The following is a 62,900-nucleotide window of genomic DNA, read 5'->3' on the forward strand; positions in this document are numbered from 1 at the left end:
GTCAGGAGGGATGGGGGCATCTTTGCTAGACGCGTCGGGATATAATTCTCGAGGACGACCCCGTTTTCGCCAAAACTCCTCCCAAAATATTTCTTACATCTAACAAAACGGATGTAATTTAACAAATATAAATTAAAACATCACAAATAAATATCAATGAGAACCATAACTATAATACAACTAATTTCGTTCTAAGAACCAAAAGCAGTTAACATTAAATCCTAAACCTAGGGTTTCTCATTTGATCCACAACAATGAACCCATAACATAACTACATGCGCCTAGATTTGCTAGCTTTTTTCACGCCTTGAAATCAACCTACGGTTGTATAATACATATATTGAGGGATACAATGAAACCCTAAGTGATGACGATTCTTAGGTTCAAAAATCCGATTAATATATACCGAATCGATGTGATAAAAACAAGGAGGAGAGCGAGGATACCTTGCTCTCGAAGATCTACGGATCAAATCAAGGTTTTCAAGGTCCAATATGACGATTCGTGAGGTAGGGTGAAGTGGGGAGAGAAAAACCCGAGAGGGAGGAGAAAGAAGAGGAAGAACGCTCGGGTAAGAAGGTTGGGCCGGGGTTAAATGCAGAGAGCTCGGCGCCAGTCACTACGACGTCGAGCCCCCTGACAGGTCATCGTCCGTGCCCAGGAGCTCGGCGCCAAAGACGCTGATGTCTAGCTCAGCGCCAGCATCAATGTCACCGAGTTAAGGGTTTATTTCCTGGATTCTTTCTGTCAGATGTCTATTCGTGAGAAACTTAAAAAAAAGCCAAATTAAAAAAAAATCGGCCTGACGGGCGGCGTTTGCTGCACTCGGACCAGCGCGCGGAGCACCAGGGATCCGGCGCGCCGCGCACAATAGTAGGTAGCACCTGCGCCCTGCGTCGCGCGACACGTGAGACTAGCTCCAGGAGTAAGGGTGCGTTTAGATCCAAAAATTTTTGGATTTTGGCTCAATGTAGCATTTCGTTTGTATTTGGTAATTAGTGTCTAATTATGGACTAATTAGGTTCAAAAGTTTCGTCTCGCGATTTCTCGACCAACTGTGTAATTAATTTTTTTTTTCGTCTACATTTAGTACTCCATGCATGTGCCGCAAGATTCGATGTGACAGTTACTATGCAAAATTTTTTGTCAACTAAACGGAGCCTAAGCCAAAACGTCAAGCTACAAGCCTACCGACTCACGGGTCACATGGGGCATGTAGCAGTCGGCAACCACCCATCGCAGCGTCGGTTGATGACAGACCACTGCTAGTACTGGCCGTCGGTCCCAGACTCCGATGAGGTGCTCAATTGCAGTACCATCACCGCCAAGTGCTTAAGCCTCCTCCGGCGATAGCGATGAGTCGATCACGCACCACACACACCTCCGGCTGCACGGTAGGTTCAGCGGCGCACCGGCGCCGGCAACGCGGCAAGGCTCCATCATGGGCCTGGGAAATGGACAATGCCGAAAAGAAGCCGGACAGGAGAGAGCATTGTCGATATGGGCCAGAGAGAGAACACGGTGACGTGAAGCCAGGACCAAACATATCTGACCCAACGGGAAGGTCTGGGCCTACTGGGCTGGATAATCTGCCCAGTAGCCCGTCCAACACGGCGGCGCGTGCGTACGCTATTGGCCCACAGAAACGCTCACGCCCCCAACGTTTTTTCCAGCGAAGCTTCGGCGGCAGCCGCGGTGGCCAGTTGGCCACTGGCCAGCCTTCGCATGTGCGACTGTGCCGAGAGAGGAATCGGGGAAGGGTTTGCCGTTTTGGCAGTGTGCGATGCAGGCATGATCGTGCTGTGCACCACCTCAAAAGGCCGGAAGGATCCACAGATTTCCTACACAGCCAGGTCATTAGGAATCATCACAATAACGAAACAACGCTGGCCTGTTATCCGCATTGACTTTATTCCGTCCAACATGGAAAGGTTATGCTCAGCAGAGTTTAACATGGTGTCCAGTAAAAAATGTCATATTCAAGTTCAAATCATTAAAATTGTTCTCCTTGGATCAAGAAAATAAGCTTATTCGTTTTCAGATCTTCTAAAATATATCCATTTCTCAAAATGGTGTAGGAAACAAAATCAGTTGAAATTTGGAAAATATCCATCTTTTAGTTTGGAACTACGTTTACATACATGTGTAAAAGTTGTAACGTCTTGGATGGATAAAGGGAGGGCATCGTGGTCATCTCGCCACCCACGTTGCGCCGCGCCCCGGTTCGTTAATACCACCAGTCCACACCACCACTGCGTGTGCCTGGCCCTGGAGGAGTCCTGGGCGGCTCGACCTGACCAAAACCCCGCCCGCCGGCCTGCCCTTGCCTTGTGCAGTTGTGCTCTAGTCCTCCCGCGACCGTTCCAAATTCCTCCTCGCGTTCGTATTCCACGCGGCGACGTCGCCATCGCGGCCGCCGCTCCGCTCCCCTCCTTCCTTCGCCTATACGTAGGTAGCCGCTGCGGCCGCCTCCCCAAACCCTAAGCCTTTCCCTCCCACACGCGCGGCTCTCTCTCTCTGCTGCGCCGAGGCTCGCTTGAGCCCCCGCAGATCGCCGGCGATGGGATCCAAGGACCAGGGCGGAGGGGCCGCCTCCTCGGGCGGCGGCTTCTTCTCGTCGTTCGCCGCCGGCATGCGCAGCTGGGGCACCGCCGTCCACAAATCCGTCAACGGGTGAGTCTTCCGCCCTCCTGCTTCCTCTCCTCCCCTCAGATCCGCATCGAGCTACCCGTTAGAGCTCTGCCCGAGCTGATCGGCGGTGATCGTGGCCTCCACACCCCGTGATCTGATGCTCCTGCGTCGGATCCCAGCTGCTGCTGCTGATTCCACCGGGTGATCCTGGTGAACTGCGAGTCCAGTGTTTCCGCTTAAGTTCCAAAGCTTCGGTATTTAGTAACTGTATATGCTATGATTCCACCAGTAGCTTTCGAATTATGATACAGTGATATATGTGCTACTTATGTGATGCCATATATTCTCACTTAGAGTGATAATGAAGTGGATGATTGGTTGAATGATAATTCCTTATAATGTATCTAGTATCTAACATGTGGTGCTTTCAAGTGTACAATGTATGTGCGCAATATGGAGTTTCTATGATGTGATCTGTACTGAATTCGATGCCAACAGTTCTCAGTTCGTCCTAGATTTTAGTTCGGCCTGCATCAATATGGTCCTCCTTTGATATGCACAACATCTGTTGCCTCTTCACTTTTCGCTAAGTTTAGCCTTTTACTCCACTTTGTTCTTAGGCTTTACGCCTTTGCCTTTGTAGACTTGAATTTTCGAAATGCATGTGGTCAATGGGCTGTCACTGGCCTCCTACAACAACAACAACAACAACAACAACAACATAGCCTTTCAGTCCCAAGCAAGTTTGGCCTCCTATGTAAAGATATTGTCCTGTAGTAATTAAGAGGGTCTCCGGTACTTGCCATTTTGTAACAGCTGTTATGCAATGTCTGTAGGCTGCTTGGTTATGAAGGCCTTGAAGTTATTAACCCCGATGGAGGCACAGATGATGCTGAAGAAGAAGCTTTGAAGGGACGATGGAAGCAGGAGGTAAGGAAATGTGAATCATCATCGAATAGTGTGTTGCTAGAAAGTCAAGAATAGATTTTATTTTAACAATACTGCAAATTGGGAGGGTATTCTGCATGGATATCCAGTCTTCATGGAAAATTGATTGGTTTTGTGTGTTCTTTTTTCAATCTGGTGGAGCAAAGTTGGGCAGCATCAACAAATGTAAATTTCATGTAAACTTTTGTGTTCAAATCAGCTTACTGAACTAAAAAGATACCTCAAAGTCAGTTGCAGAAAATGCACTTTTTTTCCTGCCAAAGTAGTTCCTTAAGTTTCACTTCCTTTGTTTTTCTGGTTTCAAAAAGTTTACAGCTATATTCTACTTGGATGTCACAAAACTCTTAAATATGCCACATGGTTGGCCACTGTGTGGCGTTTCAATTGGCTAAACAGCAGTTTCTAGACAAAAAGTGCCCACATCCCACAACCACATGTTTATAGTAGTCCTGTTACGTTTGCAGGCTTGCTTGTAGAGTCGTAGGTCATGAAGTAGAGAGTAACTTGGTTTAAATACTGTACCTTTTGACAAATATAATTTGGCATGAACATTGATATTGAAGGTTATACTCTAAAATGCAGTCTCACTACATTATTGACTCATGAAAAATCTGTTTTCTCAATATATGATTATGTTTAGTAGAATATTTGATTTTACGATCCTATACATGGAGTTCCGATCCGATTCAGGATCACGATTTTAACAAGCATGTGCGGTTAATTTGCAGGATCGTGATAGCTATTGGAAGATGATGCACAAGTACATCGGATCAGATGTTACATCACTTGTGACACTTCCAGTCATAATTTTTGAGCCAATGACAATGCTTCAGAAAATGGCCGAGGTTTGTACTATGTTCTGAATTAGACTTCTTGAGATTTACACTGCCCATCTACAACTGAAGGATGTGTCTGCAATTGTTTGGTCCTTGTCGCCTTTTTTAAAATATTTTATGAATATAAACTGTATTAAATGTTGTAGCAATTTTCTCCTTCACCAAATATTTACTTATGTATAAGGTTAGAAGACCTTACAAGCTACCTTATGGTTGTTTGGTAGCAATTATTTGTATGGCAAACTCTTGATGTTGTGTTTCTGTGATCTCGATGCGTGTTTGATGGGATCTTGCCTAGTTTGAATGGAGTTTTCTCATCTCCTCACCCTTGGGTCCACCATTAGTTAGTTTGTTGGTCGAAGCTGTTTGGTGTTTGTAGTCTTTGGCAAGTTTCTTTTTCTTTTTCTTTTTCCGTTTCTTTTTGTTTGTGTGATCTTGCTGTGTGGTGAGTTTGGGTCTTGTGGTTTGGGTTCTATACCCTTTTCTTCTTAATATATTGATACGCAGATATCCTACGCATTCGAGAAAAAAAATAATGAAAAAAACATGGAGCTAAATAATCTAATTCGACCCTGTTAGAAGTTTTGATTTAGTCACCCAGTATGTGATACAAGTATCTTCCTATTCTTTACTGAGCCCCATACAGAAAATAGCCTCTCTTTATCTTTCATGTGATGATTCCTTCTAGGGACAATTGTTCCTACTGAATGCAGTTGATGGAATACTGTGAATTGTTAGACAAAGCAGATGAATGTGAGGATCCATACATGCGTATGGTTTATGCTTGTGAGTTTTCTCCTTCCCTTACCTTGCGCTCCATTCTATGCCATATCATGGTTGACTGAGCTCTTAATCAATTTTTTTTTCAGCTACATGGGCTGTTTCGGTGTACTTTGCATATCAACGCCCATGGAAGCCTTTTAATCCTATCCTTGGAGAGACTTACGAGATGGTTAACCACCAGGGCATTACATTTCTTGCTGAGCAGGTCGGTGATACAAATGTCATTGCAGATATCTTGAATGGAGACAACTTTGTCAACAAATTTTGCTAACTATGCATTTTTCTACCCTTATTTTTTCAGGTAATCCATCATCCCCCAATGGGTGTTGCTCACTGCGAGAATGAACATTTTACTTATGATATCACGTCTAAGTTGAAGACGAAGTTCTTGGGAAATTCAGTGGAAATTTACCCAGTTGGAAGGTGAATTGTTAGAATTGTATTTATTTGTTGGAGATCCATATGCCTTAAAAATCTTTTGAGCTATCTGAGCTAATGGAATAAATTGCAAACCTTTTTGAAGGCTGAATTGGGACCAGTTATGTAATTCAGTAAATCTAACCCCTGCAATATAATTTCCATGTCACAGGACTAGAGTGACACTTAAAAAATCTGGTGTCGTGTTGGATTTGGTGCCACCGCTAACAAAGGTTAACAACCTGATATTTGGGCGCACTTGGATTGATTCTCCTGGAGAGATGGTCATGACAAACCTGACAACTGGAGACAAAGTTGTGCTATATTTCCAGCCATGCGGCTGGTTTGGGTATGATATTGACAATCAATTTATTCTTGCATTTGTGGTTTGTTGATAATTTCTATTACCAAATTATTTAGTTTCAGTACTAACTCGCTTTATGCATTTATTACTGTTTGCTGGAAGGGTCGTGCAGTTAATTCAGTTCTTTTTATTATTTTCTTAGAGTTCTCTCAATCCAGTTTGTATTGCTTTGTCAAGGCTTGTCTAAATTTACCCTAATACTTCAGGGCTGGCCGTTACGAGGTGGATGGGTACGTGTACAGTGCAGCAGAAGAACCCAAAATAATTATTACAGGGAAATGGAATAAGTCTCTGAGTTGCCAACCATGTGACCAAGAAGGCGATCCTCTTCCAGGCACGGAGCTGAAGGAGGTCGTACTTTATTTCACTTTCTGTTACTATAGATAACTTCTGTTATATATCCAGCAGATGCGATGCCGGTCATATTTGTGGATAACTGATGTACTGAACTGCTCATACTTAACTTACTGCAGATCTGGAGAGTTGCTCCTACCCCACAGGGCGACAAGTATCAGTACACACACTTTGCACACAAAATAAACAGCTTCGACACAGCACCTAAGAAGCTGTTGGCATCTGATTCGCGGTTGAGACCTGATAGATATGCCCTCGAGAAGGGCGACATGTCTAAGTCTGGCGCAGAGAAGAGCAGGTATTTTCCCCTTTTCTCTTCTCTGCTTTATGTATGTATAGGAATTTTGAACGGCCTCTTTGCCTGCCTTCCAGTTTTGACATCACCCCCGAGTTTCTGCAAACTTTCAGGCTTGAGGAACAACAGAGAGCTGAGAAAAGAACTCGAGAGGCCAAGGGCGAGCAATTTACTCCAAGATGGTTCAACATGACAGATGTGGTTGCTCCTACACCGTGGGGTGACCTGGAAATTTATGAATACAACGGCAAATACACAGAGCACCGGGCTGCCATAGACAGCTCCAATGTCACCGACGAGACAGATGTCACTTCAATCGAGTTCAACCCATGGCAATACGGTAGCTCATCTTCTTAACGATTCTCCGTCCCAGAAGCTGCCATGCCTATGCTTATTGTGTAAAATGCTTCCAGGCCTGGCCTTGCTGGTTTGTTGTGCCATCAGCGGTTTTCGTGCCCCTTGTAGTATTAATGACCTTCCCCTTTCCCTTCAATGCTACAATTATTCAGGAAGTGGTGTATTTTATGTAGTCCGTGTACTGTCGTAAATCTAGCAGAAATTGCAGAGTTTCCTTGAGCCGTTGGGTGGTTGTATTTATGCGTGATGATAACTGATAAGTGAAGGTAACGACGCAGATACGGATGGAGCAGAGCTTATGTGTTGTGTCAGTTGTGCTTGATCTGCGACTAGCCCGCTGCCTCTGTTTACTGCAGTGGAGTAGGCTCTGGTCTGCCCTCCGTGCAACAGCAGAGATCGCAGGGTTTTCCGAGTTGTAGGGTGGTTGTATTTATGCTTGATAAGCAGAGTTAACGACACTGTTACGGATGTAGCGCGCTACGTTTGATATGGGACTAGCCTTTTTTTGCTTCCTTTTACTACATTGTGGAGTCAGGTGGTCTGTCATCTGTGGCTCTGTGCAAAAGGTGAAACCGTAGGCCCGGTGCAGCGTTTGAACTGTGTACTTGATCTGATCGGAGAGGCCGGCAAGATTGGGTGATTAGATCGTGAATGACAAGCGGTTTGTGGGTCACTGTGTTCGATGGGCGGCACTAATTGCACTGTTTGGTGATGAATGAGGCAGTGGACCTGTGTGCGCGCCTGCCCTTGGCGTCTTGCATAGCTGCGTCCGGTACAGGCCCCCACACGGTCCAGTTTCACCAAATGCCAAGCACAAGCAGTGCCTTGGGTCTATACTATTATGCTTAGGTAACTATGCTCAACAGATCACTTTGCTGTCTTCAGAGTTCAAGAATACAGAAAAAAAATAATACAAGAAGCTATCTGTTCCTTGCAGGAGCTCAGAGAAATTCTCACGTTCCAGACTGAGCCGCGACTCTGTAGAAACCTGGAAAAAGTGTGAATAGTGAATCTTTGTAAATCTGGAAACTAACTAGGCGTTCTCAGTTCACTTGAACCTTCATTCAGACCCACTTTATAGACGCATCTGAGGCCAACTCCTCAATCGGCCTAGTTGTGAATTCTCTGTGTGTTTTTTTCATAGATTGGAGGTTAACAGCTCCTTTGCCTAGCTGAAACTAGAATTCCACGAAAATACGTGAAAGGGAAAACGGACGAGACGATAACGGTCACGTGCAGTGCGTCGCGAACGAAGGAACGGATGGAAGGAAGGCTCGAGGAACGGTGTCCACTAGTCCCTCATGAAGATGTGATGATTGGATCAAGCATGAAAGGAGGGGGCGTCCCTCGGTGGTCCTCCCTCCTCCCTCCTCCCTCCACTCCAATTCAGATCACTTGTTGCCAAATGCCAATCCTGACGCGCGCGCGGGCTCGCCACGAGAAGCTGCAGCTACGAGCTACCGGAGAGCTCCGGACCGGCGAACGATGCCGCGGCTTTTGCAGTTTTGCTACCAACGCAACACATCATACGTCGTCCGTCGTTGTCACGACGATCGGGACTCGAGAGCCGGTTCCGAGCGCACGAAATTCGCGGCGGTTTTGCGAGGAAGGAACAACAAGCTCAGCTTCTTCCTTCCTTGCGTGGAGTGGCCGCTGTCCACAGTCCACTTGTGCTGTGGCCTAAATTGAGGTTTTACCTGAAGAAGGCGTGGTTCTGTGGTTGGATCCAACATGCACGGAGATGGAGGAGCTTGGTGCCTAACCTAACCTAACCCAAGTACCCAACCCAACGCAACGCAACGCAACGTAAACTGTCGCTCTCCCGCTCTAGCTGGACGGCCACCATCTCCATCCGTCCCCAACCCAGCCGGAACCACTTGGAAACCGTCAGCTAGAGAGACGATGGACCACTCGCCGGCCCCCCCTTCCCTACCTTGGACAGCATCTTTCGGCTACGTGACGCTCCACTCTTTCCCCTCAGGCTCAGACTGAGACGCCGACTCGGCACATTTCATTTCCTCTGTTCCGCGGTAAAACCATCGCCGTCATCAAAGCGAAGAAACAAAAGACGACGGCGAGATTTAACAAATTTGGCAGTTGATCGAGGCGCCTGAAGTTTAACAAATTCCAGGTGACAGGTTGCAACATCGCCTGAAACAATCGAAGCAGAAGGTCTGAGCAAATTTAGCTTAATCAACAGCCGTGGCCTAGCGCTAGTACATGGCAAGGACCGCGTCGAGCACGTTGGGGGGTACACCCTGTGCAGTTTGGCCCATGCCGGGCGGCCGGCCGGGCTGGGGCTGCCCCGCCCGCCCCCCGCGCCCTGAAGTGAACTGGAAGCGCACACGGGACAGCGCGGCGCACGAGTGGACGCGGCCGGCAACGATGCATGAGTCCATGACATGACTCCCATGACACGAAGGGCACTTGGTGCTCGGTCTGCAGCTGGCACTGGCATTGCCGCTGGCATGGCACCAGACCACCACCGATTGGCCCCCGCCCCGCCGCCCGTCTCGTTCCTCCTAACCTACCTGGGGAATGCCAGCCATCCCCCCCTTTTTTTTCACTGGATTGCGTTGGGTTGGCACGGCAAAGCGTCCTCCTCCTCCGTCGGCACGTGTGCCGCGCTGGCCCGGCACCAGTCCACCTCGCTCTTCCCGTTTGGGTTCATCGGCTTTAGTGGCTTGGCTATTTAGGCGCGAAGATGCATCAGGGATAGAGCCATGGGAGGGAGCTCAGGCCTCAGGGAGGGGACCAGCTTCGCCGGAGCTTAGTTTTTTTGGAAGAAAAAGGGAGATAAATGTTTTGAATGCCACATGCGTCCATGTGTACTTGGAGGCGACGAATTATTGGCTCCAACTTGGATGCATGGATCATGGATGGATCAGACATATGGATGAGAATCAGGCGAGGCTCTGTCCGTATCCATCCACTCCGGAAGTGGGACGCAGAATTCTCAAACTTTTAGGGATCAGAACTGCTGGCCTTCAATAGATCCAGGCTCAACGCCTTATCTACTAATAAAAACCAGTGATTCTGTTTGGAACGCAGGAAATTTATAGGATTGCATGCAAGCAAGCTCTTCGTCAGAATAACCATCTCAATGATTTTGATCCAACATGACCTGATCATCAGCCTTTTGCAAATTGAGAACTCACCATGCAGATGTCTCTCGCCTGCCCCTCGGTGTCCAGGGCTGTATAAATAGAAACAATTCGCGCATCAACAAGAATTCGAAGCACAGTTGTTTCTTTATCGGATCTGTCGGCTTCGGCTCTCATTGTGTGCCGTTAGATGTGGGGCCTCTGCGGGACTGCATTGCATGATGGAATCTCTGCATGGACACATCAGCCATCAGACAGCCTTGCTACTAATCTAATCTCACACCTTAGTAGCAGCTTAATCCAGATGCAACAGCAGCCACTTAAACTAGCATTTTGCAGCTGGTTCCTGGAACCAACCCCCACTTGCACTCACTAAGCTAGTCACAACTGTACTCCATCCACGCCAGGTAGTCAGTAATCACTACAAGTCAATTTAGCTGTAAATTCGTCCTCATCACCCTTTAATTTTCCCCTACGAAACAGATGGGTTGGATGTGACCCAAGAAAAGGATTACAGGATACACCCTTCCTGAATCCTTGTAAGGTCCGTCTGAACTAAGGAAAAGAGGGAGCACACAAAGTAGAATAAGTGCCTGCGAAGTCAGCACGCTACTCCTAAACTCTAGTACTCCTGCAAATTTATATGGATTTATTACCTTTTTGTTCTTTTAATTGCAATTATGTTCCTCAATTATTGCCATTCTGATTTTGTATGTTTGCTTTTCGAGTTCAAGAAGAGATCTAGTCTAGAGACAATATTAGATCTGGATCGACCGCCGTTTAAAATACACATCCAATCATATTGTTTAGCAAAATATGCCTTTTCAGCCGAATACATTAACCATGAACTTTTTCTGAGAGGAAAACAACGGCAACCATGAACATTAAGCGTCCAGACAATAAACACCCAGCAGCGTCCAGTCCAGAGAATACATTTTCCATCGTTTCTAAAGAAGGAATAATTCCTCTTTGTTACCTTGCATGTGATCTGATTACAGCTCTGTGTACATTAAGCGCATCGGTCCATGTGATTTCCCAACCTGGCTACATTTGCTCAACAAAAAAAGGAGAGTTAAAAAGGCCAATGGAGATGAAAGACCATGTATCCATATTAATTGTTTGATACCTTGATCTCATGGGCTAGCTAGGGGTGGGGGTGACTTATCATAAGCGTGACCTGTTCCTCCGGCAAGCAACAACCTGTTCTTGTAGAGTAGCATGTGACATGAGGGCTCCCTTCACATGACGGCTTACTTTTCCCACTAATATATACGGAGAAAACCAGACTGTTAGTTTTGTAATCTCTTGTCTTTGCTTTAAACAACAAAAATATTGATCTACCAAGTGGGCATTTGTTTACACAATAGTACTATCATCCTACTTTGAAAAGATAGCAAGGAATTTGGGAAGTATATTCATGCTAGTTGGGGGTAGGGCAGCTAGGTAGTATAGCTCACATTGTTAATCTCTCTGCGACAATGGCACTGGTGGGCAGTCTTAGGTAGGAGATAGCTAGGCATCACATCCAGATCAGGGTGACAGGGCACCATTACTGATAAAATAATCCTGCCCTGTATTTGCTAAAAAAAAGAATCAGCCATTTTTGGAGATATTCACTTAAAAAGTCAACATATTGGTCTCCTTCCGTCGCGCTGTTAGCGAAAAGATAAGCGTCACTCTCAATAGTAATCCCCACAAATTCAGTGGTTCCTGATGGATGCAGAAATAACATCTTGCGGCAATTTTAGTGGATGGTATGATATATTATCTGATATACCATGTTTTTTTTTTGTTTTGTATACACAATTGTTATAGTACCATCTTGGTCTTTCATTAAAAAAAACAATAGTACCGTCTGAACTCACCCAAACCGACACTAAAACCTTAACCATTCTAAATATATTTTTTTGCAGATTTTAAATTGGAAAAGTAGAGGTTAGAGTAGATTTTGCACCCACAGGGACAAGATCCTCCCCTCCCCCAAGGCAGCAACCAAGAAGAAGACCCCTTTTGATAAGCATGTGATCAGCCCACTGGAGCTCACACCTGCCATGTGAGCCATCTTCACTTGTTAAACCCTCTCATGAACCCTCCTACCCCAATGATCCAATGGCTCATTTCCACTATAAACATTTATGAGAAATAAACTATACTACTACAAAAGAAAAAAAACAAATATTGGCTAGTAGCATTAGTATATACTATATATATAATAGTAAAATGGGCAGCATGCATCTTTCCCCCCTCTCTCATCTTAGTCGGGAAGTTGGTGAGATCAGTGGCATCAGCTACTTGTGCACAGGGTAGACAACCAATGTGATGCACGCCTCATTATTCCCTTTCTCCCCCCATGGATGGGGCCCTAATTAGAGGGGAGGAATCTCTTAATGATTGCCCAATTTGTTACTAATACTTTCTGGCAGTACCATAGGATCCGCTGTCAGTAGAGTACCGATGATGCTCTGCTAGCCCTCTAATCTCATCTCACCTCCCATAAAGCACCCATGTACTGTGCCCTGCAACCGCTAATTTCCAGTGCTCTGAATTTTTGATGTGTGGGTTGGCATTAGAACCTGCTGCTATGTGCTTCAGAACTTCATCATTGGAGTTTCGACCATCCGGACCGGATTTGTTATAATGTCCTGCTCAAGTAGATAGAACAGATAATTTTCAATATGGTCGTTGTTGCATTATTTAGAGTGACCATAGCATTGATCTTCCTCTTTTTTATTTGAGACTTTTCCCTGTGTGCCCTTATAAAAGATCGTAATCCCCTGTGTGCCCCTGAAAAAATTCAGCGGTCTTCAGCGCCACTACTCCAACTTTTTCGTGTCATCCATGCCACTTCCGTCAGTTTGGGCTCTAACGCCGTTAAACTGTAGGTGTGAAAAGACGAAAATGCCCTTAAGTTCAAATATGTTATTAATTTTTTTTGAGCATCTTAACGACATCAAATGAAAAAACTCAAAACTAGAAAGTTGTAGATCTCGTCGAGATCTATAATTTTCATATAAATTTTTTTTTCATTTAATTTCGCAAAAAAAATATGATTTGATATGATTAATATATCTTAGAAAAATCATATTATTTTTTTTGCGAAATTAAATGAAAAAAAAATTTATATGAAAATTATAGATCTCGACGAGATCTACAACTTTCTAGTTTTGAGTTTTTTCATTTGAAGTCGTTAAGATGCTCAAAAAAAATTAATAACATATTTGAACTTAAGGGCATTTTCGTCTTTTCACACCTGCAGGTTAACGGCGTTAGAGCCCAAACTGACGGAAGTGGCATGGATGACACGAAAAAGTTGGAGTAGTGGCGCTGAAGACCGCTGAATTTTTTCAGGGGCACACAGGGGATTACGATCTTTTATAAGGGCACACAGGGAAAAGTCTCTTTTTATTTTGGGACGAAGATTGGCAACCACCACCAGCCGATTCTGACCATCCAACAGATGGACCGTCAATACGAGCTCGCCCAATGCAAGCTGACATAGTGACATTATTATTGTTGTTGTTGTTATTGTGCGGCACAGATCTGAGGCGACTGTGAACTTTCCTATTTTTTGAAGCGTTCTATGATTGATTGCGGTTAGATGAAACATACTCGACGCAATTACGTACGTTAAAGAAAACATACTCATCACAAGGCTGCATGTGGGAGGGAGCTAGCGAGCGAGACATCGCGTAATTTTGTTCGGCATCGATCTGGTGCTATTGCTCTTGCATTAACGTGGATGGACATGTGCTCGATCGGTTCAGATTTGTTAGTACACATGGTAACATTATTAGCAAGGTCTTTTCTGTTCTTTCTCTACAACTGTCCACCGGATATGTGGTGCAGAGAGAGAGAGAGAGAGGCGCCTGGGGTGGAGTATGTTGAGAGGTCCACTTTGGGAAGGTTAACCAATCACAGAAGCAACAAGGGGAGAGCAAGCAAGGTGGTCCAAAAGCACACTTGAATACATGGTCTAGACTTTCGGAACCAGCTGAGGCCCCTGCAGCTGGAGAATCGGTATGTGCTACGCGTCGACAGTGATCGGGGCATTTAGGCCCGGTGCTTTCAAGCCCTGCCGGCTCACCCCCCCTGGAACTGGAATGGATACGGCGCGGCGCGGCAGTGGCAGTGGCAGTGGCGTCGCCGCCAATTGAGCGCCAACTAATAACCAACTCCATCCGCGCTTCTGGCGCGCTAGGACCGTAGGACGTGAACACGCCACGGACGGAGCCTCGGCGCGTTCCCGATGTGGGAGTCGTCGCCGTTTTCCGGGGCTCCGCGCGCGTGGAAATGCCCGGTTTCGCCCGCGAACGGACGCCTTTCCGGGGCGCTCTCGTTTTCTCCGTCCCTCCCCGCCCCCTGGCCTCGTGGAAGAATTTTATCGTTTCCCGTTTTCTGTGGATGCGGTTGGGTGAGAATGGGACGGTTGCAGGCAGCTGGCTTTCCCTTCCCTTGAGTTATCGGATCGGAGGAGCATCTTGTGTCAGCAGAGATGGACCGGCACCGGCCTGGAGCTTCTCTTTCGGGGAGGGAGGGTTAGGAATGATTGGAAGGCATGGGCGTTTGCAGCTCGTTCGTAGTAAGTCGTAGCGGGGTCGTTGTCTGCATGTTGTTCAACTAACCGCGCCTTCTAGCAGCCATACATCTCTACCAGTAATGATGATAGAGTAGTACAGCTAGTAGTATAAACAATGAGCTAATTATCTACAATCAAGTTACCCTATGCGTGTGTACTACGTACTCATGAGTCCATCATTACTGTCCCCCTGGACCACAGCTAGCAGTGTGGTTAGTTCTCTTTTCGTTGGGCGTCTTGGGGAACTCGATACAAATTGGTGAGATTCATTCACATGGCGAATTTCGTTAACAAATTTGAATAACAGGTGAACGGACACATTAAGGCTTAAGGGAAAGGTTGGCGATGCGAAGGATGTCACGCAACGCAAGATGAGACGAACTAATGTAGCACGGTAGTAATGAAGGGCACATGGCCAGCCTACAAAGGTTGCCGCCCAGTTTGGTGAGGGCGAGCGACGAGGGATCCATCCACGACGAATGAAATGAAACAGGGGAGGGGAGGTGCAGAAGAAGTGCAGTGCAGCACTGCGGCTGCTGCTTCGAATCGGAGCCCGCGCACGGCAGCCGCGAGCCGCTGCTGCTCCTGCTACGTTGCCCGCCTTACACGTCAAGAAAGCCTCCCGTGGTCGTCTCCCCAACGTCCCCTGCCGACGAGTCGCTGACGGCTGGGCCTAGCTGAAACCAGGGGGGTGGTGAATCTGTCTTGGTGATCTGAACGAAACAGTTCCGTGACAGCAGGGTAAAGGGGAAAGGGCGATAGATATTTGACCCTGTGTGAACAATGGTTTAGCAAGAGTGTAGGTAACTTCAACTTCAAGCCGGTGCGTGCCTGCTGAATTCTTTCAAGAAGGATAAAACTTTAAAGATGGTGCTTGTTGAATGCAACCTGCTTGATTTAGTCCCCTTTCTTTTTGAACCCACCTTGTTTAATTTTTCACATCTCAATGAATTTAGCTACCATTCAAAACCATTTCGCCCCGGAAAATGTATCTAAAGAAACTAAACCGTCTCTTGTACCATTGATCCCATTGAGGTAAGAGGATAATTGATAGGACTAGTACTCCCTCTGTCCCCCATTGTGTGTCGTTCTAGGAGTGCTAGTACATATTCAGATTCATACAATATTTAATGCACCTGTACATCCTTCATGTCTAGGTTCAGATACTTGTTTTGCTGCATAAGCACAGAGCCACAACGACTAACATATCGGGACGGAGGGAGTATATCATTACTAGTATTTCTAAAGCAAGGCTAGCTGTACTTTATTTCAGGCAGCTGGATGGGCAGCTTTTCGGATGGTTTGGATGCATGGTCGAAACGAAACGGGAAGGACGACGACGAAACGTTCGAACAACGATAGGTATCATTGGCATGTTGATCATCAGCATGTTCAGCAGTTCGTATCTGGCTTATAAGCCTTGGCTTATCAGCCAATAAATAGTATTTTTCTTTCACATCAAACCAGCCAGCGATACTTTCAACCATGGCTTATAAGTCAATCATGCCGAAACGAACAGCTGCAAAATGGCGGTGTACTACTATAACCGAAAACAAAAACAAACGGGGCCGTCCCTTTCTAGGAACGATTGGCATCTCCTTTCCTGCCCTTTTGCTCTCTTGGGCAAAATCAAATCCCTGGGACGCCTACGCTTTACGTGCAAGCAAGAGCTGCAAGCGCCTCCATCATTCTGTTTCCTTTTTTTTTCTCGTTTTTGTGTTAGCATCTCCTACGGGCAACGGCGTGGATGAAACAAACGAACGATGAGACTGATCCAACGGCGCGTTTTGTGACGTCCGTAGCCTAAAAAACGTAACGTGGAAATGTTTGTGCGTCGACATTAGGACAGCTGATGTGATTTCACACCATATCACAGGATCCCGTGTATCGAATCTGGTTCAAATTTGTACTCCGCTTGAGTTTTTTTTGTACGGTACGGTACGCTACACACGCAGTTTTTGTCGGTGCACGCAGGAGTAGCATGCAATGCAGGAGCTGAGAGCCGGTCGTGGGGCGCGCGACCTCGCTTTCCTTGGCACGCCCACTGCGCAGCGCATCTAGCAGCAGGATTGCGTGACGCACGTTGCTGATATCCATCCGTCTTGGCCCACCGCGTCGTGTGCAGTGTGCAGTGTGCAGGCGCCAGGCCGGCAGATCAATCGAACGGACTTGGCCTCACCGTGCGCGCATTGGACGGGACGGCTCTGCCACCCAGGGCCTACCTGCTTTCCCTGTCCCCACGCCAATCTCCAAATGCATCCTGCGGCGTTCAGTTGCGTCTGCTGCTGCTGTAAAGAATGCGAAAAAGGCATGTCAGTACCGGTACATGCATGTTTCCCCATGATGCACTGGGTCCCTTGCTCGCTGTGCGTGCGTGAATGCATGCATGCATCATGCAGTACAACCAAATTGGTAGGCTGAGTTGAGCACTCATGATTGGCGTTGTTCATGGGGGGAAAGAAAGGTGGGCGACGTGCCCGATAGCCAATACGTAGGATGAAAATAAACGTCGGGATCACTGTAGATTTGCAGCATCACACATACCGTATATAATTCACCCTGATCCTGTTCATGCGACCTTACTTGGCTGCGACGAACGAACATCCCGATCAGCGCCGCTACTTACTCTTTTCTATTTCTCCAGAAGATTTCGCTCGCGATACGGTTCCACCAGCTACGGCGAGACACGCATCACCCTGGAGCCTGGAGCCTGGAGCCTGGAGCCTGGACCCGTACATCCTACCTGTCCTCCCACGTGCCGTCCGGCCCCACGTCCCAGGGGACTCTCACATCCAGGGACCCTTCCCCTCCGCCTCCTGTGTGCTCTGCGGTGCGCGCCGAAAACTTGCAGCGCACACGGACACGGACGCGGGGCAGTTGCCTGTTTGCCTCGCCGTCACCGTCAGTCCCGCGCCCCCTTTGCTGCGGCTCCACGCGCACACCGTCTCCTGGGCAGGGGGACCCAGGCGCAGCAGATGCCCTTTTCCCTCCGTCGCGGGCCCCGCGGACCGACGGGAAGCGCCCACCACCACCACAAACGCGACCCGGGGAACACCATCCTTATCTATCGCGACGCCCGCGCACCGCCACCACCGCGCCGTCAACTCAGCCCCGGTCGTGGGGCGCCGTCCAGATCGTGTGGCCGGCGCGCCCGCCACGCCGCCGTCGCGGCTGACGGCTGACGCCGGCGATCGCCCACCCAGCCGTCCTTAACGAGGCGTCACGTCGGGGCAGTTTCCCATCGCCCGAAAAAACGCACATAAAAACAGGGACTGAGCCATCCTTGTCTTTCGGTTTCGTGCCCTTTTTCTCACTTTATTTTTTTGGTTTTCTGCGATGATTCGTAGTCGGAGGCCCGGAGCGGATGACGATACCGAGGGACGGAGATGAGCGACGAAAAATTAAAAGGGCAGCAACGAAAATGTTTCTCGTTGCTATTATCTCTTCTTCTCTCCGTGGGAGATAACTAGGGCCACGAAAATTTAAATGAATTCCCGGCCAAAAGTGACCGGACCGGGCGAAGACGGAACGCAGGGAGGGATAGGCGGATAAGCGTAGGGAAAGAAAGGAACCAATGGCGGCGTGCTGGGCCGACACGCGTCGCCCCTTTTTCTGACGTGGCCGAGGTGCCAGATGGGACTTGTGAAAGAAAAAACGCTGGTCATTTCTTCTTGTGAACCGTGATACTTGCAAGAACCGAATCGAGAAAACAAAAGAGGTACTACTTACGTCCAAAATAAAAACAGCTTTTACGTCCAAAATAAAACAGCTTTTTTTATCACCAAAAAAAACAGCTTTTAGGGTCTCTTAGATTACAGTTGTTGAAGTCAAACGATTTAGATCTATATAAAAAACATCAAAAAAGTGTTATTAAATGTACCATTACATATATTTACATATTTATTAGTATCATATAAATTCACTACTCTTCATTATAAAGATAATTAAACTTAAAACAATTCTAAGAGTTGATTATTGTTAGAGGAGGGAATTAATGACAAGAAAACACCGGTCCTTTCTTCAATCTTCGTAGTCTCGTGGATTTGGTTACAGATGTTCAAATATTATCTTCGGTTATATAGTCACAACTAGATCAATTTACCATAGTGCTTTATCTTTTTAAAAATAGCATGTTCAATAATCAGTCGAGACCACAGCCCAAAATGATGTTGTTAATATGTCATATGTGGAACTTTTCTATTGAAAAATATCACCCCATTTTGTGTCATTCCAATAAAACCAGTATAGTGTAGTCATAAGTGGTCATGCAGTCTGTTTACACGTTCTTTAAATGTAACACGGTGACCTTTTGTATAATTAAGCATTTATCCCGTTTAATTGTGCCTATAGTCTATTGACCGTGTAGCTCAAATAAACACTAAACGATAGGTGGCGAACTATTTACCATTTACTATCTTTATGAACATTAAATAAAACCCACCATTGTCCTATCATTATATAAAAGAAACCATATCACCCAATTAGTACATCAATCCTCAATGGGTTCCTTAAAGAAAATAGATAAGTCTAAAAATCACTTACAAAAACAACAATGTTTGGCCATCTTTGAAAATTAATTGTATTCACAGTACAAAAAAAGCACAAAATGAATCATAAATATGCATCTAATACATAATTTAAATCTACATCGAAATTATCCACATCTACCTCTAGTCCTCTACAACTATGAAAGATTTGCCTTGAAATTACCTACATCTATCATTATAAATTATAGTAGATAATCTAGTAAACACTTGAATTGTATCTACATTACCAACCTTAGCCACTTCAAATTATTTTTAAATTACAATATCTAGTATTATAAAAAATAAATAACCATAAAGTGTAGTTATATATGTTTCTAAATACCTACTTCTACAACTATTAATATATAAAAAAAGTTCAAAAAATAGACATGATATTAAACCGTATATATATGCATGAATGAGTAACAAATATATACTTCAATAGTTTAGCAATCCAAAAAATTACCTTAACAAATCACATGCTAACAACATTGAAAATTCATTTTAATCTACTTGTAACCATATGTACTTTAAAAAGATGTTTAAAGACATTTCCATGTGGTACCCATGCTTCCACAAACTCATGAAATTAGGCTAATTCACCCAAAATTCAACAAGTCTAAGAACAACGCCAAGAGAGAATGAGAGTAAACAAGGAGGAACAAGATTTGTCTCCCAAAGTTCGGATCCTATGCTAGTTCTCAAACATTTGCCTCACCAAGCAATCGCAAAGGCCAAGCTTGTGGACCCGAGGTTAATCCATAAAAAGTGCCCCCACAACCTTAGGCGCTCGCATGTGACATCTAGATGCGAGGACAAACCACCAAGAGCCATAAGCATAACAGAGACTTGCTAGACATCAAATTCAAGTTCTCAAAGATGAAAATGAAGCTCGCAAGCAATCAGGCTTCCAATCTTACAACCCATGTCACATGTCTTCTAACACTAGGCCAAATTGGAGCTGAAGAGCAAGAAATTGCTTGAGCAAGAAAAGTAAGTTAACCTGAAAATTGGTAGGAACTTATGACTTCCTCCAAAGAATTAAAACTTCTATTGCATGCAAAAGAGGTGTTTTCATGTCTCTTGGCTTTCACCCAAACATGTACTTTGAGAACCTCATGTCCCTCGTCTTTCATCCAAATATGTACTTTGAGCACTTATACATCTTCAGGTTGTTCTACATGCATTGTCTTTGCAACTTGACATACCTAGACTTATTTTTTTAGAAAAAAATATAACTGTCAAATCCATCAAGTGGACCAAAATGATACTTTTTTTTTGCTCACTAAGGCCCTTTATGTTCTTCAATGCGATCATTTATGCTCATAAACTCATTAGTTCCTTAGTCATTTGTCATCACTTTTTCAAAACCTACATAGGGTGCATACATGCACTTTCAACGGTTCTAGTAGAATCAACACACAAATTTTCATCACCACGCTGAAGCGCCATCCAAGATTCAAGTGGCTCATCAGCAATATAAGGTTAGGATTTTACAAGGAAGGGGGGTTTCACCAGATGGAAGGTCGTTGGGGATAGACATTACTAGCAATGCTTTCTTGTGTAGGGGTAAGAATGGAGGTGAGAGTGATACCGCTGGCCGGCGGAGGGGGGAGGTACGAAGAGGGCAATGATTACATCCTGAGGGCCATTTAGGAGGCTATCGTTTGGTACTAAGCAAGAACCTACACCGTGTGTGGCAAGGAGGTAAGGGCAAAATGATATGGCCAGTGAGAAGAAGAAGAATAAGACATTACAATTGGATCATTCAATGGTGATCGTCCGGATTTTTTACTTTTTAGCCTTTTTTTTGAAAGTTTCTCACAAATAGACTCCTGACGGAAAGAATTCAGAAAATGGACCCTTAGCTGGCGCCGAGCTAGGCGTCAGTGTCTCTGGCGTCGAACTCCTGGACATGATGGATAACCTGTCAGGGGGCTCGACGCTAGTCACTCTGACGACGAGCTCGACGCCGTATATCTTGGCGTCGAGCTCGGCGCCAGTCACTCTCACGGCTGACGCTGCACCAGAGTGACGGCCTGCGCCCCGCCCAATAGTGCCTTAGGGATACTTGACGGCTGACGCTGCCACCGTTCCAGTCCCACTGCTCACACTGACAGGCACAGATGATAGGACACGTTGGTACTAGAGCAGTGAAGTTGAAGTTACCACTGTTTTTTAGTGCTGTTATTAAACAAAGATGGTCCTGTTCGTTTAGGTGAGATCGGACCTATGCTAAAATGCTAAAAGAAAAATACTATTCGTTCATATTGAAAAGTACCATTAAGGTAGCGCAGTTATTTTCTCACCTGATCTCAATGGATAGTACTATATGCCATGATCGTTTCTCTTATCATTCGTCTTTTTTAACTTGTTTTTTTAGTCGAAACGGTGTTAGGCTTTCAGGGAAGCGAACGGGACCACCGTGGATGTTATTAGCTGGTTGCCAATTTTGCCCATGTGGAATAATGCAGGAGATTAAATTTTACTCGTATTCGTACGCACGAACCAAGTAGACGTAAGCTAGACTGCTTAATACCACGTGCAATCCAAATACTCTTCCCGGTCTACCAAGCAATTCACGCGATCCTTACGATTAGACCGTACCCTGCCCGGTCTCCTCCCTCTCTCTCTCGCTGCGCCTGCCCCCTGCCCCCTGCCCCTGACCCTGCAGCTGCGCGTACGCCCGCACTGTGCTGCCCTGGTCGCTGTCACCGTCGTCGATCGTCATCATTGCCGCTGCACTGTACTTGTACGTTGTACCACGCCCGCCCCCCCCCCCCCCCCCCCCCCGCTACACCACCTCTGATCTCTGCGCGGAGCAAGGCTGCCTGTGTCTGTGTGCGTGCCTGCCTCCGGGACGGAGGAGGAAGAAAGAAAAAAGGATGCGTGTCATGCATGCCAGTGAGTCCAAGCCTCCAAGGTAATCGCCGCTGCCGGATGAGGAGACGAGGCCAGCTTTTGGTCAGGGACAGAAATGCGGGAGGACAGGAGGGCGAGGCTTGCCAGGCTCGTGACGACAGGTCCCGGTAGAATTTTGGTTGAAACTGGTTGAAAACATGGTTCTAGCTGAATTGTTGTGAGAAAAAAATACTGTTTCGACTAAGGCCGTGTTTAGTTCCAACAAGTTTTCTCAAAAAATACTACCATAGTCATCATATCAAATTTTACGATACATGTATGAAGCATTAAATATAAATGAAAAAAACTAATTATACAGTTTAGTTAAAAATTACGAGACTAGCGTTTCGAGCACGGGACCTATACCAGCTAGGAGCACTCGCCAGGTGCAGCAGTGACCGCCTGACCGGAGGAAAAAAGAGAGACGAGCTGCTGGCAGAGCCGCTGTCTTTTCCGAGGAGAAATTACGCTGCTCCAATCCACAGTGCCGCCGATGTCACGCGACGACGACGGTCACCGCACGTCAGTCTTCACACCCATCAGTCCATCACCTGAATGAGGGCCGGTTTAGTTTCTAAAAATTTTCAACTTAAAGTATCGCATCGAATCTTACGGTATATGTATGAAGTATTAAATATAGATAAAAAAAAACTAATTACACAGTTTGATTGAAAATCACGAGACGAATGTTTTAAGACTAATTAATCCATAATTAGCCATAATTGCTACAATACTAACATACGCTAATGATGAATTAATTAAACTTAATAAATTTGTCTCGTATTTTTCAGACGAGCTATGTAATTAGTTTTTTTTATTAGTATCAAAAACCTCCTCCGACGTCCCGACGTGAAAAATTTTAATTTCGCGAACTGAACAGGCCCTGAACCCCATCACTCCACATCGACTGTTCCATAGCTGCTCGTGTTTTTCGCCCCCGCATCTTCTTCTTCCTCCTTTTATTTTTTCACTCGTCGACCTCGATGCACGAAGCATGATAAGACTCCCTGAACTTACTGTACCCACATCTCCTGTCATGGCATTCAGCATCGCCAGTAGTAACTTCCATGCTACTGTACTGCCCTCTCAGTCACTAATCTAATCTTTGTTTAATAACAGCACTAAAAAACAGCGGTAACTTCAACTTCACTGCTCTAGTACCAAGGTGTCCTGTCATCTGTGCCTGTCAGTGTGAGCAGCGGATTGGGACGGCGCTCGAGGACTGGAATTGCATTCTGGACGACGCCAGGGTCTACGGTGCCGAGCTCGGCACCATTGATGCTGGCGTCAAGCTGCCTACCACGTTTGCTTCTGCGTCGAGCCAAGACCTCGACGCTGGCGTCGAGACGTGTTAGTTTGACGTTAGCGTCGATGGTGCTGAGCTAAGGGTCCATTTTTTGAATTCTTTTCGTCAGAGGTCTATTTATGAGAAACTTTCGAAAAAAGAGCTAAAAAGTAAAAAAGACGGGGTGCTCGCTCCTGCAGCCAATAGATCGCATACTGGGCACCAAGAAAGATTATTACTCCGTATTTGGTAATTTATGAGATATGGTGAAATAATAACAGGTTTGACACTAGTCACTTAACTAATGATCCATTTTACTTGATAACTAATTTTGACTAAGCTTCCATTTTGGAATATTGGGATACTTACAATTATCCGTATCAATTCCAAGATCAAACAAAACTTTATTATATGCCTATATCTCTCCTAACCTTCAAAATATGTTATTTTAGTGGACATATAATATTCAGAGAAAAAATGACCCCCACATGGTTGTATCTACCAAATAATGAAACAAGCTAGAGTGTGGTTTAGTTAATTGCTCAAATTACTTACGAGTATTATTTTTATTAATGTTCAGAATTATACACAAGAAAAGTTAACAAAATACCACTACAATATCAACTTCTGCTCAGAGTTATATGCAAGATACCTACTATATGATTTTAAAAGATCCCAAGTGGCTGAAGGTGTTTCAAGTATAATCGAGACATATCTGAGGTGAATGCAAATCACCGCCAAAATATTACTTACTAGAATTACCGATAGGAGTCCTAGTATATTATTGGTAACAAAATATATTGTACCTTTAATAACTTGATTATGTAACTCTTAGAAAAAGTTTATTATCTTTGTATAGTATGATGTTGTGCAACTAACTTTATATATGAAGCTGCTTTCATGACATCTATCAAAATCATTTTACGCAAAGGATCATTCATGCATATTTGGTGGAAAAAGTTCTAAATGTTTTTTGTTTTCTTTTGTTGAGTGTGACATATATGTATGCACACTGCACACACTCACGTAAATAGACACCCTTTTAAATTTGCAATAAAATGAAAAGAATGTAAACCATGAAAACACAAGTTCATATGTATGTAAAATATATACGAGGACCAATCGCGAGTACATGAAGCATTTTAGCTCAGCAAAGGGGAAATGATTTGTCCATTTGATATACTAGAAGAAAACCTCGCATTGATGCAAGGTTTTCTTAGAAATAAAATTATTGCATTATCATGAGATATGCTACTGAAACTTGACAAGCTAATGAAAGAATAAAATAAAACGCCTATATAATATAAGATTGAATCATAGGAGGGTGTGACGGCCAAACAAATAGTATAATATGGATGCCTTGTGTGTTGATATACTGAAAATAGTAATTGCATTTAGTGGAAGAAGATAGTGTAGCACTTATTAGGGGATGATGTGGCGCTCAATGAGATATAGCATATAATTAAATAGCTTGTATACAGAGATTGAAAAGTTAGGACTTTATCTTTATAAGAGATATAGGTTGATATACTGAAAATAGTAATAGCATTTAGTGGAAGATGGTGTAGCACTTATTAGGCAATGATGTGTCGCTTAGTGAGATATATTATATAGATAGCTTGCATGCAGAGATTGAAAAGTTAGTGGGGTTTGTCTATATAAGAGATATAGATATAGATGTGATATAGATATAGATATAGATGTAGATGTAGATGTAGATTATACCATATGGCAAAGCAAAATGTTGCTCAATAAGAGTTTACAACTGCATACAAGTATTTTTTGAAAGTTTAGATGTATGCCATGAGAAATATGGTATGTTTGTGTGCTCACAGAACTACGAGAAAGAAACCAAACAAGACTTTGGGGTCCTACAAATGGTATGTCATGCAATTTTGTTCAGCCAGTGTGTGCCATTGTCCGATGATGCTAATAGTGGAAACTGATCTTTACATTGGTATCTTTTTGCAAAGATAGTAGCATAGAGATTGTAGTAGTGGTTCAATCCATTCTAATAAAGTGGGAGGACCTCCATGATTATTCCCTAACAAACTAATGGATATGAGCACCTAACAAAGATTGAATTACAGACCTTAAAAATGACACAAGTGACCACATGTGTATCATGGTCCGCGGGCATGATGTCTACCATTGAAATATAACGTCGTTAAATTCTAAAATAAATACACTAGAACGTCAAATTTTAGACCTGAAATTGAGTAGACTAGTTGCACCACAAGAAACCTAAGCTCATAGTAGCTAATATGAAAATATTACTAAAATAATAAAGCTTTTTCGCCAATTTAATTTAGTTGATATTTATAATGCTGGCATCTTATTAATGAACAAAATAAGAATATATCTCCATGTTAGCAACTTTACCACATTGGAATCTTGTAGATTCCATCAGCATATAATTTGTTTATTTCGAAAAAAGGAACAAGGTTCATTATAACAAACCCGCAATGTTTTTGTCCGTTTGAAATATCCGTCATATTTTTTGTGGTAAAATTTTGTAGCTTCGTAAATTTGGAACCCAAAGAATGTGCTTTTTCTTAAACCCCATATAGGAATTCTATCTATGCTGCGTTTGTTTTTTCTCCAACACCTTTTGTCCGAGCTGTGGCCGAGTGAAAGATGCGAGCTGAACCTACTATATATATTTCTCTACGGTGGATTTATTTATATATTTTAGAAGCACAAAGGCCACGAATTTCTTATCTAAAATTTATCTGGCCCTGCGTTGAAGAAGCTCCGGAATCTTAGCACCTTTTTGGGCATCACCCGTGGACATTCTCGTCCACCAACAGCACACAACCTCTCATCCCATTAGCCCGGAAACAACAAAAACCCTCCATGAAAAAAAGTATTAATTAATAAAAAGATAAAAAAACGGAGAGCCCCGAATTCATTTCGTGAGAGAGACTGTGAAGTGGGTCCACATGCAGTTAATAATTACTAACCCCTCACGTTTCTTTCCTAAAAACACCCCCGCTATTCTCCTCCCTAAACCACCACCGGTTAACAGGGATCACTCCTCGCGTTCGTGGTCACGAGGGAGTCGAGGGCCACCGTTGGATCCGACGGCGCGGCAGGCGCGTCCGCTCCCCCCACCGACGGCCCGGATCTGCGGCACGTGTCCCGGGCGCGGGGACGCCTCTTCCGCTGTAATAAGCCGGGACAGGCGCCCGCTGCTGTCGGATGGGCCACGTGGGCACCGCGGGAGAGCAGAACCGGTCGTTGGGGCGGGGCCGCGTGGGGTTTAACCGGGAGCAGCCGGTGGCGCTCCTCCCCGGGATGGCGTGGGCGTAAGCATAGCGAGGTGCGAGCGCGGGGTTGGGGGGGTTTAAGAAGGGGGTTGGTTTTGAGGGGTTTTGGCCAACCCACACCACCGCACCACGCGCCTCCACGACCAGAAGAAAAAACCAAGGCGGAGGGCGGAGAGGAGAGCAAGGAGGGAGAAGGGGGGAAAGGGAAATAAAAACAAAAGAGGAGAGGCCAAGCAAGGCGAGGAGGAGGAAGAGGGAGCACCCCAGAGGCAGGGGAGGGGGGGATAATTCCGCAGGGGTCGAGGGATCTCGGCGGGTCCGGCCGCGGAGGAGCACCAGCGAGGCGGGCGAGCGTCGACGCCGGCGAGGTGAGCACGGCGTGCTAATTCCGGGGAATTCTGCCGAATTATGCGGCTTTCAGGGCTGGGTTTCGTGTTTTGGTGCCCCGCTGTGGCGGGCGCTGCTGCGTTGGGGGTTTTGCCTCCGCCCTGTTTCGGTGCACTCTGTCCGAATTCTGCTTGCTTTGATCCGATCCGCCGCGCTGTGCTCCGACAAGGAGGTGAATTCGCGTCTTTCTGAGATTCCGGTACATTTCGGAGCCGCGGTTTGAATTCGTGGGGTTTTGCTTAATTTCGCGTCGAATTGCTGCGAATCGGGTGCCGAGATCGGATCTGGCCTCGCCCGATTCACGATTTCCTCGACGTTCTTGTGCGCCTGTGAGGTTTGCGGTTCGCTCTTTCTTTTTTAATCGACGTGCCCGCTTTCCTTTTGGCAGTTGCTTAATCCTCACGGATTCCGATGCACGAGGTTTTAAAAAGGTTCTCTTCCCCTCTCTCTCTCTCTGCCTTTTGATCGCTTGGCGTACTGGTTTACCTGGCGAATTTATTTGCTTGTGCATTAAATTCAGCGGCGAAACCATTTCGTATAGGAAAAAAACATTTCCTCTCTCTGAGGTGTTAACTCGGATCACGAGTTGAAGTATGAATTCTCTCCATTTCTTCTGCTGTTTCTGTGTTTGCCTAATTAATACTATGAGTTTTGATTCGCTCTTGGAGCGCAGCTTGTTGAAAATTCTTTTCATTTTGGCCGTTTCACGTCTGGATCTCTCGGCTATCGGCTTGGGGTATTGGGATTCGAACTTTTGGTAATTAATTACTGCAAACGCAGTAGTATGATCGTTCCCTGTTTAATTAATGGAATGGAGGGTTTAAACAAGATTTATCCCAAGTTACTACGGATATCCCGATGAATGATTTCTTTTTTTTATTCTACCTACTAGTACCAGTTTTCCTTTGCTGATGGCTAATTGGTTCTTGCAGATTTGTGTTGATGACAAGCCATGAACAGCGCAACCACCAGTTGTTAACTAACCCTCTTGTAAACTTCAAGCAACCGAAGCGAAGAGCAGAAATGGTGTTCCAAAAGAGGTCGTCGTCAGAGATGGAGTCGTGCGGTGCAGGCCAAGTCGCGGAGATGCCGCACGTTCCCAAGTCCGCGAGGGTACGCTGCTTTCAGCGCATCGATTCGGCCCTCGCTTCGCTGCCCTTGGTTGGCAAGTCTGACAAGGATGGCGTTTCTTGTTCGGTGAAATGTGCAGGGCAAGAGATCGGTCAGGAAGAAGGAGGCCCGGAGCCCGGCCCAGATGTCCGCATTCGACCTTCTCGCGACGGTGGCAGGGAAGCTGCTTGATGAGGGGGTGGGCTCGCTTGGGAACATGAGCACCGGTGCCCCGGCCTTGGCTGCGTGCGCGAAGGATGTCCGTGTGAAGCAGGAGCAGTGTGATGAGGAAATGAAACAGTTCAAGCATGAGGTGACGGATCAGGATAGCTGCAATGAGAGTGCAATTCTCCCCCACATTGCGTTCCAGCGGGCGGCAAATAATGCTCGGATTGAGGATCCTAAGGCAAAGTCTGAAGCCCAGGACAAGGAATCCTCCATGATCAGCTGTACCAAGGCTGAATTGGGTTGTAATTTTGGTGTGATCGCAGACAGGTGGTCGCCTGAATCCGTGGAATCAGGAGCCTTCACAGGAGATGCAGTGGCGAGCCTGATGCCGACGGCCCCAGCAGGATTTCATAAGAATGCACCCGAAATGTATAATTTGCTTGATTCAATGGATGTGGATGCCAAGCCTCCTCCTTTGGTCAGCTCTGACAGCACCGGCGAGGTGCCATTGTATGACGATAAAATTCACCGCTCAACCTCCTTACCAAGGGGCCCAAAGGGAGTGGGGGGTTTTGCTGTAGATAGAGATGATGATGACGATAAGTCCTCTGGGTGCACTCATCCGAGCACCACCACTAACAGGGATTTCAGGTCCAATTGTACAGCTGAGTATAGTAGGGTAAGGAAGCTGCTCACTAGTAAGTACAGGAAAGTTGCTCCAGCGAGGATTCACAAATCTGATCTTTCCTACAGTGGTAAGCACTGGAAAATCTTGATCTTCCTTTTCTTTATATTTCAGTAACACTACATTGATGGAATTTGTATTCAAACCAGCTCCATGTAACTTGAATTCATTGATCCTATCAGATGTCGAGCGGAAGCCTTCTTTCCGGAACAAGAAAATGCATTATACACGACAGAGGACACAAAGGAGTACATTCAAGCGGAGGAAGCTCTTTGATCGCCATTCGGTTCTAGCATCTGAATTTGGTGCAGCAAATGGAAAGGGAAACACAAAGGTTACCGGAAGAGACTCTCATGCTGAAGGTTTGTAATACTTCCACCCAGGAATTTGCTATTCATGTTATTTCCTGTTTTGTTACTTATCTGTTGGTAATGATTCTTCTGCAGCAAACAAGGGGACTACTTCAATGCCATTCCAGAAATCTTGTGTGTCAAATGATTGCCATGGTAAGATTTTACTCCCAAGCAAGTTCATTTAATCTCCACTGTCTATATTTAGTCCTGAGATTGCCTTTTTTCTTGCAGTGAAACTTAGAATTAAGTCTTTTAAGGTGCCTGAACTTCTTGTTGAAATCCCAGAAAGTGCAACTGTTGGCTCACTAAAGGTATGTACAGGACATCTGTTTATTTTTTATGTGCAACGAGATTATATTTTTTTTAGTTTTTCTGCTCAATGGGTTTTCCTGTCGTTTAATTAGTATTTCCAATGCAGAAAACTGTTCTCGAGGCAGTGACTGCGATTCTTGGAGGTGGTCTTCGTGTTGGTGTTCTTCACCATGGAAAGAAAGTCAGAGATGATAGTAAAACGTTAAGTCAGGCTGGGATTGGCCAGGATGATATGCTGGACAACCTAGGCTTTTCACTTGAACCCAACTGTACACAAAACCCGCAAGTCCAAGCTCCTGAAGATATCAGTTTCCTCGAAACCATTGATACTACCGAACCCCTCGCAAGGTAACAAACCATGCTTCATAATAATTCACTTCATGTTATAATTTGAAGTGCCTTCACCCTGACCCAGATTGGTGAACTTTGTCTGATACAGGATTGCACCTGCTGACTCGTGTTCTAAGCATGGTGAAGTTGATGTATCACAGGAGCTTGCATTAACCCCATTAGCAATGAACTACCAGGGCAGTGATCATGATTCTGTGCACTCCCCTGGGGGTGTCTCATCACCCGATAAAGTGTCCACAAACTCGCGAGCTTTAGTTCCAGTTGCAGCTGCAGATCCCAATGCAGGAGCTGTAGTTCCAGCGAATAAGTCTAAGAGGTCACCAGAGCAGGGGCAACGCAGAATCAGGCGCCCGTTCTCTGTTGCTGAAGTAGAAGCACTTGTGCTCGCAGTCGAAAAGCTTGGAACGGGAAGGTATAGTTTCTTATTCCCCTTATTCGACCTGACAAAGAATTTCTTGGCTTCTTCTTACTGTATAGTTATGGATATCATGTAGGTGGCGAGATGTTAAACTTCGCGCTTTTGACAATGCAAAGCACCGTACTTACGTTGATCTTAAGGTAATAACTGTCAAATGCTTGACTTTGACTTCAACTGAAGACTAAGCAAAATATCTTTGCACTGCATATTCTCGTCAAATCTGATAATTAGTTTCCTCACTGTCCTTTCCTGATTTATTGATTGGTTCTCTTGATTTCCTTTTTTTTTTGCCGAACCTTTAAATTGCGGATCGTATACTTATGCTTTATGCAAAATCCCTAGTGGGGTTAGGTTACTTGGCCGATTTAACCAATAGTTTGGTGCTTGTGGGTTTTAGGCTCCTCACCCAACAGGAGCGTGCTGATTTTGTGTTTTTTGTTTAGGAGGTTTCGGTCAGACTCTTGTTCTTGAAAAACTTTTGTCCTTGTGATTCAGTTGGTGCTGTCCCCACGCTTCAGCTTTGTAGTTTGGCTGGCTGGGTCATGTGGGTTTTAGTACCAGAATGGTTCACCTAGAAACAAAGGAGACCCATTCTTGCACGTCAACTAACCCGATCCGGACTTCAGAAAAAAAAGGTCCGGCTGAGGGATCAGATAACCTTTCCTTTATTAGACTGGAAGCTTCTTGGCTGCTTTGCACTGCATTGCTGCACCTGTTGGAAACTGCCTGCATTCTCTGGTCAAATTTTGACCATAACTTTGATTTTGAACAGACGATGAACTAACCGTGTCGAAATTGTGGTGCGAACAGGACAAATGGAAGACGCTGGTGCACACAGCGAGCATCTCGCCACAGCAGCGGCGTGGCGAGCCGGTGCCTCAGGAGCTGCTCGACCGGGTCCTGGCGGCCCAGGCCTACTGGTCCCAGCAGCAAGCCAAGCTCCAGCCTAAGACGCCCCCGCTGGCTGAGGCTCGCTTGCTCACCTAATAATTCGATGATCCCGGCTGATGGCCTCCTCCGAGGCCGTTGCAGCCTTTGTATAAAGTCACAGGAGGTTTAAGGAAGATATTAGAAAAAAAGAATACATATATAAGGTACAAGAAGCATTGACCGATTTGTTGTAATATCTACTCACCACCGGTTATTCTTTAAGCCAGGATTCTCTCTCCTTGTGAATTTAACCAAAGGAAAGGGTATTTCTTTGGCAAATTGTACATGTTGATGATGGAAGAAGAAGATGATCCATGAACTGAGATCTGCAGTGTCTACTACTAATGGCTCACAATTTTTGCAATTGTGATTAAGAAATTGAAGGTCCTGCTTAACCAAGCTCTCCGGCTCCAGCTCCAGCTTTTGGATTCACTTGTGAAGTTGTTGCCTCCTTACAGAAGCTGAGAACCCAACAGTGTATTTGGCTTGATATAGTCTCTGACCCACTCATACTGAGGGCCACAGAAGCCGTAAAAGGAGGGTAGCTTCTTTTGTTGAGTTTAGGCTTTTGGAGCAAAGCTCCAGCATCGAAGTCTAGGCTGGAGACGGAGCGAGGCAAAGCGGCACCGAAAGGAAGCAAGCTTCAGATTCTTTTGTTCAATTGAATTCATTCTTTTGTTAGTGTGGAGTGACGGAAGGATAGGAGATTAGGAGGGATGGATCTTTGGTTCACTTTTCCTTTTTTTTTCTTCTTCTATTACATTAGCTGTACTATGTTATTTCACAAATCTTGTAGTTACCCTCAAATTTGTAATTGATGAATTAACAAAATGGAAGGAAATACTTTTATACCACTTCGCTACCCTTTTTAAACTACATGGCTCTCTTCCAGCATATGATGGGCGTTCCTGTGATTAGTTTCGTGTCGAGACTCAACAGGTGATCCTGCCTGGGATCGGGCCTCGATTAGATGCTTATTAATTTCTTGTCCTGTGTCAGAGTACTGCCGCTGGAGTTTAATTATTGGAGATTCTTATCCATTAGCCCCAATCATAACCCCATGTGCTAAAAGTTACTGACGCCACACCATCGAATTAGTTTGTAACTGCTGCCTTTAACTAGTAGTAGTACTCCTCTCTCCAACTAGCTGTCTCGGAATATTATAATATCAAATTATCAATGTGATTATGTGAATTAGCAAAACCAGGAAGTTGACTTGGAGTCCTGCATGTTCATACTACAAGCTGTTTAAATGCCTTGCGATTGACATATTGGACTTGTTGAAAAAAATAGGCATTTATAACATTATATTCTGAATATAAATCATGACAGCATTTATAACATTATATTCTGAATATAAATCATGACAGAGATAGTATCTCTATACACGATTCCAATACTAATTAAATAGAGCATGCTATTTTCGTAAATTAGCATAGAAACAAACATGTAGTATTGAAAGCAATAGAACAAATCATAATTTAATGGTTTGAAAATTATACTTTTGAGAGGGAGATTTTTTTTAATTTTAACACTTTTTGAAAACTAATTTTAAATCTAACACGGTCGGGTTTTTTTTAAACTAACACTTTTGGCCGCGTCTATTGCCCTGCGCGCGGCCAAATGCCTGTGCCGCGCCATGCATGGTGGCGCGGTAGAGGGCTGACGTGGCGGCGACTGGAATCGCTGACCGCTGATGGAGCAGGGCCTGTCGCGCCATCGATCTTAGCGCAGCACTGTCGCGCTCTGATCCGTAGCGCAGCAGAGCCGAATAAATATCTCGAGCGAGCCCCCCGCCCGCACGCACCCCCGCCCGCCCGCCCGCCGCCAGCCGCACGCGCCCCGCTGCCGCGTAGCGCCCGCCCGCACGCGGCCGCGCCACGAACGCCGGCGCCTCAAGGCCGCCCGCTCCTAAGGTACCTCCCTCTCGATTTCATGTTATTTTGATTATTATTGTTTTAGGATAATTAGTGATTTAGGATAATTAGTAATATATGATAGTTAGGGTTTTATGATTGTTATTGATTTATGATAGTTAGTGATTTAGGATAGTTAGGTTAGTGAATTTGTTTGTGATTTACGTAGGTAGTTTTTAGGTTTGAGGTTAGGATTTTGGGTTTAAGGATTGATTAGGTATTTATTATTTAGTTTATAGTTAGTTATTTAGTTAGGGATTTTGGATATAGATACTAGCTTACAAATGTCGGTACTTACTAGTGCGTGATATGTCAATTTTGATGACTTCATGAAGTTTCGTCAAATGCTTATATTCCTAGTGAAGTTGTTTATGTTACTAATGCGTGATATGTCTGTTAATTTTACTTTGAATATATACATGTGCTTTCATATTGCATAACAAGTGGTTCAAATTTTGTAATGCTACATAATATTAATTTGAATTTTATTAATTTGAATACTCTAACGCTTTGTTTATCAATTTGTAACAGGATGATCCCCACGCAGCACCCGTTGTACCCTATTCTTGAGGTGGAGTACGACGATCAGCACCGAGCACACATCTTGAGTGACAACGATGCAGAGATGGCATTGCCTACTTTGAGGCCCCGCACGCACACCAGGACACACCAGTGGGACGAGCGTTATACGCCGTACATACAGCGTACCGGCTTCCTCGAGCTTGTCCGTGTTGTCAACCACGGTCTTCAGCCCCTTGACCCAGCACTACTTACTGCAGGTCTGCAGCTGTAGACAGGTGCGAGTGCATTCTTTGTACATAAACTTTCTTGTAATAAATTTGAGGCAACTAACAGTCGTTCTATTCTTATAACAGGTGGAGGCATGAGACCCACACGTTCCACCTACCTTGTGGCGAGATGACCTTGACCATGCAGGACGTGAAGGCTATTTTTGGCCTTCGGTTGGAGGGGACTTTCAGTGACAGGGATAGTTGACAACGATCACTGGAGGGAGCTGGTGGCTCAGTTTACTGGCTTTCTTCTACCGGACGACGAGGCTTCCAAGAAAAATAAGTGAGAAGTTAAAGCCTATTTAATACTTGCATTGCTTTCCTGCAGCCATCGGGTCTCATGTTCTTTGGTAAATTTCAGGGAAACTTCCAGTGTTTCGTCGTCCTAGATCACGGAGCGCTTTGATTACTTATACCCACAGGCTGAGCAGGCTCAGATCGACATGTTCGCTTGAGTGTGGCTCTAGCACTTTCTTGGTGCTTTCCTCTTCCCAGACGCCTCGGGCAACACCATCAGCTGGATCTTCCTTAACATACTACGCCAGACGTGGGAGAACATAGCAGCGTACAGCTAGGGCAGCGCAGTCCTGGCATGGACGTATCGATAGCTATGCGTTGCCTGCCGTCGCACCTCAGGGTATGCGAACCTCGGAGGTTGCTCATACCTACTCCAGGTTTGGTGTTGGGAATGATGGCCTGTTGGAAGGCCACTTAGTACTGGTTTACCGGTAAGTACTTCGGTTCATTATATTCTTCGATATGGTTACATATGATGAGTTTATTAATGGCTAGTTCATTATCGTGTTCAATGCAGCAATAGAACGGGCATGATACACTCACTACAGCTTTGTTTATCTGGACAGAATCAGAGTTAGAGGGAATACGAGGCGCAAGTACATGGAGTACACGGACGGTCTCGATGTCCTGACACAGCACCAGGTTACGCTCTCTTTACTATCATACATATGTCTTGTTCGATCTACACTATATTACAACCTAACTCAATTACGAAATTTCAGGTGCATTGGTGTCATTGGGATGCTCCAGAGCTCTAGTACTATCTCAGTCCTATAGGGACGAGTCAGACGAGTATCGCTGCGACGTCCCTCTTATTTTCTTCCATGTGGTCGAGATTCACTTGCCCATCAGGGTCTGTAGACAGTTTGGAAGAATGATAGGCTGCCCACCACCACTTTACTCCACCAACCAAGGATTGCACGGGTGTGTTATCGATTAATAACAAAGCTATAATTTAGAGGTGTGTGTGGTACAACTAATATCGTTTTGTTGCAGGTATGACCACAGAGAGAGGTACAAGACCAAGGATTAACGCGTGACACACAACGCACACATCCATTTATGGCAGAACAGGGTACGACAACCGGTCTATGCGGGTCCTCCACACGACCAGCACACCTTCGACGAGTACCTGCGGTAGCTTCACAGGTCTACGAGGACACATATCAAGCCCCCGTACACTAAAGAGGCGATTGACGAGGACTTGGAGGAAGATGTCATCGAAGATGTGTACGACGTTACCACTAGGGAGGATACACAGCTACAGAGAGCCCCGCTTTAAAGATACGTGGTAAGATACTTGAATTGTATAATTTATTATCCTTTTGGTATTAAGTATGTGTACTAAAACTGTCCAACCACGTTTCTGTACCTAGGTGACACAATTGTCAAGGATGTCCAACGAAGCAGCGTTTTGGCTTCACGAGTCTAGAGGACAGGGTCCAGGCGTTCTCGCGGCTTTTGTGGAGGTAAACATAAACTTGTCCGTTCCGAAAATGTTTCTTTAGTGTATATGCGTTTGGGAAATGCACTAACTTTAACGTCTATTTATGCAGAAAGTGAAGAAGAGTTGCAGGAAGCTAGATCAGAAGTCGAGCTGCATGGACACTCTTTATGAGGAACCGCCACTCCCGGCGTGGTCGGGTGGCATGTCTTCGGCCTCTTTGAGGACACCAGCTGACTCTTCTCAACCGATGACAGGTGCCACTTTCACGGTACGTACACCACCACATCATAGCGCTGGGAAGGACCCTACAACCGAGGACGACGACGATGACGACGACGACCCCCAGGCTTCCGCAAACAGCACGACCAGTGGGACAATTGGCCGCAGGACGAGATCGGCATGTCTCAGCTAGGTGGTGCCCCGCTTGGTACCCAAGGAGCCTCACAGATACTAACAAAGGTAGTTTCTTTAAATACGTATACTCCATGAACTAACGATCATAAAGAATTATAATAATCGTGTGTATTATATACTTGCAGGGTACGAGCCGTACGCACCGTCGACGCGACCATACCGACGTTGGCTACACTCCTAATGTGTTGCCAATAAATCCAAAGAGACAGAGGCGTCCGAGGGATCCTTACACTCCTAGGTCTTAGTTTGTTAGGTCTAACGAATATTGGTGTTCGAAACTTGCGGGGTTATTTGGTTATGTTATGTCAAACTTATGTCAAACCAATGAAAATGTTCTGTGGTCAACTTGCGCATGGACTTTATTTATTTGCTTCATATGCGTTTCTATGTGTCGCGGCAGCACTGCCGGCGAGATTAAGTAGCAACTAGTTCGGGAACCGACAGTCCCATCATATCTCGACGCCGGTGACCGGTGTCTTGCGCGAGGGGTCGAGGAAGCTAGGGTCCATGATCGCGTCGCCGCCGATCCTACAATATGGGGCCAAAAAGCCCAAGAAAGATGTTCTCTTAAAAAATTTCTGTTTCAATCCGATCCAATTTTTCGTCAAGCGCTACTTAGAATAACTCCCACTATCGGCGTGACGCGTTCCGATTAAACCGTCTAGGTACCGCTGGGCGGGCGTGGCGGTCAGACGGGCTTGCTGCTCGGGCAGGCGGGGTTTTATTCAGCTCTGCCGCGTCAAGCTCGGTGGCGCGGCAGGCCCTGCCTCGTCAGCGGTCAGCGATTCCGGTCGCCGCCACGTCAGCCCTTTGCCGCTCTACCATGCATGGCTTGGCACAGACATTTGGCCGCGCCAGGGCAATAGGCGCGGCCAAAAGTGTTAGTTTTTTTAAAAAAACCCGACCGTGTTAGATTTAAAATTAGTTTTAAAAAAGTGTTAAAAAATTGAGAGGGATCGGTGCTGGGGCACCAAGGGCGTTATTACTCGAGTCTAATCGAGTCTCTTTGATGTAGTCGAACTCAACTAATGCAGTGGGGGAATTTGATGTAGTGCAGCTGACTTAATGGAAGAGCAGTGTTCTTGATGATAATGTTAATGATGTTAACGAGGACTGGTCGTCAGAGCAGTAACATAGCATCGTCTGGTTTGGCTAGAAGGCAACCTATTGTGAGACCCGTTATGAAGAACAAAAGCACGTGCAGGAGACCCGTTATGAAGAACACAAGCAGTCGTGCTTCACAAAAAAACTTATCCGTACTTTTCAGGTGTAGTACACGTTCAGCCTGTTAGTATTGGAAACATATACATGCCTTTGAAGAGAGGAAGAAAAATCTAACTGGTTATCTATCCCAAGAGGAGTTGGTTCATATTATACATATACAGATAGTAGAACCGTCTACCTTCCCACCAACTATATCCTACGTACCATCTCTAGTCGTAACATTAAAACCCATTAGAAACGTATACATGCCTTTGAAATTTATTAGAATTCTTACATATGTGGGCTACGGGGCTAGCATATTATATATATAAATCCTAATAGTACAAGGATATATATAATAATAATATACAATTGCGGTTACCTGCAAAGATTTCAAAGGTTGAAACCATTGACCTCTGACTCTAAGGGGAATGGGCAAAAACACAGGGCTTGTTCGGCTGGTATTAGAGTTGGCTGATAAATCGACTGAAACTGTTTTGTTGTGAGAGAAAAATATTGTAGATTAGCCGATAAACCGACGGACGAACAGGCCCTGTACCGCCGAGTCCAGGCCTTGTGGGTAGTACGTAGTAGATCCCTTAGAAGCACGCACGACCCATCTGGCGTAGCTAGCTGTTCCGTATACTGAAAGAATACCGCGTGTTGGATTGGCGTGTGATGATTGGATTGGGGGAGCGAAAGCCAGAATATTCCCCCATGTGTGGAAACTGTGGCGTATAAACCAGGATTAGAAAAGGTACAAGCAAGCAGGCACAGGAGAGACGCAACGCAGGGTCGACGAGCGACGAACCGGCAACTGATACCAGGCTGGATGCGACTCCTAGCTGTTGCTTGGAAGCGAGAGAGAGATCAGGAGGGGAACACCGACACCCATGCCTTGCTTGCCCCTGCGGCCTGTGCCATTGGCCACAGAAAAGCCCACAACAAGGCTTTGTGCTAAAACAATGTCGCTAGCTTAGCCGCTTAGGTCCATGCAAACCTTTTTATGGCCAGATGGATGAAGCATTAGTTGGGATCAGATCAGATCACGCCGGATCATGGCGAGTGTTGGTGCTCGTGTTCCTTCAGTCCTCCTAATGCGCAGGCACAACCAGCTGGGCCCCAGTAGCTCCTCCATGATCACTGCTCGCACGGGACTGTCTGTGGCCACTAGCCAGGACGTGTGGGCGAGACGGCTACATGTATCGGCCTCATTCATTCATTGTTCGTCCATCGGCGCGCCCATACCCAACGTGCACCTGTCACACCTCTCTACCTCTGCGTGCATGTCCGTGTATCTCTCTCCCCCGCATTATCCTGAGACGAGTTAAGTATATTGATTGATTAAGCACGGAACATGCGAGTGTTTTGAGGCTGATCCGATGGGCAGCCGGCCGGCCGGCACCGCGCACGCCATGTTCGCCTCCATGTGGATGGGATGGGGCTCCCCCCACGCATCTGACCGCGATTTGTTGGTCGCCCGGAGCTTGGCTCGTTTCCTGGCGAACGCAAAACGCCAACGCACGCAGGTCGGCGGGCGGAACGGCCGAACCGGAGGGCGGGCTCGTTCGTTGCGCGGCAGCGTACGGCACCCCGCAGCCCCGCGCATGTGATCTGGGCGGCGTGCCGTTTGCCGGTGCGGGCAAACGGTTAGTGTTAGGCCCGCCGGTCCGGTGACGTCTCTGGCGACGCAGCCGTGACGGGATTGTGCGTTCAGCGGGAGGAGAGGTGTATTTGGGAAATTTGTACTGTTGTTGAGTGTTGATCATTAGGAAACGAAAGGAAATCGCACTGTTTCTACATATTTTTTGAGGTGCAGTCTTGTTAGATTTGATGGGAACACTCAAATATTTATGATCCAATACTACTATACTATTGAAATGCCCTGTGGATATGCCTTTACGCATTGTTTAGTTGGACCTTAAAGTCTAAAAAGTTGCTACAGTACCTGTCACATCGAATGTTTGCGGCCCGTGCATGGAGCATTAAATGTAGACGAAAAGAAAAAGTAATTGCACAGTTTAGTGAGAAATTGCGAGACGAACGTTTTAAGCCTAATTAGTCAATGTTTGGACACTATTTGCCAAATAAAAACGAAGATACTACAGTAACCCTAAATTTCAAATTTCGCGAACTAAACAAGAGCTTATTTACATACAAAGCATACAGGCCTAGTATGTTGCTAGTTTCTACAGGTCAATTGAGAGCGTAGTAGTTGGTGGCGGTGGTGGGTGACGATGGCTACAGTGGCGTATGCTTACCACATTACCAACTGGTCCACGGTGGCGCGCTCCATTGCTTTCTTTCTTTCTTTCTTTAATTATCGCCCACCAGCCGCGTTTGACATTTGAATTTGTCTCGACGCCAGCGAACAAACCCTTGCATTGCGGTAGGAGTATAACTAGCCGCCGATCTGAGGATTTATATATTCTACAAGAAGAAAAAAAAACGCACCCCGAGTACTACTGCTACTTTAATTTCTCCTGCCATGCCTGACGACGGGACCTTGATACATATTTTTCAACTAGGGCCTCGTTTAGATTGCAAATTTTTGCAATTTGGACATTATAGCATGTTTTGTTTGTATTTGACAAACTTTGTCCGATCATGGATAGGCTCAAAAGATTCGTCTCGTGATTTACAACCAAACTGTGCAATTAGTTATTTTTTTACCTACATTTAATACTCTATGCATACATCTAAAAATTAATGTGACGAAGAGAGAGCGAAAAAACTGAAATTTTGAGGCAATCTAAACAAGGCCTAGCTATAGGAAGCCGCCATGTGCTTCTTCGGCGTTATTCCAGACAAATTCATGACATGATTAAGCTTTTTAGAAGCGGCTAAAAATGAGATCTTCTCTTTTGTTAACAAAATTAAAAATGAGATCAAGCCATCAAGGCAAGAAGCTGAGAATAGCCTGCCGACTGCCGTCCAGCTCGTTGCCTGCGTGTTACTGTGTCGTGCACACCACCTGGCCCTGCATGCCGAGAAACAGCAGCTAGCAGAGAGCGAGTCAACAGCATATTCCGTTCGTTACGGGACTGCCAATTTGGAACGAGGACGCAAATTGATTTCTTCTCATCGTTTCTGAAACTCTGTCATCAGAAAGTACATTTGGAACGAGGACGCAACTCCTGCGGGACGGAACCGCTTCCAGAATCCAGAGCTGACGAAGCAGAGCACACGTAAACTGACGACACGCAATGCCGCCGAGCCGGCAATCCTCCATGCGTGCCGCCGTGAGCCAGTGCCCATGGGTTTTGCCGGTTCTCTGGTAGAATGATACTACAAGTAACACGCTTCTAGTCTAACCCAGTGCCGCATGGGTCCGAGTTGGGCAGGTAACTAAGAGAGAGGTGGCGCTGGCGCGGAGGAGAGGGACACGTGAAGAAGACGAACCCCGTGGTCTTTAACAGACGGCTGCGAGTGGTTTGCTCGCAACTCCCAACCAACGACGAACGCACAAGGTTTACCTGCTCGGCCGGTAACCTATAGCTTGACGCGCTTAAAGATAACGACGAAGTAATGCTAGCACTAGGTAAAACCAGGTAGCGATAGATAGGCTTGAGCAGATGACTTTTTTTGCTTATCTATATCTACTATATGCATGCACGAGAAGAGCATGGTGTTTGGTGGAAGCTTCTCACGCGTGCGGCGATGCGAGCGGAACGCAGTTCTTTGACCCGCCCCGCATCGACCGGCGGACGGAGCAGGACGATTTGGACTCGCCCATCGCGTTCTCGCACGCTAGGTGCCTGGCGAGCCGGGTACGCGTTGTTGGGGTACGACGACGTGTTCGGGGGCGCTGGAATGCTGGATGCTTCATGCCGCGTGCTGGCTGCTGAGTCATGACGCTTGTGTTTTCTTTTTCAGACCCAAAGCGCGACACCTCTCTATGATGATGGCTTCTGGAATTTGTTCTACTCATCTACTCTGTTCGATGCGTATTCGTCCGCCAGGTGAGTTGCAGAATGGTTTTGCCGTTTTTTTTTTTCTGATGAAGCACGATGCAAAACCTCGACCTGAACTCCGACTTTCTTATAATAACTATACCGAAAATATGGACAGTCGTACTTGCATCGAATGGTATTTGTATACGAAACAAATGTACCAGTCTCGGTGGAAGATGTATTTGGTTTGCCAAACTGAATCTTTTCCGCAAACAAATTATTCCCGTTCTTCAACAACGAAAACAGCGCAACAGTGGTTACTTTCGGCCCAGAATAAGGTGCCGCCCTCAAATCCTCGCAGACCCAGGCCCAGGTCCAGGCCTGAGGCAGAGAAGAGGGACACGGCTGCTTGCAATGGGCCTATACACCGACTAGGCGACTATTTCTTCCAAAGTGGTTTTCCCCTCTGAACTATTAAGGGGGTGTCTTGGCTCTCTGAGGGGCTTCTCTCGTTTTGGAGGAGTAAAACATGACTTATTCAGAAAAATGTTTGGCAGGGCTCCTCTTGAGAAGCCGGAGCTAGAGCCAATGAGGAGCCCTAAAGGCCTGTTTCGGGAACAAGATTTTTTCCCCATGTTTCAAACAGGTCCCAAGATGTTTTTCTCAAACTTCAAAACCAAACTACCTGCTGTCTCGAATCTTGACTTTCATCAAACAAATTATCAGATTGAACAATGGTTAACATGTTGAACAAACTGCTCCTAGTTCACGGGAATTGTTGTTCTATGTCTCTTAGGACAATACAAAGTTCACTTGAAAATGGTACGTTGAAGAGAAAATTATTTCTAGTTTATGAGAAAGTTATATCTTTGGGTAATGCTAGCGCACAGACATCCGATGAGGGTTAATTCCATCGGACGCCCGCCCACATGCCTAACCCGCTCCCATCCGCGCACCCCGCCCCCATCCCCATTCGTTCGCCGACCACCGCCTCGTCGTGCCCCCATTTCCCGGCGCCCTCTGACTCTCCGAACAACATGAAACACGTACAACATGAAACACCTAGAACATACACTTACAACATACGTGTGTAAACAAATGCAACATCCAGGTAGAACACTTGCAACTTATAACATGAAAACACTTGCTGCAACAGAAGGCTAAAACAGATGAAACATTTTGGAACACACGGTTGCAACATATGTGTGAAAACATATGCAACATCCAGATCAAACGCTTGCAACACATTCTCAAAATAGATGAAACATTTTGAGCAAACGTTTGCAACATGCATCTGAAACACTTACAACATAGGCAACATGTGCAACATCTCTCGATCTACTTTTGCAACATTCATATGAAACAATCGCAACATACCTCTAAACACCTCTAAAATAATTGAAGCATACATTTGCAACATAGGGGGATAGAGGTTGGACCAGTCGATGGGGTGGGAGCGGGCGGCGAGCGGCTGCGCGCGAGCACCATAGCCACCAGTACCGGGCTTGGCTCGCCGGCGATGGTGGGGGTGGGGGCGAGGATCGCCATGGCCGCCGGGGTGGGGGGAGTTCGGTCGCGGGGGTGAGAGAGGGTGCCGCTGGGGGTGGGGAGGGCGGCGCGTCGAGGTGGGGGAGAACCACCCTTTCCCCTGCAACACCGCTGCGCCACCTCCATGGTTGTCGTGAGGGGGCGAGTGGATCTCGCCAGAGTGGAGGAGAGGGCCGTCGGATCTGTAGGCGTTGGGGGCTCCCAATGGGGGAGGACGCCGAGCGTAGAAAGGGGTAAGGATGGAAGGAGGAAGCGAAGGGATACATTTTTTTAATATACAGGCAGGCGAGAGCGAGCGTCGGGGGGTGAAAAGCCGTCCAAGACGTTTGTGCGGTCCATCATACGCCCGACAGGTAGCATTTCGTATATATCCTTATACGGGAAAAATGTTCCAGGTTCATGGAATTGTTCTTGTTCCATGTAAAACGGATTTCAATTTCAAAGGAAAAAAGATATTCGTCCTTAGTAAAATATTTTTTTTGTAGTACTACAATAAGTATGATTACTGCTACTTATTTGAAACCAATATTTCCCTGAACATTGCTAGTGTCCCATATAGAAAGAATAAATATGAAACCAAAAGGAATAAGAAAATAAAAAGAAAGAGAGAAAATAAATAAATTTGGAAAAGAAATGCGTGAAAGGTAATGGGCTAATGGCCCGGGAGAAGTCCCGTACGGGTGCACTCCGCCTGGGCCGAACAATCCTGCTGGGCTACGGCCGCCGCCGCATCCGACATCCGGTTACCCTTCATCAGCCCGCGTGCGCTCTCCTCTGTCTCTCTCCTGGTCTCCCCCTCTCCTGCGACGACAGGGTGGGGCTACCGCCGCCGCCGCCGCCCTACGCAGGTGCCGAGGCCTTCGTCGGTCTCTTCGCCGTCGACGAGCACCCGCTAGGTACTCCACCCTTCTGTTCCCTGCCTATTGTGCGAAACTGAAGCTCCCAAACTCTTAACCTAGAGCTATTTGGTTATTTGATGCCTTTAATGGGTCCTCCCGTGAGTGCTGATCTGACGATACTGTTTATCTGACTGTTCTGCTACCTTGCATTGTTGTTGAATTGTGCAATTTAGAAGATATAGTGGGGTTAGATGTTGGGCCGATTATGAATTTATGATAGCCTAAGCTGGTATTAGTTTTGTTTGGGGTCCTAGAACATTGAGCTGATGCTGTGTGATGTGTTTGTTTGATCTAGATTTCCGAATTGATGATTCCATGAGTCATGATCTGTTTTATCAAAAAAAAAGAATGATATGTTGTTGATCTTGTCATTTTTGTGCTTCAGAGATGCAGGATAGAATGAGACGGCAGGGGCAATACGGTGAAGCAGATATCAACTCTATGGTTGCTGCCCAGTTGCATCACTACCAGGCACAGCAAAGGGTACAGCAACACCCTGAGAATAGCTACAGTGGAAGAGACCCTGCGCAAGCTTCTGGGGAGCATCACTACACTCCCCCGAAGGTGAGACAGAGTCAATGGGATCGAGGTGGACCAAACGTCCCAAGCCAGGTTCCGTCATATGCATATAACGAAGGCATGTACTGCTGCTTAATTTGATAATTTTACATCTTTTCTTTTCCTTTTTTCAAATGGCCCCTTCTTCATCTCTTGCAAAATATAATACTAGTTGCAGTTGGACACCCTATATCTTTGATTGGAGGGATACAAAACTTTTTTGATTGGAGGGATAAAAAACTATTACTTACTACTTACAGTTCTGTAATATCATGCTGACTGTTAGTGATACAGCCCAAGGTGCTGGACGTGCACAATCCTTTTACGATGGCAAGAGATCTGATTCAAAGGTTGGTCTAGAAAAGCAGCCCAGCAAGGAATCTAGGGACCAACCTCATACTGACCGGACTGAAACAAGATACGAGAATTATAATCTTCCTCGGACATTTGAAGGTCTTGAACAAAGTTTTCACGAAGACATTATTTTGCTATCCAAGGAACTACAGGATGCAGAGGATGCTGAAAATTCTAGACACATGGAGGTATGCCAAATGCATAGTATTTTTTTCTTTGGTATGTGAATACTGAAGGTATGGATGATTCCACCATATGCTGATCTAGCAAGAGTAGTATAGCAGTATAAAGTATTAACAGTTTGTCATTTCTCCTCCTGATTTTTTGTTGTAGACTAAAAGGCTTTGTTGTTGCTTGCTGTGGTTACCCCCCCCCCCCCCCCACACACACACACCACCACCACACACACCCACCCACCCACCCACCCATTGACATGAGGTCTTTATCCATTTGTCAAGAGGATTTAATATCATTGTCTATTTCAATTTTGGTATGGCTGGCCATGTGCAAGCGGGTAAACTGCTACTTTTATGCCGCTGGGTTTTCTTTTTGTGTCTTGTAGGTTGGTCTATTCTATGCACATTCTCAATCATTCTAACATATCAGCTTAGATCCACCATTATTTATATTAGTCACTAAGTATGCCTAAGCAGATTTAACATTCAGTTCTTACCTATACAATGTATATAGAATATCTTGTTCAGAGAAGTATGATAATATATCCTCAACTAGAAAGTTAGCATGGCTCACATACTAAATTCAAATGGTTGTCTTCCCCCTCAGGCTTATTTGGATACATCCTTTATCTCCCAATTTTCATTTGGATTGGAGTAGAAAAAGAACTAATTTCCACTTAAATCCCGCCCAATATGTATGGGTTGGAAGAGATTATCATGTTCCCAAATGAGGCCTTCATATGGTTGTCCATATATTCATTGGCTTACACTATTGTTGTGATTTAAGGGGTCTTCATGGGTTGATTTATTTCTATAGTAGCGAACAAATCAGCTATTTGAAGGTGTTGATGCATGAACTCAAATTCCGTACTTCACTTAGAAACATTGTTGTATGCTTGATAATAAAGGTATGAATTTATAATAGTCAATGTGTTAACTGTGGAAAATGGAAGTTGCCACAAGGATATAATAAAAATGTTGTCACCCTCACAGGACTCTGGAGTCTGGAGTTAAATATGGTTGAGCAACATCTGTTTGTAGTTGTGATCTATTGATTCAGTAGTTTTATACATTTATTGAACTAAGACAACCATCATTCCATGTTTCTTATGTCTGTCTACAGAGATTGAAGGAGATAAATACACAATACCAGGAGAAACTATTAGCACTTCGAGCTCGTCAAGCGAACTATAGAGATGAGTTCCTGCATAAGGAATCTCTAGCACGCCAGCAACAATACCAGCACGCCAGCATGAGCCATTATGCCAATAAGTCCACGGCTGGGGAACAGCATGGTTATCACCCAACAGCATTGCCTGGGGAGCAGCACGGTTATAATCCTACATCAGCAGGCACACCTCCTGTTGCTGCTGGAGGTGCTTACGGAGAGGCTCATCGGGGTTATGCATCTGGCCAGTATGAATCCTTTAGCGATCGTCCAGATTACCCAGAGTTCCATGGTGGGGGCAGAGGTCGTGGTCGTGGTTCTGAACACCGTGGTCAATACCCTGGTGCTCGTGCTTATAACTCTGGTGGCCGGCAATTCTAGGTATGCTTTGAAGAACGATCTGTCGTCACTCTGTCAGGCGGGCTCATATCACCTGATGTCAGCGTGCCGTGCCTTGCGGTATTAGAAGCTTGGTGTTGCAACCTCCTGGAAACCTAAGCGTTCATAAAACTTGTTCTACAGTTCGAGGTTACTGGTATGAGAGCAATGAACTACTTTTATGGTTTTGCCAGAGTTCATTCTGGTTGTAATTTGTAGATGAACGAGAGAATATTGTCTTTGCTGTTTCTCTGCTATTCATGTTATATCATCTCGGAAGCAATAAAATTTCAACCTCTTTATATAGTTTCAAAATGACAAAGCTATAGTAGCTTCTAGCATCAGAGTGATGATCATATGCCACTGATTTGCACTACTTGTGATTGTGAAACATCTACTTTTGAAAAGGCTAGTAAAAACTGATTCCGCTTATTCTGGCGCTTGGCACAACAGAAACCTGTAAAACAGGATATGCAAACAGCGCCATATATAAACATCAGCTCTGCATATGCTGTAAAATTTAGTTGCATCATTTAGTTGGCAAGCAATTTGCAGCGCAGTCCTTCAAAATGCATTTTAACAATATCAAGAACATTCAACTGGGATTTTGCAGTGAAGTGGGACAAAAGAAAATAACTTTTGCACCTCTGGTACAACGAAGACTACTAAAATATATAAGTACTAGAGACCCAACTTACAACGACGAAGCAACTAGCTGTACACAAAGCAAGGCAATATTATATTCTCTTCACAAGCTACTTAGCCCTTCAGATCCTCATCCGTTCTCTGTTTTTACTTCCCTAAAGTATTACAGGAGGATGCTCCAGACTCCAGCGAGGTAGTGGACATCTGTAGCCAGCAATCCTCCCTACTTACTTGCCAGCTTTTTCACTGAGCCCTTGGCCTCTTGAAGTTCTTCTAATACAGTCACAGCCTGATCCATGCCAGGCCTGCATCGTGCGTCCATCGACAAGCATTGCAGTGCGAGGGCTGCCATCTTCTGAGCCGCAGGAAGGGAATACTGGGAACCCAGCCTTGAGTCCAGGACATGGATGACCCTCCTCTTGTTGGTGATGTAAGGTCTAGCCCACTCCACCAGATTGTGCTGACCAGGCGGGCGGTTCTTGTCCAGAGCACGCTGCCCAGACAGCAACTCCAAAAGAACAACACCGTAGCTGTACACATCGCTCTTCGCGGTCAAATGGCCTGTGTACCATTAGGGTAGGCAATATAAGTTGCCGTAAATTATACATATGCATATCATTTGATTTGACTTCTAACATTAGAGCATGTGCGAAAATTTGTAGGTTAAAGAACAAGTTGCAAGCAATTGAGTAATCAGGATGTGTGTGTTGACTTGAGTACCACAATTCCTGATTTCATGGTAGTTCATACATGAAACCAGCTGGAGAATTTAGTATATTTTTATGGACTAACCAAAGGTATGGCAACCATAAAGTACCATTCAAGTAGCATAACGTGGCGCTTCAATTTTTCTCCTTTACAGGATGGCATACATCATACACTTCATTCTTTAGTTTTTATATCATAAGGCGCACATGAACGAGACAAGAAATACTAATCTATAAGGATAGTACAGCGACATACTGTGCTTCTTTGCCCCCCACCCCTCCAAAAAATAAATAAATTATATGATAGTATATGAGTTGCTTTAAACAAATGGCCCATCAAAGCACAGTGCAAAATCATGACATATAAAAATATAAGTAAAGGAATCTAACTAAATGGCATGGATACAATCAGTATCCTTGTCTTGCAAAATATATGTTTCTCAGCTATAGAGATATGATGGAAGAATAAAAAAGAAAAAAATAGAAAGACACACAATGAAATAAATAGATCAATAAAAAAGAAAGTTATGATGAAAGAAGAAAGTTTCATCTACCCACTCTCAGTATAGCCATTATAATGCATCAAAATAACAGCGAAACAATATGATATATTATTGGCCGCCAAATCATGTTACAAAGATTACCTGTTGCAAGATATTCAGGGGCAGCATATCCTTGTGTCCCCATGACCCTAGTAGAAACATGACTTTTATCACCACTTGGACCGTCTTTTGCCAGACCAAAATCAGACAATTTTGCATTGTATTCCTGTAAAAGGTTAAATAAAGAATTTCGAATCTTTAGATAAAAGTTCATTTGAATTGCACATATTGAAAGAATGGTTTGCAAGCAGACCGAGTCGAGAAGAATATTGGAGGTCTTGAAATCGCGGTAAATAACTTTAGCCTGGTCGCCATGCAGGAAAGCAAGACCTCTGGCAGCTTCAAGCGCAACCTTCATGCGTAAGTTCCATGGGAGAGGTTGGAAGTTCGAGCTCCCTGTAATATCATAGCATTCAGTCCTTTTCATAAAGCAAGAAGCCAAGAATGAAGGGATATCGCAAAAGAACACAAGAGAGCCTACTCCTGAAAAGATGATGCTCCAAGCTCCCTCTTGGCATGTACTCATACACAAGAAGCCGTTGCTCGTCCTCCAAGCAGTACCCAATAAGTTTTACAAGATTAGGGTGGGATAACTGCCCTAGGTAATTGACCTCAGCCTGCAAAGTTATCGCAGATACAAATTAAAGCCACCTATGACTGAGAGTCAAACAAACACAACAGGAGTGGAGAGACACCAACCAGCCATTCTCTGTGCCCTTGGAAGCTGTCGAGCTTGAGCTTCTTCACCGCGACAATCATCCCAGTGCCCGGTTTCACAGGCGCAAGCGTGCGCTCATCCATCCATCCCTTGAACACAGAGCCAAAGCCTCCCTCCCCGAGCAGGCTGTCCGGCCTGAAGTTCCTCGTGGAGCCTTTCAGTTCACTGAATGTGAACTTGCGAACATTCGACGACTCCAGGATCTCTGTCTCCGTACGGGGAGTTGGTGGCACCGACGACGAAGAGCCGGACGTCTTGGTACCGAAGGTGCTGGTGTCGGTTGCATTCTTGCTGCTGTTTTTAGAACCGGTCCCTGGATAGATTACAAGCATCTACTAATTTAGCAAGAAGGAAAGTTTGTTCCTCGTGATGCCATACTTCCAGAATTGAAGTGCTAGTGCTACTACTACTTCTTTGGCTAATAAACCTCTGACTCAATATTCCCGAAATGGACTACTGAATTTGAATTGTTCTATTCTTGGAGGCGCAGAAAACATGGAGATTTTTTTCTTCTTCAAATCCAGGTCGGCTATTATTTGGTTTTCCCCCCAAGTGCAACAAAACGAATCAGTAAACGCTCCTACTCATATATCGGAAGCAAAAACAGAAGGTCGCTGCAACAATCAGAGTTAAGAAGGCGGACTTAAACACGCTGGCTCTCAGTAACGAGGAAAATGAGATTCTAGTACCTGACGAATTGGGGGCACTGAAGGAAGGGTTGATCTCGGCGTTCCCCTCCACGCCGGCGCAGTTCCCCATCAGGAACAAATTAAGATGCCCAGCACGAACGAACGAGGCGGCAGCGCGCGGGGAGGGAGCTAGAGGCAGGCTGCTGAACGTCTGGGTTTATTTGCCTCGTGGTGTCATCCTTTGGCCGCTCTGCTGGGTTGGAAGATGTAGAATCATGGCTGCTGCTGTGCTGGCTCTGGCTGCCTCTGCCTGCCTGCGAGCGAGGGTGGTGGAGGTGGTGGTGGGAGCCGTGGGGTCCGTTAGCTCATTAATGGACGGCGACGGGCAAGGCCGCCTTTCCGTCTCGTCTCCCACTTCTCTTTTGTACCCCTAATTTTTTTTTTCTTCAAAGCGCTTCACGCCTTCGCCTCCTCAGACTGTCTCCAACCGTGGGGACCTAAAAACGAAACGCATTTCATCCTTTGCGTCGCGCATAGCCAATGGGTTAGGACCCAAAACATCACCCTTTCCAACAGAACGCAAAAGATCCCGTGGTTGCGTCCTCCTCCGTGCGCTGCCTTCGGCCCGGCCGCGTCCTCCTCCGTGCCGGCGTGCCGCTGCCTTCGGCCTCCCTCTCTTCTCCCTCTCCTCTCCCTCTATCTCCTCCCTCCGGCAGTGCGGGACCCCTCCTAGGCAGGCGAGCGAGGTGCGCAGCGGATGGTGGGGGCCGAATCCGTCTCGCCACGCCGCACCGGCCGCGCTCCGCCTTGCCGGCCGTGGGAGCAGCCGCGGCCACTGGCTCGAAGGAGTCGCCGTCGCCGTGGGGGAGAAGCAGCCCGCGGCGACCTTGCCGAGGCCGTCGGCGAGGAGCGAGGTGACGGCGTCGAGCCCTGTCGTCCTCAAGAAGGTCAAGCGTGACCTCGACCAGCTCCTCCCCGTCGTCCGAGCTCCGGTCAGAGCCGCACGGTGAGGAGCCCGTGCTCCCCCGGCGTGCCGACGCCCGGTCACAGGTTTGGGTCGCGCGTCTGGGAGAAGGCAAATTTGCCTCCCCTCTCTCCTCCCACCCAAAATGCATGCCGGCTCTGCGTCGTCCGTTGGAGCCGGTTCTGAGAACGCAAATGCACTGTGGCGGACGCAATTTTGCGGTTGCGTCGCTTTGTTGGAGTCAGTCTCACGTCTTCAGGTTTAGGTATTAGGAGTACCAAAAATTTGATTTGTTCCATCCGAAATTGTATGATGCCACACCAATTGAACGTTCATTCAGTTTTTGAGTTACGACTATGTCAGAGAATGTTCTGCTAGCGTGTGCAACCTTGAGGTAAAATGCCTGAAGTTCAGACGAGTGTGTGTGTGTGTATGTAGACGTTTATACGTGCCTTAAAGGAAAATGGCTTCAAACAGACTTTTATATGGTTATTAAAAGTTAGACAGCATAAATGGTTTCGCTTTTCCTTTTTGAAAAACAGGCACACCGCTCTTATCCAAACATTGTACCTGGGAGCCCCATTCGGAAATATATAGAGATTTATTTATACTAGAATTGACCGCTTTTTTCCTTGGTTATTTCACCCAAATCCATGCATGGTCATATTTGGTAATATTATTTAGGGCTCAAACATTAGGAAGTTAAAGACATTAGGAAGTACATTGTTACATATCAGCGGTTTTATGCAAAGCTTGTAGGGCTTTCTTAAAACATTAGTCTCATAAGCTAAAATTTATGACTATGGCCCTGTTCGCTGGTCTGAAACTTGGCTGAAACTGGCTGAAAAATACTGTTCCGGCTGAATTGTTGTGAAAGAAAAATACTGTTCCGGTTGAAAAAAGAAGCCGAACATGCTATTTTTAAGACAAGCGAATGGGGCCTATGAGAACTCTTGTACCCACTATATGAATTATGGTTGCCGTACTACTTTTATTATAAACCCAAGTTAACAATTGTAAGTTATTATTTCGAGACAAATAAAATTATAACTTATTGTACAAGTTGTCCATTAAACTGATTATGTATTCCATAGCACTACATGGGACTGTTTATAAGACAAACACCACCCCCTAATAAAAACATAAATCCCTGCCCTTCATTGGATTTACGTGGTCTTTAGCTTAAGTAACTTGAAACAAACATCTTTCCTCAAAAAACTCGAAACGAACATATGGATTTGCGAAGTACGTCTGGGAAAACATAGTATGGCCTTGTTTGGCTTACCCTATATTTAGCTTGTTCGGCTTCTTTTTTTTAGGCGAAACATTGTTTTTCTCTACCAATAATTCAGCCGGAACAGTGTTTTTCAGCCAGTTTCAGCCAAGTTTCAGACCAGCGAACGGGCCTATATATATGAACGAAAAACGGGATTCCAAACTGGACAGCTACAGCTGCGTTCTTTTGGCTTTCATGATGTACGTACACATGCATTATTTCCACACAACATCCAACAAGACGCAATCACACGTTATCAGAAAAAGAAGACGACGCAACGCAATCACAGATCCAGCGAATACACAGTGCGCGATGGGGATGTATATCGTAGGGCCCCCGGCCGGTGCTGCTGCACTGCACCTGTTTGACTAACGAGGCTCGGCTAGGTTGGAGGTGGCGGTGGTTGGAGCTTGCTTGGAATTTAGCGCGTGCCGGTGCCGGTGCCGATGCCGTGCCATGCCAACCCCCAATGCCCAATTCCAGCCAGCGAATCACATCTCCTCGCCGTGCCGATCGCCACCCCACGACTCGGCCTCACCCTCACCCTCACCCGCGCTGTTTGTTTGTTTGTTGCTCACCACCTACGCGCGACTCACTCGAGCCGCACCGTATGCCCCGACGAGTCTTCGCGGATTGACAAGTAGTCGCGCGCCGAACGGGGGAGCGCGCGCGCGCGGAAGTCGCCGCAGAAACGTCACGCGCCGCGCCATTGCGGGCAAGTGGTGATGCGGTCTAGTGGCCGTGGACGAGCGAGGGGATCTCCAATCTCCGGACCGGAGGGCGTCGTCTCTGGATTGGCTCGGATGTGATGCATTCGGGGCGTCCCTTTCGACGGAGCTGGAGGCTGGAGGCTGGAGCCTGCAGGCGGAGGAGGGGAGAGGAGTCGTCCACTGGACTGGACCACTGCGGTTGTGGCTGGCTGGCGAGAGTCAGTCCAAGTGTCCAACTTGTGTTTAGTTATTTCAGAAGCTTCGAAGCGTAGCAATATATCCTATTTCCGTTCCACGCTGACGACAGAAAAACCGTTTGTTAACAGCTTGAAGAGTCTCGTACCAGTCCATTCCTGGGCCTGGCTTATATCTATCTCATCTGAGAGGACTGATTTGCCACCGTGGTGCGGATTTTGTGGGAAACTGATCCGTCGTGATGGATGGAGGGAAACGTTGGCCTCTGTCTGAAGACTCAAGACAGTGCGAGATTAGACGGCGAACAGCTCCGATACATCTTGTAATGCCATCCCTCGCCAGAAAAGAAGATGACACGGCGCACATGAAGCGTAGCATCAGATATTCAACTAGAAAACGAGAGCAGTTAATTCGGGTGGCCCATCGCCCGTAGTCGGGGCGCACGGGCTAACGACCACCGGCACGGCAGCGGCAGAGCCAGGCAAGTAGCCAACGGGCGACACTGCTCTGACGGTCTGCCCCTGCCTCGTCACACTGCGGGAGATGCATGCATCTGCAGATCTGCCCCCCGGGGCCCCTGCTTCGTTTTCGCCTCCGCTGAATGGATACTGGCGCTCGGGCGAGGATACCGGCCGGGTCAAGACGGGCGCGCCTCGCGTCCGCCGGCCGAGATGACTCGCTAGGAGCTAGCTGTCTGCCTTCATCGGAGTTGCTTTCAGGCAGGACAGGGACGGATGAGCCCCCGGCTCGCCACAAATGAACGATCACCGGACTGACGCATTCCATTTGCGCGTCATGTGTCTCGAGCGGTTGAGCCACGTACGTACTCGTGTAGAGGAACAGGTTGATGTCGACAGAATCCACATAACAGATTCATCATCAGACACTACACTAGGATTTTTTGTTTGTTTGGTGTGTGTGTGTGCAGCGATCAATGTATGCAGCGTTAGATCCATCTTCAGAGTCCTGACAGTCGTCGCTGTAGCTTTACGATAACAGCGATCGTCCAAAGGCCATTTAACTTGGCGATGGTGTGGCTGTGAGAGAGAGAGAGAGAGCGAGAGAGTCTGGCAGCGCACCACAAAATAAAGCGTGACAACCGGGCGATTTTGACTCCGGGAGCAACCGCTCTTCGAGAGTGAGACCGATGACGGCAGCGACGGCCGACGGCGACAGGTGACGCCGACGCTCTCCTTACCAGAGAGGGCACCATCGCCCACCGTTGACTCGTGCACTGCTCCTGCACGGCATGCATATTCCTGGACAAAACGGAAACTGTAGTAGAGACTTGGAAACTGGGAAGGCCCGTCGAAAGCGTTGGCCCAAAAATAACAAGATAACTGGGCCTTCAAAGTTCGCTTCGGCTTTGGGCTAACTTCCAGCGGACCGGATTGCCAAAAAGGCCGCCTTGCTGGCGTGCTCACAAGTGGGCTGAGCGTACAAGTCTGCGATTGTTTTATTCTTTTCTATTTTTATTTATTTTTGCAAAAATAATTGCCCCAACAAAAAGGACTGTATATTTTTCTAAAAAAGGACTGTACATTTATATTTCCGTTGCCAACTGCTGTTTGGAAGGATTCCATAGAGATTCTCTATGATAATCACTCCTCTTCATCCAAACAACAAAACTTTACATAGATTCTTTTATTTTCCGATCACACAAACTTTACATAGATTCTAGTGGGGAGCAGACAAGGGTCACTTTCTATTTGGAAGCTGTGAGCTCAAGAAAAAATACGCTTCTCACTACTCCCTATTCAATCTCCGCCAGAATCATGCTATGAATGAGTTCTCACCTCCTCCCCACCTTGCTCCCTCATCACAATCAGTTATCGATGAATCAAGGTAGCTAGAACTAAAAATCAGGGAGTGGCCAAATAGGCATATGGCGATATTAACATATTGCCACCAACAGAATTTCCCATACCACCTACTTGAATGGTGGATTTTTTTTCTAGACAATACGCCTTAAAATCATAACATTCTCATGAATTTGGATGAAGATAAAATTTATATAAAAAATATAGAGCTTGATAAGATCTACAATTTTTCTATTTGAAACCATATATTGGTGCCAAAATAAATCAATCTAAGATATGAATCCTGTATTGAATATCTCAACACCAATATGGTCTCAAACAAAATTGTTGTGAACTATAAAATTATGTATCTTGTTGAGAACTATAACTTTGATATAAATTTTACTTTTAGTATAACTAGAAGCATACCCCGTGCGTTGCTGTAGGAATTGAAGATGATTTAGAATGTTATAAATTAATGTTAGTGGATTGTGTGGCATGTTGACGTGGATAGCAAAATGCTTGTGTGGCTTGTTGACATGGACATCACAATTGCATATGCTAGTGAGTTTTAAATTGCATATGATATTGCACCGCTGAGGTGGACAGATTGCATGTTGAGACATATCGCTAGTGGGGTTTAGAATTATAAGAGATATATAGAGATAGAGTGATAGAGATTAATGTTAGTGGATTGTGTGGCTTGTTGACGTGGATAGCAAAATGCTTATGTGTCTTGCTGACGTAGACATCACAATTACATATGCTAGTGAGCTTTAATTGCATATGGTAGTGCATCGCTGAGGTGGAGAGCTTTTATGTTGAGACATATCGCTAGTGGGGTTTAGAATTATAAGCTATATAGATATAGATATAGCCCCGTTCGGCTGGCAGAATTTTGGCTGAAACTGGCTGAAAACACCGTTCTGGCTGAATTGTTGTGAGAGAAAAATACTGTTCCAGCTGAAAAAAGAAGCCGAACAAGCCGAATATGGGGTAAGCCGAACGGGGCATAGAGATAGAATAATGTATGAAACTAATATATAGTGATAGAGGTAGAGATAGAGATATCGGCAGATTTATAATTTATAATTTATATTTTTTATTTTAAAATTCTTTTTTATATGATCTCACATGAAAGTAAAATTTATATGAAAACAACAACTCTTGACGAGATATATAATTTTTTTTTTCATTTGAAGTCATATTAGTGCCGAAATCATCGATCATTTTCGTACTAAAGTTGCTTCAAACAGAAATTTTGTAAACTGCAACAATATAGACCTCGCATGGTCTCTATAACTTTCATATAGTATAATTTTAAGGTACACTGCCAGGAAAAAAGGAATAAGAATGGGCTCTATACTCACTATTTAGAATTCAGATCCTCATTATGAGAATGAGATAGTATGCAAATGTTTTGTTGGGATAGTTATTTTTAAAAACGAATTTTAATTTAAAATAAAAATTATAAATTATAAATCTGCCTCAACACCAGGGTAAAGCCGTCTTCGGCCCATGCATCCTCGCTGTGACGGAGGCCGATAAAAAAGCGGAACCATGTCTGCGCGGCAAGTGCGGGCGGGTTGTGTGCGCAGACCTCGGACGCAGCCGCGCAGCCCCCTGGCAACGGCATGGGTGTGCAGCTCGATCGGCGCAGACCCGCCGTCACTCAGGCGGGACTGCGCGGGAGACCCGACGCTGGTGTCGTCACTGTGGCCGATGCCCGATGGCAGGCTAGTTTCGTTGGCATTGGCACGTCTCCTCCGGGCTGCGCGGCCGCACGGCCTCGTTGGTTTGACTTGAGTCCGGGACGACCCTGATTTCTTCCCGTCGGCGCATCTACCTGCGCCGCAAACGGTTCGATTGGTCGGACTCACCGCTACGCCATTGCCGTAAGCCCGAAGGATCATCACATTCCACACGGCCACACGTGCGTGTGCGTATCGGTGTGTTTGGCACAATTAAGTTGCCTTCTACGTGAGCAGTAGATCGAGCACCTCTAGCAAACTCTTGTTGGCGGATTTTCTATTCGTGTTTAGCCAGGCAACGCGTGCTTAATTTAATCTTAGAGGACATCGGTCGCTTAATTTGTTGCATATACTCTGCGCATTGATTTATCTCTCTCTCTCTCTCTCTCTCTCTCTCTCTCATCGAATATTTCAGACGGCCTGCTGCTTGAAATATATGGGAGTGGTTCTAGTCCTCTGCTTGTGTAGCTACAAGTTGGTTTGGTTGGTCATGCCAGTATGCCACCAATGGAATTCAAACCAGGCTATTAGTCACGTCATTTTTCAAGGTTGGGTCCTTCAAGGTTTGCTATTAAGGCCCTTTATAAAAACCCAACATTGAGATTTGAGAGGACGGGGGGTTGCAACTCAAACATATGCACCGCGCAAAACACATTCATCGCGAAACGAATCTTTAAATTTATGGAAAATTTTCGTTTCAATTTTCACAATGTGTGCTCATATAATGAAGGGACAATTCCCTATTTGACACTGGGAAAATGACTTGTTCCTTTCTTAACTCTGAAATTTTCTTCGTTCCTTATTTGACACTCATTTCAACTTTCATCCCTAATATGACACCACGGTTCATTCCGTTAGCTAACAACGTTAAGTGCCTATTGAAAAGATCCTTTTGCCCCTCCTCATCACTGCTGCCGTTCGGGAGCGCGCATGACTGGGCGTTCAGGAGCGCTTGCACGCTGGGCGCATGCCGACTGGGCATTTTTTCTTTTTTTTTTCATGCACGCTGGGCGCCTGCATGACTGCCGTTCAGCTTCCTTATTTTTTTCATCATTTTTTTACAGCATATTTTTCAGGATGCCGTTTATCATCATTTTTTTCAATATTTGTACAACATTTTTTATAACATGTCTACAACATTTTTTCAACAGATACAAAAGCATTTTTTAACAAACCTACAGCATATAGTTCACCACTACTTGAAACTGGATATTTGCTGAGTGCAAGAATGTTTACCGAGTGCAAATATTGAAAAAAAATGATGATAAACGACAACCTGAAAAATATGCTGTACAAAAATGATGAAAAAAATAAGGAAGCTGAACGGCAGTCATGCATGCGCCCAGCGTGCATGAAAAAAAAAGAAAAATGCCCGGTCGGCATGCGCCCAACGTGCAAGCGCTCCTAAACGCCCAGTCATGCGCGCTCATGAACGACAGCAGTGATGAGGAGGGGCAAAAGGGTCTTTTCAACAGGCACTTAACGTTGTTAGCTAAGGCTGGACGAAAAACTCGAAGCTCGTTAGCTCGCTCGGCTCATGGCTGGCTCGACTCGACTCGGTTCGGCTCGTTATGATAACGAGCCGAGCCGAGCCAAGATTTTAGCTCGTTAGCTATAACGAGCCAACTCGAGCCAGCTCGAGAGCCGCTCGCGAGCTAAACGAACCAAGCTTTCAGGAAAAAAGTATCAAAACTTATATTAGTTTTTGTATTACTTCATGTCTTGCACTTTATAATTGACTGGTAACTGATCTAGACCCTATAAATTAACTGGTAACTGGTCTAGATGCATTTCTTTTATATTATTATTATTCTTAAACTTTAGATAAATGCAAATATTATATTTTGTGTATTTTTTATACCTGGCTCGCGAGCTTAACGAGCCAGCTAGAGCTTTTAACGAGCCGAGCCGAGCTGGCTTTCTGGCTCGTTAGGATAACGAGTCGAGCCGAGCTAGCTCGTTATCTTAACGAGCCAGAACGAGCCGAGCCGAGCCGAGCCGAGCCAGCTTGTTATCCAGCCTTATTGTTAGCTAACGGAATGGACTGCGGTGTCATATTAGGGATGGAAGTTGAAGTGAGTGTCAAATAAGGAACGAAGAAAATTTCAGGGCTAAGAAAGGAACGAGTCATTTTCTCGGTGTCAAATAGGGAATTTTCTCTACGTGACAGTTGCAGGCAACAATAATACCAACAAGTTTAAGCGGCAATAACTATTAAAAAACTAGGTCTCATTGTTTCTAGATGACCTCACAATTTATTAATTCGAGAAGAGGCTCTTCACATCTTAAAAACATGGTGGTTATTTATGAGGGCATCGGGCTAGAAAGTTGGATACACCGAACCATGTACGTTATTGTATCACCTCCACGCAAACCATCATTAATTTAAAGTCGTGTATAGATTGATCTATTGCCCACCACTACATCTAGGTACTACATAAAAATATATAGCAACTTAATAAAATATGTTATATCAATAATAGTGATACCCGTAAACGTAGTAGGTAGGACAAATGGCATACCTCCTGTTGACGGTCGAACATATGACTTTTCCTCCCACTCACTGACCTATGTCGCGTCATAAGTGTGTCGCCCATCATCATATCTTCGAGATATGCTAAACTTTGTGTCGTAATAAATTTTAGCGTACTCATCCTTTGGATACCAGTATACTATTGCGTGAAGTATACATTATCACATGCAACAACAAAAAGATAATTTGTAACAATCAAAACCATGGAGTTCAAAATGGGTTTAGTAGGTACGAGAGTAGAAGAACCAATATTGGCCATCAAAATATGAGCCCACCAAGAATTGCTTTGGTCGAAGCATGCTCTAGTTTTGGGTTTTTGGTTGAGCTTAGAAATGAAGCTTAAATCTGAACTATAGCAATTCCAAATGCCCAAAACCTCAGCACCAAACCTAATAAGCCACAGTACTTCCTCAAGAGATGGTTAGATTTAGATAAGAGTTTATGTAGCAGTCATGCTGATAGCTATATTAGTCGTAACTTCTAACTATATTATAGAAAAACAGTTACTTTATGTTCTTAGAGCATAAGATGCCCCCGTCTCAAGCTACGATATGATTGCCATTTCCACAGAAGCAATAACTCATGATTATACAAAAGATGGTTACTTGATAGTACTAGTGCACAAGGTAGCGCCTCATTTTCTAACACGAGGATGGGCACTTCACACATAAGTATGATGTGGTATTTACACAATTTACATATGATACACTACACCACAACACCGAGATTGCGATGGACGATCTGACACTAAAAGCGGATATAGCGCAGTCGGTGCAAGTGCTATCGCTAAAAATCTTTAGCGACATACAACACTTTTACCGACAGATCATCTGCTGCCCTAAATATTTATAGCGACAGATAGCCCGCTGCTACTCTTTAGCGACAGATAATCAGTTACAAAGCATCTGTCAACATATCATCCAATACTCCATGTATTTATAGCGACAGACTATTCAACGGGACAATATAAATATACTAAAAAAATAAATACGATTTTAGCACATATGAAACCAATATTCAAGCTTAATATAGCGTCCACATGTCACATGAAGATACACAAACACATATGTATCACATGCAGGTCAATACATATAACATCCAATTTGTCTTGCACACCATATTTTTATTTATATCACATCCAACAAAGTCAAGAACCAAAAGAATTACATGAATGCACATCTCAACAAGCAATACTAGTACAGACGGATTAACGGTAAATATGAATATCTATAGCGATAAACAATCAATCAGTAAATGGAGAATTAGAAACAGACGCTCTGTGAGTTTATCTTTAGCGACTGATCATCCATCGATAAATACAAATTCTAGCGTCCTGACGGTGATGCGGTGTTGTGGTGTACTGGATATGGTATTTACACAATTTACATTTTCTTATTAGTTGTGAGATTCCTCATAGGTTGATATATATGCTATATAATGATGACACCTGTAGATGTAGGCAGTGGCGGATCTAGGATAAAAAATCTAGGGGGGCTTAAGTTCACACGGGGACGAAGGCATCAAGCTCAGCTCAACTCTCTAGCATCGTCTTCAACCTTAGCTCAACGCTCAAACTCCTCCTTTTCATCCTCCAATGGTAGAAAAATTTAGGGGGGGGGGCTCCATAGGCTCAGCCACGGTAGGGGGCTCAAGCCCCCCCAGCCCAGGTGGCACATCCGCCCCTGGATGTAGGTAGGCGTAATTGCATATCTTATATCAACCATCTATGAAAATGCCCACCGCTCAACTTGTAACTTGTCATTCATAACACTTTATCACATACTAAGTTCATAACACTTAAATAATGTATTTGAGGGTCTGCGCCAGCAAAAGTGCACCACACCCTCATGGTATATCTTCAAGATATACAAATTTAATACCTCTCAGAAATCCAAATGTAAAGATTTGTTGAGTGGGCTTGTTACTTCTCCTCGTGAAAATCCTACTATACATTGCGAGAATTGAGTGCAACTCCATATGTGTGCCATGCAACATTAATATGAGAAGAATATTTAAATCTATGGGAACTTTTACATGCCAATTTCACATTGCGTGCAATATGACCAAAGCAAGCCTCAATAACAATACCGACAAATTAAAGTAGTAGTAGTTAACTAAAACTCGAGCACTATTACTGCTAGAGTACCTATGAGCATATCAGGATATAGATTAAAGCCACTAAACCATCATATCTTACCTTACCCACCTCGTTGCAAGCAACACATACAGATCAATGTATTGATCAACATTACATATAAACGCTACACAAAAAATATATAGCATATTAAATTATAACATGTCATGTAATAATTCTGACACTAGTAAATGTATGTTGGCCAGATGGCATATCTCCTACCAATCGAACATATGAGTTATCATCCTAACTACCAAGCTTTGTCGTGTACTAAGTTCCTAAGAGTTGAATCATCGTTCCTGCACCTAGATATAAGTGTGCCGCTCGTCACCAAATCCCCAAGATGTGCTTCAATCTTGTGTCATAATAAATTTAACATATCCATTCTTTGGATACGACTACACTAATAGTGTTAATTATACGCTACTCACATGTATTAACAAAATGAGAATCTATGGCAGTGAAAATAGTAAAAGTTCAAAACCGGGTTCAAGTAGGTAAGATAACACTAACAAGAACAGAAAAACCAATAATTTTCACCAAGTATGAGCCCAACAAGAATTGCTTAGATTGAAGCTAGGTCTAGTTTTGGGTTGTTGGTGGGATTTAGAAATAAAAATTAAAACCAAATGATTGCAATTCTAGATGCTTAAGACCTAAGTAATGAACCTAAATGCTACTACTTCAAGCTATGGCAACATGCATACAAAGTTTAGGTACCAGTCACACAAATGTAACTCCCTCATCTTAGCGATAGCCATATTCATGGTAACCGTTAATTATAGAAAACATTTTACTTGATGTTATTAGAGTGCCCTTGCTCTCACAATTTGCAGGTAGGTTGTCCAGATGGTATACCTCTTACCGATCGAACATATCAGTTATCGCCCTAACTGCCAAAGTTTGTCGTGTACTAAGTTCCTAACAGTTGAATCGTTATGCCTGCACCTAGATATAAGTGTGCCACTCGTCATCATATCCCCAAGATATGCTTCAATCTTGTGTCGTAATAAATTTAACACACCTATTCTTTGGATACGACTACACTAATAGTGTGAATTATACATTATTCACATGTATTAATAAATTTAACATATCCGTTCTTTGGATACGCCTACACTAATAGTGTGAATTATACGTTATATATTCACATGTATTAACAAAATGAGAATCTATGGCAGTGAAAATCGTGAAAGTTCAAAACCGGGTTCAAGTAGTTTAGATAGCACTAACAAGAGCAAATAAATCAATATTTTCCACCAAGTATGAGCCCAATAAGAATTGCTTAGATTGAAGCCAGCTCTAGTTTTGACTTGTTAGTGGGGTTTAGAAATAAAGATTAAAACCGAATGATAGCAATTATAGATGCTTGAGACCTAAATAATAAACCTAAATGCTAGTACTTCAAGCTATGGTTACATACGTAGAGAGTTGAGGTAACAGTCACACAAATGTAACTCCCATATCTTAGTGATAGCCATATTAGTGGTAACCGTTAATTATAAAAAAACATGTTACTTGGATGTTATTAGAGTGTAAAACCCTTGCTCCCACAATATGCATGTAGGTTGTCCAGATGGCATATCTCCTACCGATCGAACATACAAGTTATCGTCCTAACCGCCAAACTTTGTCGTGTACTAATTTTCTAAGAGTTGAATCGTCATGCCTGCACCTAGATATAAGTGTGCCGCTCGTCATCATATCCCCAAGATATGCTTTCAATCTTGTGTCGTAATAAATTTAACACATCTGTTCTTTGGATACGACTACACTAATAGTGTGAATTATACGTTATTCACATGTATTAATAAATTTAACATATCCGTTTTTTG

The 62,900-nt window shown here is 45.1% G+C and overlaps 4 protein-coding genes across 6 annotated transcripts; 3 read left to right on the forward strand and 1 right to left on the reverse strand.

The window, feature by feature from the left end:
* Nucleotides 1-2,282: 2,282 nt before the first annotated feature.
* Nucleotides 2,283-7,204, forward strand: LOC136501689 (oxysterol-binding protein-related protein 3C-like). Of its 2 annotated transcripts, none has more exons than XM_066497215.1 (10): nt 2,283-2,673; nt 3,468-3,561; nt 4,308-4,424; nt 5,129-5,201; nt 5,285-5,403; nt 5,500-5,621; nt 5,788-5,964; nt 6,186-6,330; nt 6,453-6,631; nt 6,742-7,204. In XM_066497215.1, the coding sequence occupies exons 1-10, from the start codon at nt 2,561-2,563 to the stop codon at nt 6,983-6,985; spliced, it is 1,383 nt and encodes a 460-aa protein (XP_066353312.1). In that variant the 5' UTR covers nt 2,283-2,560; the 3' UTR covers nt 6,986-7,204. The 2 variants fall into 2 exon arrangements, with proteins under 2 accessions (XP_066353312.1, XP_066353320.1); XM_066497223.1 differs by lacking the exon at nt 2,283-2,673 and adding an exon at nt 3,366-3,388.
* A 19,555-nt stretch (nt 7,205-26,759) lies between these two features.
* Nucleotides 26,760-31,683, forward strand: LOC136547607 (telomere repeat-binding protein 5-like). 2 transcript variants are annotated; one of them, XM_066539572.1, is made up of 10 exons: nt 26,760-27,014; nt 27,966-28,146; nt 28,244-29,066; nt 29,179-29,358; nt 29,443-29,502; nt 29,581-29,660; nt 29,768-30,009; nt 30,101-30,424; nt 30,507-30,570; nt 31,241-31,683. In XM_066539572.1, exons 2-10 carry the CDS (start codon nt 27,976-27,978, stop codon nt 31,415-31,417), a joined length of 2,121 nt encoding a protein of 706 aa, XP_066395669.1. In that variant the 5' UTR covers nt 26,760-27,014; nt 27,966-27,975; the 3' UTR covers nt 31,418-31,683. The 2 variants fall into 2 exon arrangements, with proteins under 2 accessions (XP_066395669.1, XP_066395666.1); XM_066539569.1 differs by lacking the exon at nt 26,760-27,014 and adding an exon at nt 27,171-27,464.
* Nucleotides 31,684-43,607: 11,924 nt separating this feature from the next.
* Nucleotides 43,608-46,708, forward strand: LOC136547631 (uncharacterized). Its single transcript, XM_066539578.1, has 4 exons — nt 43,608-43,765; nt 44,154-44,405; nt 44,621-44,868; nt 45,980-46,708. The coding sequence occupies exons 2-4, from the start codon at nt 44,156-44,158 to the stop codon at nt 46,403-46,405; spliced, it is 924 nt and encodes a 307-aa protein (XP_066395675.1). The 5' UTR covers nt 43,608-43,765; nt 44,154-44,155; the 3' UTR covers nt 46,406-46,708.
* A 226-nt stretch (nt 46,709-46,934) lies between these two features.
* LOC136547623 (receptor-like cytoplasmic kinase 176) lies at nt 46,935-50,055 on the reverse strand. Its single transcript, XM_066539576.1, has 6 exons — nt 49,764-50,055; nt 49,056-49,387; nt 48,838-48,973; nt 48,610-48,752; nt 48,399-48,522; nt 46,935-47,608 (listed from the first exon to the last, which is right to left on the reverse strand). The coding sequence occupies exons 1-6, from the start codon at nt 49,831-49,833 to the stop codon at nt 47,271-47,273; spliced, it is 1,143 nt and encodes a 380-aa protein (XP_066395673.1). The 5' UTR covers nt 49,834-50,055; the 3' UTR covers nt 46,935-47,270.
* Nucleotides 50,056-62,900: the final 12,845 nt, after the last annotated feature.

Source organism: Miscanthus floridulus, chromosome 1, assembly GCF_019320115.1.
Source record: "Miscanthus floridulus cultivar M001 chromosome 1, ASM1932011v1, whole genome shotgun sequence".
In the NCBI taxonomy this organism is placed as follows: Eukaryota; Viridiplantae; Streptophyta; class Magnoliopsida; order Poales; family Poaceae; genus Miscanthus; species Miscanthus floridulus.

What these genes read in the sequence shown, in the direction of transcription:
- LOC136501689 (XM_066497215.1), top strand. Translation starts at nt 2,561, where the DNA reads ATGGGATCCAAGGACCAGGGCGGAGGGGCCGCCTCCTCGGGCGGCGGC. An exon ending in GAAATTTACCCAGTTGGAAG is followed by an intron (nt 5,622 to 5,787) that starts GTGAATTGTTAG and finishes TCCATGTCACAG; the next exon opens with GACTAGAGTGACACTTAAAA. An exon ending in CAGGCACGGAGCTGAAGGAG is followed by an intron (nt 6,331 to 6,452) that starts GTCGTACTTTAT and finishes AACTTACTGCAG; the next exon opens with ATCTGGAGAGTTGCTCCTAC.
- LOC136547607 (XM_066539569.1), top strand. Translation starts at nt 27,445, where the DNA reads ATGCACGAGGTTTTAAAAAG. An exon ending in ACGTTCCCAAGTCCGCGAGG is followed by an intron (nt 28,147 to 28,243) that starts GTACGCTGCTTT and finishes TGAAATGTGCAG; the next exon opens with GGCAAGAGATCGGTCAGGAA. An exon ending in ACTACCGAACCCCTCGCAAG is followed by an intron (nt 30,010 to 30,100) that starts GTAACAAACCAT and finishes TGTCTGATACAG; the next exon opens with GATTGCACCTGCTGACTCGT.
- LOC136547631 (XM_066539578.1), top strand. Translation starts at nt 44,156, where the DNA reads ATGCAGGATAGAATGAGACGGCAGGGGCAATACGGTGAAGCAGATATC. An exon ending in GTCATATGCATATAACGAAG is followed by an intron (nt 44,406 to 44,620) that starts GCATGTACTGCT and finishes TTAGTGATACAG; the next exon opens with CCCAAGGTGCTGGACGTGCA. An exon ending in AAAATTCTAGACACATGGAG is followed by an intron (nt 44,869 to 45,979) that starts GTATGCCAAATG and finishes GTCTGTCTACAG; the next exon opens with AGATTGAAGGAGATAAATAC.
- LOC136547623 (XM_066539576.1), bottom strand. Translation starts at nt 49,833, where the DNA reads ATGGGGAACTGCGCCGGCGTGGAGGGGAACGCCGAGATCAACCCTTCC. An exon ending in AAGGGCACAGAGAATGGCTG is followed by an intron (nt 48,974 to 49,055) that starts GTTGGTGTCTCT and finishes ATAACTTTGCAG; the next exon opens with GCTGAGGTCAATTACCTAGG. An exon ending in CCAATATTCTTCTCGACTCG is followed by an intron (nt 48,523 to 48,609) that starts GTCTGCTTGCAA and finishes AACCTTTTACAG; the next exon opens with GAATACAATGCAAAATTGTC.